This window comes from Triticum aestivum, chromosome 2A (assembly GCF_018294505.1).
Source record: "Triticum aestivum cultivar Chinese Spring chromosome 2A, IWGSC CS RefSeq v2.1, whole genome shotgun sequence".
Classification (NCBI taxonomy): domain Eukaryota; kingdom Viridiplantae; phylum Streptophyta; class Magnoliopsida; order Poales; family Poaceae; genus Triticum; species Triticum aestivum.
This window is the reverse complement of record NC_057797.1, coordinates 729,853,937-729,926,025: the sequence shown is the minus strand read 5'-3', so window position 1 is coordinate 729,926,025 and position 72,089 is coordinate 729,853,937. Positions and strand designations below refer to the sequence as shown.

General features: G+C 43.5%; 2 protein-coding genes across 3 annotated transcripts; both read right to left on the bottom strand.

Annotated features, from left to right (window-relative positions):
* Positions 1-49,834: 49,834 nt before the first annotated feature.
* LOC543221 (abscisic acid-inducible protein kinase-like) lies at positions 49,835-54,221 on the bottom strand. 2 transcript variants are annotated; one of them, NM_001405738.1, is made up of 10 exons: positions 54,054-54,221; positions 53,797-53,967; positions 52,711-52,785; positions 51,397-51,498; positions 51,255-51,308; positions 51,069-51,161; positions 50,892-50,984; positions 50,689-50,793; positions 50,482-50,580; positions 49,835-50,411 (listed from the first exon to the last, which is right to left on the bottom strand). In NM_001405738.1, exons 2-10 carry the CDS (start codon positions 53,914-53,916, stop codon positions 50,124-50,126), a joined length of 1,029 nt encoding a protein of 342 aa, NP_001392667.1. In that variant the 5' UTR covers positions 53,917-53,967; positions 54,054-54,221; the 3' UTR covers positions 49,835-50,123. The 2 variants fall into 2 exon arrangements, with proteins under 2 accessions (NP_001392667.1, XP_044459253.1); XM_044603318.1 differs by having other exon boundaries at positions 50,119-50,411; positions 50,482-50,603; positions 54,054-54,148.
* Positions 54,222-57,667: 3,446 nt separating this feature from the next.
* LOC123190643 (serine hydroxymethyltransferase 4) lies at positions 57,668-61,312 on the bottom strand. The gene is made up of 4 exons (XM_044603316.1): positions 60,373-61,312; positions 58,978-59,368; positions 58,796-58,897; positions 57,668-58,217 (listed from the first exon to the last, which is right to left on the bottom strand). The coding sequence occupies exons 1-4, from the start codon at positions 61,048-61,050 to the stop codon at positions 57,973-57,975; spliced, it is 1,416 nt and encodes a 471-aa protein (XP_044459251.1). The 5' UTR covers positions 61,051-61,312; the 3' UTR covers positions 57,668-57,972.
* Positions 61,313-72,089: the final 10,777 nt, after the last annotated feature.

Sequence of the window (72,089 nt, the reverse complement as noted above, 5' to 3'; positions counted from 1 at the left end):
AATTGCACCACTCATTTTTTAGGCCTCGAGGAGGAAGAACTGGAAGGTGCGGGAAGCTCTCAAGGGGAATACTTGGATGCTCAAGATCAGACAAGACACCGTCATCACCGGCCACCACATCCGCGAATTATTTACCCTCTGGATGCTCATTAATTCATGATTTCCAACTCGACGATCACTCCGAGGACGACATTATATGGAAACACTCTATAGATGGTTTATACTCGGCGTCAACCGCGTACAAGGCGCAGTTCCTTGGTTTGACTCTATCCCCCATGAACTTCATGGTGTGGAAGGTGTGGGCACCCCCGAAAGTCAAATTCTTCGCTTGGCTGGCCTTGCAAGATCGGATTTGGATCGCCGACCGGCTTGAGCGGCGTGGTTGGCCTAACTGTGGCCTTTTCCCCCTCTGCAAGCGAGAACAGTAGACGGGCATCCATCTCTTCATCAGGTGCCGCTTCACTACTAGGCTTTGGCGTTTGATCATTTATAAATATGGCCTTGTACACATGGACACTAATGACTGGCACCTTGCGGGATCCCTTTTGGAGTGGTGGGATAGGCGAACCAATTTGAGCAACCCGGATCGACGTGCCATGGCCTCTCTTACCATACTTGTGTCGTGGACAATATGGAATGAGAGGAACACTAGCACTAGTAAAAAACAGGGCTTTCGTTTGGACCAGATAAGCCCATTAGTCCCGGTTCATTCACGAACCGGGACTAATGTGAGCATTGGTCCCGGTTTGTGCGGTAAAGGCATTAGTCCCGGTTCAAATGAGCCCTTTACTCCCGGTAGACACGAACCGGGACTAAAGGGTGTGATGCCTTTTAGTCCCGGTTCATATCTCAAACCGGGACTAAAGATTAGACCTTTAGTCCCGGTTTGGGACATGAACTGGTACTAAAGGGTGCAATGCCCTTTGGTACCGGTTCGTGTCTCAAACCGTTACTAAATGTCCCATTTTCAAACTCTACCATCACACCCCCCCCCTGGATCGCCTTTTCAGTTTTGTAAAAACCAAAAGAAAATGATAAAAACTTCGAAAATTAAAATCCTTCGAGATGTAGTTATGTTACTTCATCTACTAGTTAGGAAAATTTAAAAACATAAATTTGGACATGTTCTGCAAAAAGTGTAGGGAAAATGTAAAACGGCTGTAACTTTTGCATACGATGCCGGAAAAAAAACGTATAATATATCAAAATGTTCAGAACGAAAATCCGCATCTTATTTGACTGCCTACGGCCTGTTTGCAAATTTTTAGAATCCTCAAATTCCAAAAGGAAAAAAAAGATATGCTCAAATTTCAGTTTTTTTTTAATTTTGGTTAAATCTGGTCAAACTATGGTCAAACTACTTATTCAAAAAGTATTAGTGTTACTAAATAATTATTCAAGAATATTAGTGTTACTAAATAATTATTTCAATTTTTTTGAATTTTGGTCAAATCTAGTCAAACTATGGTCAAATAGGGGTCAAACTATGGTCAAACTACTTATTCAAAAAATATTAGTGTTACTAAATAATTATTCAAGAATATTAGTGTTAGTAAATAAGTATTTCAATTTTTTTGAATTTTGGTCAAATCTGGTCAAACTATGGTCAAACTGTGGTCAAACTACTTATTCAAGAAATATTAGTGTTACTAAATAATTGTTGTTTTTTAGAATAATAGTTTCAAACTCAAACAGTGAAACGCGTGACTTCATGCTCAAGCTAAACTCCTGAGGGTTAATACGATTGACATCTTACTATTGTCAGGAAAACAACAAGTGCAGACTTGGAAACGAGGGGAAATGAAACCCGGAAGTTAAGCGTGCTCAGACTGGAGTAGTGAGAGGATGGGTGACCGCCCGAGAAGTTAGATGATTTGGAATGATGAGGGGTGATTAGAGGTTAGAGGTGGACCAACCAGGACTAAAGGTGGACCTCCAGGCAGCGGCCACGTGGAGGGCCTTTAGTCCCGGTTGGTGTAAGAACCGGGACTAAAGGGGGAGGCTTTAGTAACGACCCTTTAGTCCCGGTTCAGGAACCGGGACTAAAGACCCTTATAAACCGGGACTAAAGGCCCTTATTCTACTAGTGTGGGGTGTTCCGTCACAAGAATGCACCGCCACCGATCCTCCTAAAGCTTATTGTGGACGAGGCCAACCTTTGGGTTACTGCAGGGACGATGAAATTAGAGAAAATTGTATTATGCGAGTAATTGTCATGCCGTTCTCTCGACCTTTTGTAATACTCTGTAACTCTATTCTTCTCTTATTTAATCGATGAGGCAAAATCTTTTACCTCCATTTCGAAAAAAATGTCACAGTTGCTCATGCATGCATTTCTTGGTCCCCTGTCCCAGTGTCCCTCCCAGAGAGGACCAGCCTAGAGAGAAGGGAGTCCGAGAGGATCGGACCAGGCTAGCCAGAGAGGGCAACTCCGCGGTGGCAGTCCAGACCATCTGGCCGTGCACCCACGAAGGCTCCAGCCGTGCTGGCTGCCCACGTGCCGATAGTCCGGTCCGGCACGCCATTGGCATCTGCTGTTTGTGCGCTCGCACACCCAACCTTAAAGGCGCGAGCTAGCTAGCATCCACTTTCAGTCCCAGATGGCCAGATCCAGTGAACCAGGCGGGCACGTTGAGTAGCTGCAGGCTACGTAGGCGCCATGCAGCAAGAAAATCGGACCACCGACGTACGTACGTACGTGGAGCGTAGGTCGATCGACCTCCATCTCCATTTGACGCATGCGCTTCCTGTGCCGTGCCACTGGTCCTGGCTTACTTTCCCTAAACCTCCACGTTTTCCACTCTTTTCTACCAATTCACGGCTGACCGCAGTTTCAGCTTGGTTTGCATGCATTTCCTGTCTTGAGTCTATCCGGTGATCCAAAGTTTTATTAGGTGTCCCCTTGACAAATCCATTTTTTTGCGAGTCAAATTTGTATTACTCAACCATCAAGAAGATTACAATCAGCCGCTGCTAGTTCTACCGCAACAGAGGGACCAGATCCTAGCCAAGTCATTGTTCTTCCCTCTATGCGTGCAAAATTTGCCAAGCTATCACTAACCTTATTAACATGGCGGCTAACATGAGTAATACAACATTTCACGAAATGACATGAGATATCTAATCTCCTTAACTAAGGAAGCATAAATCGACCTATCTTGTTCTCGTCCTTTGATCATCTTGACTGCCACAAGTGAGTCCATCTCAATGATGACCGGAAGGTCGCTTCTCTGGATCGCTAGGGGTAAGCCTTCCATGCACGTGCCCAGCTCTGCCTCGAGAGCTTCACGGCACGAGAAGAAGGTCCTGCAAGCAGAAAATATAATGGCTCCATGAGAGTCACGCAGGACCATGCCAGCTCCTATGTTCTTGGACCCATCCGAGTTAAGTTTCACCCAGCCATCAGGAGGGGGCGCCCAAGAGGGCGAGGGTTCCACCCTCCTGGCTGGCGTATTATGTAACATGCGATCAAAGCTGATAACGGTTTTCCCTTTCAACGGATCAGCATTCGAGTTGGTCTTGACAGCGATCAAAGATTCAAGATAACTGACGAGGAACTTTCTTGATACTTCTAGTGGGGGAGGCTTCTTTTGATGGACAATCTCATTTCGTATGAACCAACAACGCCAAAGTGTCATGAGCAGCATGTTCCTCTCAATATCCTGCAGGAGTTGCAGCACATGAAATAGCCATTCTTTCCCGGTGCACACTACCATATCCACGTTTGGTAGGTTCCAAACCTCCGCCATGAATTTGCAAAGACAACAAGCTATAGGACAGCGACAGAATGGATGAAAGTTGTCCTCCGGTTCCAGAGTCAGTAACAACTCGCCAAGCAAGGTTGCGAACAGTAGGAGGTACTTCTGCAGACCATATTAGATTCCACATGGATCTTCGACCATTTGAATGTACATGGAATATTTTATAGAAGTCCTTTATTTTGCACACAGTACAGACGCAAAGTGCTCATATACACGTGCATACACTCACCTCTATGAACACACACGCATACCCTACCCCTATGATCACCTCCGAAAGACTGAACCGATATATCATCTTGAAATTTACAAAGTCACCGTAGGCACCTCGTCGTCGACAGGAAAGTCTCCTCCCACTGAATACGCATCGTCGGAAATCCTGAAATAAATCCATAAATAAATGTGAGCACCAGGACTTGAACCCTGATGGGCTGGGGATACCGCAGTCCTTCTAACCAACCAACCATAGGTTGGTTCGCATAGAAGTCCTGTTGATACAATGAAAAATATATCTGAATGGATATAGAAAAAATCTATTTATTGTTTTGCTGGTGCAGTTTTATACATATCTCTAGATTGTCCTATGGGTTGTACTCTAGATTCTGCAGATAGATCTTTTCTTCATAGCGTCTTTAGTATGGTAAGTATAAAAACGGGTCTTCCTTCCCAAATGACATATAATATTAGTCCTCGCCCTGATGGACTACCTATTGAGTTTGATTAGAAATTTTGGCTTCTAGTTTATCATGATCTTCACTTATCTTTTCCATGAATTCTGCCATGGTAGATTGGATATTGCAAGATTTTACTTGTGAAATTCTCACTCTTATTCCTAAAAGTTTAGATGCTAGTAAAATTCAACATTATAGGTCGATTTTTCATCTTAATGCGGTATTTGAAATGTTACTAACATTACCAATAATTGAGTTGATGTTCCAACTAATAAATAGTGACTTTGTTGCATGTGATGGGAAACGTAGCATGCAATTTCAAAAAAATTCCTACGATCACACAAGATCTATCTAGGAGATGCATAGCAACGAGACGGGGAGAGTGTGTCCATGTACCCTTGTAGACCGAAAGCGGAAGCGTTAGGTTAACGCGGTTGATGTAGTCGAACGTCTTCACGATCCAACCGATCCAAGTACCGAACGTACGGCACCTCCGTGTTCAGCACATGTTCAGCTCGATGACGTCCCTCGAGCTCTTGATCCAGTAGAGGGTCGAGGGAGAGTTCCGACAGCACGACGGCGTGGTGACGATGATGGTGATGTGATCCGCGCAGGGCTTCGCCTAAGCACTACGACGCTATGACCGGAGGAGTAAACTGTGGAGGGGGGCACCGCACACGGCTAAGAAACAACTGTTGTGCCTTTGGGGTACCCCCCTGCCCACGTATATAAAGGAGGGGGAGGAGGAGGCCAACCCAATTGGGGGCGCACCAAGAGGGGGGGTTCCTAGGACTCCGTTCCTGGTAGGATTCGCCCCCCCCCCCCCACCCTTTCCTTCCAACGGAGAGGGGGAAAGAGGAAAGAAGGGAGAAGTAGAAGGAAAGAGGGGGGGCGCGCCCCCTCCCCTTGTCCAATTCGGATTGGGCAAGGGGGGCCGCGCGCCTCCTCCCGTGGCCTGCCTCCTCTCCTCCACTATGGCCCATTAGGCCCATTAACTTTCCCGGGTGGGGGGGGTGGGTTCTGGTAGCCTCCCGGTTCTCCGAAAAATCTCTGAACCTTATCGGAACCATTTCGGTGTCCGTATATAACCTTCCAATATATCAATCTTTACCTCTCGACCATTTTAAGACTCCTCGTCATGTATGTGATCTCATCTAGGACTCCGAACAAACTTCGGTCACCAAAACACATAACTCATATATAATACAAATCATCATCGAACGTTAAGCGTGCAGACACTACGGGTTCGAGAACTATGTAGACATGACCGAGACATATCTCCGATCAATAACCAATAGCGGAACCTGGATGCTCATATTGGCTCCTACATATTCTACGAAGATCTTTATTGGTCAAACCGCATAACAACATACGTTATTCCCTTTGTCATTGGTATGTTACTTGCCCGAGATTTGATCGTCGGTATCCTTTATACCTAGTTCAACCTCGTTACCGGCAAGTCTCTTTACTCGTTCCGTAATGCATCATCCCGCAACTAACTCATTAGTCACATTGCTTGCAAGGCTTATAGTGATGTGCATTACCGAGAGGTCCGAGAGATACCTCTACGATACATTTAGTGACAAATCCTAATCTTGATCTATGCCAACTCAACAAATACTTTCGGAGACACCTGTAGAGCATCTTTATAATCACCCAGTTACGTTGTGAAGTTTGATAGCACACAAGGTGTTCCTCCGGTATTTGGGAGTTGCATAATCTCATAGTTAGAGAAATATGTATAAGTCATGAAGAAAGCAATAGCAATAAAACTAAACGATAATCATGCTAAGCTAACGGATGGGTCTTCTCCATCACATCATTCTCTAATGATGTGATCATGTTCATCAAATGACAACACATGTCTATGGTCAGGAAACTTAACCATCTTTGATTAACGAACTAGTCAAGTAGAGGCATACTAGGGACACTCTGTTTGTCTATGTATTCACACATGTACTAAGCTTTCGGTTAATACAATTCTAGCATGAATAATAAATATTTATCATGATATAAGGAAATATAAATAACAACTTTATTGTTGCCTCTAGGGCATATTTCCTTCAGCATGAAATGCATAGGAAGAAAAAAGATCGAGTCTTCTTTAAAGTCTATATCTATATCTATAGCTACTATTAAAGGGAGGTGATATTCTTGGTTTCGTCCCGCTTCGTTTGGTCCCACTTCAATTAATTTCACGTACGCTATTTGGTTTCATTACTTGCGAACCGTTTTGGCCCAGCAGAGAAAGTCTACCTGGCGGCGCACTGAGGCCCAGGTCCGGAGAGGTGGCAAGAAATTGCTAATAGGAGGGTTCGATCTCATAACCCGCGAACCGGCCACGCACAGTTTGTCATACTAATCCAGCTAGAGATATGATAGGATTTTTTTTCTTCCGTTGCAACGCACGGGAATTTTTACTAGTAATTCTTAAGGCTTATGGTAAGGATGATTGTTTTTTTCCTACAAATGTAGTGTTAAAGTGGATTTTCATCCTGCATGTGTGCCTTAGACTAGAAGACTATATAAAAAGATAAATGTCCTACTATTGAGTTCACATGTTGTAAATTTTTTTGACTATTAAATAATTGTGCAAGCTTAAGAATGAACATGAGATTTGGAAAAAAATAATATTAGAAATAAATATATTATAAACTTCACGGTGTGCTTCTACAAGGAAAAACCTAAACAATCTCACTTTCGGGAGACTATAGTAAGTGGTTCTTAAATTTTGTCGGGAAACAATAAATTATAACATAATAAGATTTTGGGAAGATTTTGGATTTGTGGTGATATGTCATTGCGTGACAAGTATGAAAGAATATGTAATTTTAGGTTTTACATGAACAACACTGTAGTGACGTGAAAAATACACAGGTGTCTAACTTTTGACCAAATATAGAGTTCTTTTGCATTGTCTCCATATTTAGACAGCAATATTATAGGGGGTTAAAAGAACACATAGTATTATATTGACGGCTTGGAGCCCTTTCGAAAATATGACGAGCTTGAATATCGCAATCATTTGTTATTTTAAGTGCATGTTAGCGAGATACTTCTGGGGCTGGTAAAATGTTTTACTGATATTATAGATGTGCCTAGTAGTTTCTTGAAGATTAGCTCTTGGATTTTGAGTGTGTTGTGTAATGAAAGAGGGATGGCGTGGGTGGGTGTTGCTTCTATTATTTGGTTTCCGTAGCAACCAAAGAACACAATATGTTTTGATCATGTATACCAGCATGATTCAAATATTGTAATGTACCATACCACTAGAAGGATTGAATATTGGATACCTACACATAAAAAAATGGTGGACGGCATCTTGCGTTGCAACTGTCAAGGGTGGCAACTGATTTTTATTCAGGCGTGCGGGATGGGTGCCATTGACAAAAAGGTAGGGCTAGCATGAGCTTGCTCTTGAATAATTTGTTTGAGCTCTCACTTAATTGTCAATTTTTTCTAGTTTTATACAATAGTTGTGGCTGAAACTTTACAAACGTGTGTTGCTTGTTGTTTATGGTTTGTTCTGATTATAGTAGGTGTTTAATTCTTTATGATACTCTTATTTTCAAGTAGTGTGTGGGTTGTTTTGTAGTGGGTTTGGCTGGAATTTGTGGATCTTGTTGGTTCCGTTTAAAGTGAGACCGAGAGTGTGAGCTCCTCCACTCAAAAATGAAAAATCCATACGCTTTCACCAATGTTTTTTCTATGTTTGGCTCTAAGCTAGGTTTTAATATCGCTTCAATTTGAAAAAATAAATAAATAACATATGTCCAAGCGGACATCTTCAACATTCTCCAGACAAAAAAGCACATCTCCAATGGGCCTTCCCAAACCGCCCCCATTTGTTTGGATTGTCCGGAGGCTGCCAACCCCAGCCCATATGTGGGGTCAATTTGGCTCGTTCGGATACAACCCGGACTATCTGCCACATCGTACCTGACAGTTCCGCCCCACTTAAGTCCTACCAAATTGGCCCACTTCCCCTCACCCCCGGCCTGCTCTCTTCCTCCTTTCCTATGCTACATTCATGTTCGTGTTGCAGCCTCACTGTCCTACCCCCACACAAAGCTACAACATCGAACACTATCGCCGTCCACCAACCGGAGCACCACCATCAGATGTCATCGTTGTCCCGGACCCCATACCAGCCGGGTGTCCTAGTCCACCCGTCATACACCTCGCTACCATATGTTTGATGAAATATTTGAACTCCTTTTTACCCTTTTTGCACATTTATAGGAGCATGCGATGGATTATGTTGGGGAACGCAGTAATTTCAAAAAAAATCCTACACACGCGCAAGATCTATCATGGTGATGCATAGCAACGAGAGGGGAAGAGGTTATCCATGTATCCTCGTAGACCGTAAGCGGAAGTGTTATGACAACGCAGTTGATGTTGTCGTACGTCTTCACGATCCGACTGATCCTAGTACCGAAAGTACGGCACCTCCGCGATCTGCACACGTTCGGCTCGGTGACGTCCCACAAACTCTAGATTTAGCTGAGTGTCGAGGGAGAGCTTCGTCAGCACGACGGCATGATGACGGTGATGATGAAGTTACCAGCGCAGGGCTTCGCCTAAGCACTACGACGATATGACCGAGGTGGATTACGGTGGAGGGGGGCACCGCACATGGCTAAGACAGTTGTCTGTTGTGTCTTCTAGGGTGCCCCCTTCCCCCGTATATAAAGGAGCAAGGGGGAGGCCGGCCGGCCCTGGGGCGCGCCAAGGAGGGGAGGAATCCTCCTCCTAGTAGGAGTAGGATTCCTCCTTTCCTAGTCCTACTAGGAGGGGGAAGGAAAGAGTGGGAGAGCGGAAGGAAAGGGGGGCACCCCCCTCCTAGTCCAATTCGGACTCAAGGGGGAGAGGGCGCGCGGCCTGCCCTGGCAGTCCCTCTCTCTCTCTCTCTCCACTAAGGCCCATCTAGGTCCACTAGTTCCTCGGGGGGTTCCGGTAACCCTCCGGCACTCCGGTTTTCTCCGAAATCACCCGAAACACTTCCGGTGTCCGAATATAGCCGTCCAATATATCAATCTTTATGTCTCAACAATTTATAGACTCCTCGTCATGTCCATGATCATATCCGGGACTCCGAACAACCTTCGGTACATCAAAACACATAAACTCATAATACCGATCGTCACCGAACATTAAGCGTGCGGACCCTACGGGTTCGAGAACTATGTAGACGTGACCGAAACTCATCTCCAGTCAATAACCAATAGCGGAACCTGGATGCTCATATTGGTTCCTACATATTCTACGAAGATCTTTATCGGTCAAACCGCATAACAACATACATTGTTCCCTTTGTCATCGGTATGTTACTTGCCCGATATTTGATCGTCGGTATCTCAATACCTAGCTCAATCTCGTTACTGGCAAGTCTCTTTACTAGTTCCGCAATGCATCATCCCGCAACTAGCTCATTAGTTGCATTGCTTGCAAGGCTTATAGTGATGTGCATTACCGAGAGGGCCCAGAGATACCTCTTCGACAATCGGAATGACAAATCTTATTCTTGATCTATGCCAACTCAACAAATACTTTCGGAGACACCTGTAGAGCATCTTTATAGTCACCCAGTTACGTTGTGACGTTTGATATCACACAAGGTGTTCCTCCGGTATTCGGGAGTTGCATAATCTCATAGTTAGAGAAATATGTATAAGTCATGAAGAAAGCAATAGCAATAAAAACTAAATGATCATTATGCTAAGCTAACGGATGGGTCTTCTCCATCACATCAATCTCTAATGATGTGATCTCTTTCATCAAATGACAACACATGTCTATGGTCAGGAAACTTAACCATCTTTGATTAACGAGCTAGTCAAGTAGAGGCATACTAGGGACACTCTGTTTGTCTATGTATTCACACATGTACTAAGCTTCCGGTTAATACAATTCTAGCATGAATAATAAATATTTATCATGATATAAGGAAATATAAATAACAACTTTATTATTGCCTCTAGGGCATATTTCCTTCAGCATGAAATGCATAAGAAGAAAAAAGATCGAGTCTTCTTTAAAGTCTATATCTATATCTATTCTATACCTACTATTAAAGGGAGGTGATATTCTTGGTTTCGTCTCGCTTCGTTTGGTCCTGCTTCAATTAATTTCACGTACGCTATTTGGTTTCATTACTTGCCAACCGTTTTGGCCCAGCAGAGAAAGTCTACCTGGCGGCGCACTGAGGCCCAGGTCTGGAGAGGTGGCAAACAAATTGCTAATGGGAGGGTTCGATCTCATAACCTACGAACCGGCCACGCACAGTTTGTCATACTGATCCAGCTAGAGATATGATAGGATTTTTTTCTCCCCTTGCAACGCACGGGAATTTTTACTAGTAATTCTTCAGGCTTATGGTAAGATTGATTGTTTTTTCCTACAAATGTAGTGTTAAAGTGGATTTTCTTTCTGCATGTGTGCCTTAGATTAGAAGACTATATAAAAAGATAAATGTCCTACTATTGAGTTCACATGTTGTAAATTTTTCTGACTATTAAATAATTGTGCAAGCTTAAGAATGAACATGAGATTTGGAAAAAAAATATTAGAAATAAATATATTATAAACTTCACGGTGTGCTAGTGCAAGGAAAAACCTAAACAATCTCACTTTCGTGACACTATAGTAAGTGGTTCTTAAAATTTGTCGGGAAACAATAAATTATAACATTATAAGATTTTTGGAAGATTTTGGATTTGTGGTGATATGTCATTGCGTGACAAGTATGAAAGAATATGTAATTTTAGGTTTTACATGAACACTGTAGTGACGTGAAAAATACACAGGTGTCTAACTTTTGACCAAATATAGAGTTCTTTTGCACTGTCTACATATTTAGACAACAATATTATAGGGGGTTAAAAACACATAGTATTATATTGACGGCTTGGAGCCCTTTCGAAAATATGACGAGCTTGAATATCGCAATCATTTGTTATTTTAAGTGCATGTTAGCGAGATACTTCTGGGGCTGGTAAAATGTTTTACTGATATTATAGATGTGCCTAGTAGTTTCTTGAAGATTAGCTCTTGGATTTTGAGTGTGTTGTGTAATGAAAGAGGGATGGCGTGGGTGGGTGTTGCTCCTATTATTTGGCTTCCGTAGCAACCAAAGAACACAATATGTTTTGATCATGTATACCAGCATGATTCAAATATTGTAATGTACCACACCACTAGAAGGATTGAATATTGGATACCTACACATAAAACAAATGGTGGACAGCATCTTGCATTGCAACTTTTAAGGGTGGCAACTGATTTTTATCCAGGCGTGCGGATGGGTGCCATTGACGAAAAGGTAGGGCTAGCATGAGCTTGCTCTTGAATTATTTGTTTGAGCTCTCACTTAATTGTCAATTTTTTTTCTAGTTTTATACAATAGTTGTGGCTGCTACTTTACAAACATGTTTTGCTTGTTGTTTATGGTTTGTTTTGATTATACACTACTAGGGAAAAGACTATACACAAAATTTTACCAGTAGCGCTGTACAAAATCAAGCGCTGCTGCTACTTAGTAGCAGCGCGCGTAAATAAACCACGCTACTGCTATGACTTTAGCAGTAGCGCGTACTAGCGAAAAGCGCCGCTGGTACGTTTGAACTGGGCGCACATGGCTAGCCCAACCTAGCAGTAGCGCGTATAATGGCCCAGCGCTACTGCTAATCTCCTTAGCTGCAGCGCGCTTACGTGTAAAGAGTTGCTGCTAACGGAAATAAAATAAAGTGAAAAACAAATAGAAAAGTAAATGAAAATGAAAGAAACAGAAAAAGGAGATAGGGAAAAAATAAAATGTAAAGAAAAATAGAAGAAAAAAAGGAAAAAAGGAGAAAGGAATAGCAGTAGCGGGTTTCAGTAAACGTGCTATAGCTAACTTAGCTATAGCGCGTTTCCGGAAACGCGCTGCCGTTACGTTTCACTTATTCCCCCCACCCCGCCCACCGGCCACCAATTCTTCCCCAAATCGTCCCTCGCCCTCGCCGCCGTCTCTCACCGCCGTCGCCCGAGGCCGCCCTTAGCCTCACCGCCGCCGCCCCTCGGCCGCCGCGCGCTCTCCCCACGCCGCGCCGACCCCAGATTCAACACCGGCCTCGCCCCCGACCTCAACGCCGCCCGGGACGCCGCCCTCGACCCCGACCTCAACGCCGCCCCGGAGCCGCCCCCGCCCCCCGACCTCAACGCCGCCCGGAGCCCCGACCACGACCTCGACGCCGCCTGCCCCTCCCTCGTCGCAGGCACCCGAGGTGAGCACGCCTGCTCCTCCCTCTCCCTTACCTCTGCCTAGGGTTTCTACCTCCATCAAATTAGTTAGGGTAATTAGGGCACTAGTTCTTAGGTACTAATTAGTTAGTAAGAACTAGGTACTAATTAGGTACTAGAATATTTTTATTTATAGTAAGTTTATTTTTAGTAAGAACTAGTTGAATTAATAGAACTAGTTAGTAAGAACTTGTTGCTATTTTTTTAGTTAAAGCAATTTTCCCGCATCGACGTGGACGATGCCTATCCCGCATCCTCGTCGTCGAGTCGGCGGAGGACGACACCTGCTTGACCAGATGGGCCATGTCCGGGACTGGGCTGCGCCGGGGTGGTACTGGGAGGCGCTACCTACCGGGGGGCGCAGGTTGGTGAGGAGCCAGCCTGTCGTTGACCCGAACCTTCTTTGGTGGCGGTCGCGTGGGCCAGTGATGGTCCAGAGGCTCGAGGACTCCGCGGAGGTGGTGCATCACCGTGTCGGTGAGGAGGACGCGCACGTCCGTCGCTACTTGTTTGCGTTGGAGCACAGGTTCTCCAATACCTGGCAGGTTCTCCAGGGATCTCACTGGAGCTATGATCCCGTGATGGTTCCTTCTCTATGGGTGTCCACCGCCCGCGCCGATACGCGTCGTGTGCTAGGGTTTTAGTTGTACTAGTGATGTTATATGTATGACACTATTCGGGATGTATTAGTGATAATATTCGACGATGTACGGACGCATGAGATGATTTACTTTTGCTTATTGAATGCATGCTAATCTGAGTCTTATAAGATATTTTGAAATGTATATCTTGTGTTGCTCAATATCCAAGTGGCCGGTCATGTTTGCAGGTTACACCTCCGAGTGGCCTATGTTTTGCCGGAGTATTGATTCATTTCCGTTCCGGCAAATTTCAGGCGCTCGATATATTCTATTTTAGCAAAGGTCATGCCGGATTTTTCCATGAATTTTGGCATGACTTTTGCCAGAATATGTAGGAAATATCGAGTGCCCCGGATTTGTGTGTTGAGTATCCTGGTAGTTGTCTTCTATCGATTTTCAATTAATGTTTTAACTATGAACATAGGAAATGTCTGACGACAAAAAGGATTTCGGTATTTGCAAATACCGCGAAGACGAGCGCGGCCTGTGCGATGGAATCTTCCTAGATGATGATAGGCGCTTCAGCATCAAGCTGGACGAGAACTTCGAAGTGGATACAGTAAGTCACAACGACAAGTCTTTTTTCATAATTAAGCATGACATCTACTTCATTTGCTTGAACTTATTTTTTTTTTACTATTCTACTAGCGTATCCCCTGCCATGCAAGAGTTTTTGTATTGGATAAGATAGGTTTCAGTCATACTACGGAGGTAAAGAAAGTTTATTTGAAGACCGAGCATGGTTATATTTTCCACACAAAATTATACAATTCAGACGACTACACCTATTTTGGATGCAAAACATGGCGAGCACTATGCAAGACTTATGCATTTCAGCCTGATATGGTTATCATCTTTGATATTCGTCCGGAAGATGATATTGAAGGTAATACCGACATGTGGGTCGATGTGCAGACGCCTCCAGTTACACCAAAATGTAAGTTTCTCAACCATATTTATGTCTTTGATATTGTTTATTCAAAAATAGTTGACAACTAATTTGTATTGTCAGCTTATTTCGGTGCAAGCAAACATGTCCAGCGCTTGGTAGACAGGACCTACTACTGTCCCGGGGCTGAACTAAACTGCGAGGAGCTAAGTCATTATGTTTCATGGCTTGAGGATCTTGATACCGTCAAGACAAATTTTCTTCCTGGACTTAGAAATCTTAGTACTGAAAACGTGCGACCAATAGTGTTCGTCATGAACTACGGTCACATCTATTTAGGAAGGATGGTAAGATTTTTACTATTTGTCCTCAGTGCATCTTTTCCATACATTATTTGTGAAGCTAAACTTCATTGCTAAGTATGTGACCATACGATGTTCTTCAACAGGGACTTCCGATGAATGTTGTGCCTTATGGGATCGAGATTAAAGGTACCATGAGTATTATTAGCTTACGGCCAAGATATCCTACATGTTACTTTAGTGCATTCAAGATCAAGGATGAATGCTTAATAGTGCAAGACTGGACCAGATATGTGATGGGGGAGCGCAGACAAGTACTAGGGGGCAGCAAACAGATGTGCTACCCAAAATTAGGAGACAGGTTCATCTGCATGCTCCAACTTGATCAGGGAGGAGAACTACACATGTTTTATGTTATTTTGCCTAAGAGAGAGCAGCAGGAGTGATTAGCTAGAAATGAGTTTGAGGATGATGATGTGCTACACTATTACTATGATGATAAAATAGCTAGTGTTGGTGGTAATGACTGATGATTATTATTAGCTAGTGTTAGTGGTGATTAAATAAATATTGTTGGTGCTAATGATTATGATGATGATTAAATAGCTTGTGCTGGCGGATTAGATTCAAGTGGAGGCAACATGTGGTGCACATCGAAAGTACTACTAGTCCAAACTAGATCAAGTTTGGATTAGTAGTATACTTTTGACATGCACCACATATTGCCTCCACTTGAACCTAATCCACCTTCATTTGACACACTGTTATGGACATAATGATGTAAACCTCATAACTGGTATTGTACCAATATTTATACGATGGCGCATAAATACACTAAAATTAAAAAAAATACTAGTAGCGATGGAAAGAAAACACGCTGCCAGTAGTTACATTAGCAGCAGCGTGGGAGTGAACAAGCGCTGCAGCTATTTGTCCTAGCAGTAGTGCGTGCGGCACGCGTTACTGCTAAGCAATAGCTGTAGTGCCTTATTAGTAGCACGCCTACCCGCGCTACTAGTGAGCACAAAACTAGCGCTACTGCTAGGGTTTTCCCTAGTAGTGATAGTAGGTGTTTAATTCTTTATGATACTCTTATTTTCAAGTAGTGTGTGGGTTTTTTTGTAGTGGGTTTGGCTGGAATTTGTGGATCTTGTTGGTTCCGTTTAAAATAAGACCGAGAGTGTGAGCTCCTCAACTCAAAAATGAAAAATCCATAAGTGTTCACCAATGTTTTTTCTATGTTTGGCTCTAAGATAGGTTTTAATATCGCTTCAATTTGAAAACATAAATAAATAACATATGTCCAAGCGGACAACTTGGACATTCTCCAGACAAAAAAGCACATCTCCAATGGGCCTTCCCAAACCGCCCCCATTTGTTTGGATTGTCCGGAGGCCGCCAAACCCAACCCATATGCGGGGTCAATTTGGCTCGTTGGGATACAACCCGGACTATCTGCCACATCGTACCTGACAGTTCTGCCCCACTTTAGTCCTACCAAATTGGCCCACTTCTCCTCAACCCCGGCCTGCTCTCTTCCTCCTTTCCTATGCTCCGTTCATGTTCGTGTCGCAGCCTCACTGTCCTACCCCCACACAAAGCTACAACATCAAACACTATCACCGTCCACCAACTGGAGCACCACCATCGGATGTCATCGTCGTCCCGGACCCCATACCGGACGGGTGTCCTAGTCCACCCGTCATACGTGATACGTCTCCGTCGTATCTATAATTTTTCATTGTTCCATGCCAATATTCTACAACTTTCATATACTTTTGGCAACTTTTTATACTATTTTTGGGACTAACATATTGATCCAGTGCCAGTTCCTGTTTGTTGCATATATTTTGTTTCGCAGAAAATCCATATCAAACGGAGTCCAAACGGGATAAAAATGGACGGAGAATTTTTTGGAATATATGTGATTTTTGGGAAGTGAAATCAACGCGAGACGATGCTCGAGGGGCCCACGAGGCAGGGGGCGCGCCCCTGACCCTCGTGGCCACCCCGTAAGGCGGTTGGTGCCCTTCTTTCGCCGCAAGAAAGCTAATATCCGTATAGAGATCGTGTTAAAATTTTAGCCCAATCGGAGTTACGGATCTCCGGGAATATAAGAAACGGTGAAAGCGTAGAATCTGAGAACGCAGAAACAGAGAGACAGATCCAATCTCGGAGGGGCTCTCGCCCCTCCCATGCCATGGAGGCCATGGACCAGAGGGGAACCCCTTCTCCCATCTAGGGAGGAGGTCAAGGAAGAAGAAGGAGGGAGGCTCTCTCCCCCTCGCTTCCGGTGGCACCGGAGTGCCACCGGGGGCCATCATCATCACCGCAATATTCACCAACAACTTCACCGCCATCATCACCAACTCTTCCCCCCTCTATGCAGCGGTGTAACCTCTCTCTTACCCGCTGTAATCTCTACTTAAACATGGTGCTCAACGCTATATATTATTTCCCAATGATGTATGGCTATCCTATGATGTTTGAGTAGATCCGTTTTGTCCTATGGGCTATTTGATGATCAAGATTGGTTTGAGCTGCATGTTTTATTATTGGTGCTCTCCTATGGTGCTCTTCATGTCATGCAAGCGTGAGGGATCCCCGTTGTAGGGTGTTGCAATACGTTCATGATTCGCTTATAGTGGGTTGCGTGAGTGACTGAAACACAAACCCGAGTAAGGGGGTTGTTGCGTATGGGATAAAGAGGACTTGATGCTTTAATGCTATGGTTGGGTTTTACCTTAATGATCTTTAGTAGTTGCGGATGCTTGCTAGAGTTCCAATCATAAGTGCATATGATCCAAGTAGAGAAAGTATGTTAGCTTATGCCTCTCCCTCAAATAAAATTGCAATAATGATTACCGGTCTAGTTATCGATTGCCTAGGGACAAATAACTTTCTCGTAACAAAAACCTCTTTACTAAAACTAACTTAGTTGTGTCTTTACCTAAACAGCCCCTACTTTTTATTTACTTGCTCTTTATTACCTTGCAAACCTATCCAACAACACCAACAAAGTACTTCTAGTTTCATACTTGTTCTAGCTAAAGCGAACATCAAGCGTGCGTAGAGTTGTATCAGTGGTCGATAGAACTTGAGGAAATATTTGTTCTGCCTTTAGCTCCTCGTTGGGTTCGACACTCTTACTTATCGAAAATTGTTGCGATCCCCTATACTTGTGGGTTATCAAGACCTTTTCTGGCACCGTTGCCGGGGAGCAATAGCGTGGGGTGAATATTCTCGTGTGTGCTTGTTTGCTTTATCACTAAGTAATTTTTATTTGTTGTTCTTAGTTGTTTTCTATCTTTAGTTATGGGTAGGAAATTCAAAATACGAAAAAAAATAGTTGTACCTACTAAACCAATGGTTGAAGAACCACTCAAAATCTATCACACTACTGAAGCTTATTACTTGGATCATCTTCGATCCCTATGTGTTCGTGCTGAAACCCCAACTAGCTTAGTTGAGGGCAAAAATTTAGATGAGCATGCTTGCTATGTACGACACCGAATATCTGAAAAAAGCAAAATTTTACTGGGTCAAATTCATCGTTTGCAATGCTATGCTTGGAATTTATGTGAAATACATGATATTACTTGTTGTTCTGAAAACCCTAAGAAACACCTTCCCTATCAATGTGAGTTTAGTGATAATGGATTCGTATCTTTGTATGCTAAGGGTGTTTATAGTTACTATGATGTTCAACAAATTGAAGAATTTGTTGCTTTTAAGGGTGCTTATGAAATTGCTTCTTTGATTGAAACATATGATGCTACTCTTTACAAATCTGAAAATTTTGACATACTTAAATATTGCTATGATAATTATGCTTCTAATGCCTATGTTGAACCATATATTGAGGACTACCCCGCTGTCCAAGAAGAGATTAATATTTTGCAGGAGTCTATGGAGGAAGAAATTGATGAAACTATGAGCTCATTGGATGAAAAAGATGAGGAGGAGAGCGAAGAACAAAAGGAGGAAGAGTGGATTAGCTACCCGTGACCACCTTCTAATGAGAGTAACTCTTCAACTCATACATTGTTTAATTTCCCTTCGTGCTTACCGAAGGATGATTGCTATGATGATTGTTATGATCCCATTGATTCTCTTGAAATATCCCTTTTTGATGATGCTTGCTATGCTTGTGGCCAAGATGCCAATATGAATTATGCTTATGGAGATGAACTTGCTATAGTTACTTATGTTAAACATGAAATTGTTGCTATTGCACCCACACACGATAGTCCTATTATCATTTTGAATTCTTCTGACTACACTATATCAGAGAAGTTTGCACTTATTAAGGATTATATTGATGGGTTGCCTTTTACCGTTGCACATGATGATTTTGATGAATATAATATGCATGTGCTTGCTGCTCCTACTTGCAATTATTATGAGAGAGTAACTATATCTCCACCTCTCTATGTTTCCAATATGATAAAATTGCAAGAAACTGCTTATGCTATGCATTGGCCTTTACTATGTGTGCATGAATTGTTCTGTTATGACATGCCGATGCATAGGAAGAGAGTTAGACTTTGTTGTTACATGATATATGTTACTTTGTGCTCACTACTAAATTACAAATCATTGTTAATTAAAATTGGCTTTGATATACCTTGGGATCCAGGTGGATTCATTACTTGAGCACTATATGCCTAGCTTAATGGCTTTAAAGAAAGCGCTGCCAGGGAGACAACCCGGAAGTTTTAGAGAGTCATTTACTTCTGTTGAGTGCTTTCATATAGTTTAAAAACAACAAAAATAAAGAGGGGAACCCAAAACTTTTTCAAAAAGGAAAGTGAAAGTGAGAAAGACAAGCATTGTTGAAGTGGGAGAGCTCCTTGAACTTTGTTCATGCTCACGGCAACTTTGTGAATCTTGATTACAGAAACTTTTCAACAAAAATAATTATCCCCTTGTACAATTCCACTGTATTATAAAAATAATGTGCCAAGGTTTGCCTTTAGGATGTTTACATTTGCTTGATGGTTTGTACGGTGCAGGACAGAAACTTTGGCTGTAGTGCACGATTTTACGTTTTTAGCTGGAACGTCCAATGGCTCTGATTATTTTTGCACTGTCTTCCTATAAATGTTTTTTATTTTTCCTAATTTTGGTAGAATTGTTCAAGTATCATAAGTATGGTGAATGTTCAGATTATTACAGACTCTCTGTTTTAGACAGATTCTGTTTTTGATGCATAGTTTGCTTATTTTGATGAAACTATAAATTTATATTAGTGGATTAAGCCATGAAAAAGTTATATTACAGTAGACACAATGCAAAAACAAAATATGAATTGGTTTGCAACAGTACTTAGAGTAGTGATTTGCTTTATTATACTAACGGATCTTACCGAGTTTTCTGTTGAAGTTTTGTGTGGATGAAGTGTTCGATGATCGAGAAGGTCTCGATGTGAGAAGAAGGAAGAGAGGCAAGAGATCAAGCTTGGGATGCCCGAGGCACCCCAAGTAAATATTCAAGGAGACTCAAGCGTCTAAGCTTGGGGATGCCCCGGAAGGCATGCCCTCTTTCTTCAACAAGTATCGGTATGTTTTCGGATTCGTTTCGTTCATGCGATATGTGCAATCTTGGAGCGTCTTTTGCATTTAGTTTTCATTTTTCTTTTATACACCATGCTGGTATGAGATAGTCCTTGGTTGATTTATAGAATGCTCATTGCACTTCACTTATATCTTTTGAGTATGGCTTTATAGAATGCTTCATGTGCTTCACTTATATCATTTGAAGTTTGGATTGCCTGTTTCTCTTTACATAGACAACCGCCATTTGTAGAATGCTCTTTTGCTTCACTTATATTTGTTAGAGCACGGGCATATCTTTTGTAGAAAGAATTAAACTCTCTTGCTTCACTTATATCTATTTAGAGTGATGACAGGAATTGGTCATTCACATGGTTAGTCATAAAATCCTACATAAAACTTGTAGATCACTAAATATGATATGTTTGATTCCTTGCAATAGTTTTGCGATATAAAGATGGTGATATTAGAGTCATGCTAGTGGGTAGTTGTGGATTGTAGAAATACTTGTGCTGAGGTTTGTGATTCCCGTAGCATGCACGTATGGCGAACCGTTATGTGATGAAGTCGGAGCATGATTTGTTTATTGATTGTCTTCCTTATGAGTGGCGGTCGGGGACGAGCGATGGTCTTTTCCTACCAATCTATCCCCCTAGGAGCATGCGCGTAGTACTTTGTTTCGATGACTAATAGACTTTTGCAGTAAGTATGTGAGTTCTTTATGACTAATGTTGAGTCCATGGATTATACGCACTCTCACCCTTCCACCATTGTTAGCCTCTCTAGTACCACGCAACTTTCGCCGGTACCATAAACCCACCATATACCTTCCTCAAAACAGCCACCATGCCTACCTATCATGGCATTTCCATAGCCATTCCAAGATATATTGCCATGCAACTTCCATCATCATCATATACATGACTTGAGCATCATTGTCATATTGCTTTACATGATCGTAAGATAGCTAGCATGATGTTTTCATGGCTTGTCCGTTTTTTGATGTCATTGCTACGCTAGATCATTGCACATCCCGGTACACACTGGAGGCATTCATATAGAGTCATATCTTTGTTCTAGTATCGGGTTGTAAGTAAATAAAAGTGTGACGATCATCATTATTAGAGCATTGCCCCAGTGAGGAAAGGATGATGGAGACTATGATTCCCCCACAAGTCGGGATGAGACTCCGGACTTTAAAAATAAATAAAAGAGGCCAAAGAAACCCAAATAAAAAAGAGGCCAAAGAAGCCCACCAAAAAAACAAAAAAATGAGAGAAAAAGAGAGAAGGGGCAATGTTACTATCCTTTTACCACACTTGTGCTTCAAAGTAGCACCATGTTCTTCATATAGAGAGTCTCTTGAGTTATCACTTTCATATACTAGTGGGAATTTTCATTATAGATCTTGGCTTGTATATTCCGATGATGGGCTTCCTCAAATGCCCGAGGTCTTCATGAGCAAGCAAGTTGGATGCACGCCCACTTAGTTTCATTTTGAGCTTTCATACACTTATAACTCTTAGTGCATCTGTTGCATGGCAATCCCTACTCGCTCACATTGATATCTATTGATGGGCATCTCCATAGCCCGTTGATACGCCTAGTTGATGTGAGACTATCTTCTCCTTTTTGTCTTCTCCACAACCACCATTCTATTCCTTTGAATCACTCGTATTGCGTGAAAGTTGAAAAGGTTTGAGAACGTCAAAAGTATGAAACAATTGTTTGGCTTGTCATCGGGGTTGTGCATGATGTGAATATTTTGTGTGGTGAAGATGGAGCATAGCTAGACTATATGATTTTGTAGGGATAACTTTCTTTGGCCTTGTTATTTTGAAAAGACATGATTGCTTTATTAGTGGGCTTGAAGTATTATTGTTTTTATGTCAAATGATAGACTATTGCTTTGAATCACTCGTATCTTAATATTCATGCCATGATTAGGTATGTGATCAAGATTATGCTAGGTAGCATTCCACATCAAAAATTATCTTTTTTAACATTTACCTACTCGAGGACGAGCAGGAATTAAGCTTGGGGATGCTGATACGTCTCCGTCGTGTCTATAATTTTTGATTGTTCCATGCCAATATTCTACAACTTTCATATACTTTTGGCAACTTTTTATACTATTTTTGGGACTAACATATTGATCCAGTTCCCAGTGTCGGTTCCTGTTTGTTGCATGTTTTTCGTTCCATAGAAAATCCATATCAAACGGAGTCCAAACGGGATAAAAACAGACGGAGATTTTTTTGGAATATATGTGATTTTTGGGAAGTGAAATCAACGCGAGACGATGCTCGAGGGGCCCACGAGGCAGGGGGCGCGCCCCTGACCCTCGTGGCCACCCCGTAAGGCGGTTGGTGCCCTTCTTTCGCCGCAAGAAAGCTAATATCCGGATAGAGATCGTGTTAAAATTTTAGCCTAATCAGAGTTACGGATCTCCGGGAATATAAGAAACGGTGAAAGCGTAGAATCTGAGAACGCAGAAACAGAGAGACAGATCCAATCTCGGAGGGGCTCTCGCCCCTCCCACGCCATGGAGGCCATGGACCAGAGGGGAACCCCTTCTCCCATCTAGGGAGGAGGTCAAGGAAGAAGAAGAAGGAGGGAGGCTCTCTCCCCCTCGCTTCCGGTGGCACCGGAGTGCCACCGGGGGCCATCATCATCACTGCAATATTCACCAACAACTTCACCGCCATCATCACCAACTCTTTCCCCCTCTATGCAGCGGTGTAACCTCTCTCTTACCTGCTGTAATCTCTACTTAAACATGGTGCTCAACGCTATATATTATTTCCCAATGATGTATGGCTATCCTATGATGTTTGAGTAGATCCGTTTTGTCCTATGGGCTATTTGATGATCAAGATTGGTTTGAGCTGCATGTTTTATTATTGGTGCTCTCCTATGGTGCTCTTCGTGTCATGCAAGCGTGAGGGATCCCCGTTGTAGGGTGTTGCAATATGTTCATGATTCGCTTATAGTGGGTTGCGTGAATGACTAAAACACAAACCCGAGTAAGGGGGTTGTTGCGTATGGGATAAAGAGGACTTGATGCTTTAATGCTATGGTTGGGTTTTACCTTAATGGTCTTTAGTAGTTGCGGATGCTTGCTAGAGTTCCAATCATAAGTGCATATGATCCAAGTAGAGAAAGTATGTTAGCTTATGCCTCTCCCTCAAATAAAATTGCAATAATAATTACCGATCTAGTTATCGATTGCCTAGGGACAGATAACTTTCTCGTAACAAAAAGCTCTTTACTAAAACTAACTTAGTTGTGTCTTTACCTAAACAGCCCCTACTTTTTTTTACTTGCTCTTTATTACCTTGCAAACCTATCCAACAACACCTACAAAGTACTTCTAGTTTCATACTTGTTCTAGGTAAAGCGAACATCAAGCGTGCGTAGAGTTGTATCGGTGGTCGATAGAACTTGAGGGAATATTTGTTCTGCCTTTAGCTCCTCGTTGGGTTCGACACTCTTACTTATCAAAAACAGTTGCGATCCCCTATACTTGTGGGTTATCAATACGCCTCGCTACCATATGTTTGATGAAATATTTGGACTCCTTTTTTACCCTTTTTGCAAATTTATAGGAGCACGCGATGGATTATGTTGGGGAACGCAGTAATTTCAAAAAAAATCCTACGCACACGCAAGATCTATCATGGTGAGCATAGCAACGAGAGGGGAAGAGTGTTGTCCATGTATCCTCGTAGACCGTAAGTGGAAGCGTTATGACAACGCGGTTGATGTTGTCGTACGTCTTCACGATCCGACTGATCCTAGTACCGAAAGTACAGCACCTCCGTGATCTGCACATGTTCGGCTCGGTGACGTCCCACGAACTCTCGATTTAGCTGGGTGTCGAGGGAGAGCTTCGTCTGCACGACGGCGTGATGATGGTGATGATGAAGTTACCAACGCAAGGCTTCGCCTAAGCACTACGACGATATGACCGAGGTGGATTATGGTGGAGGGGGGCACCGCACACGGCTAAGACAGTTGTCTGTTGTGTCTTCAAGGGTGCCCCCTTCCCCCGTATATAAAGGAGCAAGGGGGAGGCCGGTCGGCCCTAGGGCGTGCCAAGGAGGGGAGGAATCCTCCTCCTAGTAGGAGTAGGATTCCTCCTTTCCTAGTCCTACTAGGAGGGGAAAGGAAAGAGTGGGAGAGGGGAAGCAAAGGGGGGCACCCCCCTCCTAGTCCAATTCGGACTCAAGGGGGAGGGGGCGCGGCGCCTTGTTGGGTTCTACGGTAGGGTGTGTCGACTGCAAATTAAAATTTTCCTACGTGCAGAACAACCAAGAACATGCTACGGGAGATGGATCACAGTTCGTTACCACTAGACACGCGGTGCCGTGTAGCGGAAGAAGAGTTGGGGCAGCGCGTCCGCGTGGATCATCTCCTCCTTGTCCGATCTCCCTCGTACAGCCAGTAGTCGGTTCCCACGTACAGGTTCGCCAGAGCGGCGCAAGTGCACCGCCTCTAACGGTATCCGCGCGTGCAGGAGGAACGTCGTGCGGCGGACTTCTAGGTCTGATCACACAACTGGTGGCGAGTGCAGGTGTCTATTCGCAACACATGCAAACCCTAGTGACAGCGTCGTAGCCATCAACCCCGTGAGTGTGCGGCACCTCCACTTTATATAGGCGTCCGTCGCGGGCTCAACACTTGGGCCTCGTTAGGACCCTAAAGCCCATAAGTCTACTCGGCCACAATCCGAATACAGCTCGGATCACATCCGACCAGTGTCCTCAGATCCGACCTCGTAGGTTCCTTCCCTTAAGCGCGCGACCCCTTAGGTTCAAACCGGCTCAGTTCTGATCACCTCCGGACTACATGGCTGGTAGCGGCCTCTAGCAAGGTGTGCCGACCACCAAACAGACTATGAAGCTGGTTAGGCGAAAGTGTACATCATACTTCCATTCCTTTTGTTGGAAATATGCCCTAGAGGCAATAATAAAAGTATTATTATATTTCCTTATTCATGATAATTGTCTTTTATTCATGCTATAACTGTATTATCCGGAAATCGTAATACACGTGTGAATACATAGACCACAATATGTCCCTAGTGAGCCTCTAGTTGACTAGCTCGTTGTGATCAACAGATAGTCATGGTTTCCTGGCTATGGACATTGGATGTCGTTGATAACGGGATCACATCATTAGGAGAATGATGTGATGGACAAGACCCAATCCTAAGCCTAGCACAAAGATCGTGTAGTTCGTTTGCTAGAGCTTTGCCAATGTCAAGTATCTCTTCCTTTGACCATGAGAGCGTGTAACTCCTGGATACCGTAGGAGTGCTTTGGGTGTATCAAACGTCACAACGTAACTGGGTGACTATAAAGGTGCACTACAGGTATCTCCGAAAGTATCTATTGTTTTATGTGGATCGAGACTGGGATTTGTCACTCCGTGTAAACGGAGAGGTATCTCTGGGCCCACTCGGTAGGACATCATCATATGCGCAATGTGACCAAGGAGTTGATCACGGGATGATGTGTTACGGAACGAGTAAAGTGACTTGCCGGTAACGAGATTGAACAAGGTATTGGATACCGACGATCGAATCTCGGGCAAGTAACATACCGCTAGACAAAGGGAATTGTATACGGGATCGACTGAGTCCTTGACATCGTGGTTCATCCGATGAGATCATCGTGGAACATGTGGGAGCCAACATGGGTATCCAGATCCCGCTGTTGGTTATTGACCGGAGAACGTCTCGGTCATGTCTACATGTCTCCCGAACCCGTAGGGTCTACACACTTAAGGTTCGATGACGCTAGGGTTATAAAGGAAGTTTGTATGTGGTTACCGAATGTTGTTCGGAGTCCCGGATGAGATCCCGGATGTCACGAGGAGTTCCGGAATGGTCCGGAGGTAAAGATTTATATATGGGAAGTCCTATTTTGGCCACCGGAAAATGTTCAGGTTTTTTCGGTATTGTACCGGGAAGGTTCTAGAAGGTTCCGGAGTGGGGCCCACCTGCATGGGGGGACCCACATGAACGTGGGTAGTGGGGGAAAGGCCCCACACCCCTGGTCAAGGCGCAACAAGATTCCCCCTTAGAAGTAATAAGATCATATCCCGAAGGGATAAGATCAAGATCCCTAAAAAGGGGGGATAACAATCGGTGGGGAAGGAAATTATGGGATTTCTTTCCTCCCACCTTGGCCAACGCCCCAATGGACTTGGAGGGCAAGAAACCAGCCCCTCCACCCCTATATATAGTGGGGAGGCGCATGGGAGCTACAGACGAAGTTCTGGTGCAGCCCTCCCCCTCTCACAAGTACTCCTCCTCTCCCGCGGTGCTTGGCGAAGCCCTGCAGGATTGCCACGCTCCTCCACCACCACCACGCCATTGTGCTGCTGCTGGATGGAGTCTTCCTCAACCTCTCCCTCTCTCCTTGCTGGATCAAGGCTTGGGAGACGTCACCGGACTGTATGTGTGTTGAACGCGGAGGTGCCGTGCGTTCGGCACTTGATCATCGGTGATTTGAATCACGACGAGTACGACTCCGTCAACCCCGTTCACTTGAACGCTTCCGCTTAGCGATCTACAAGGGTATGTAGATGCACTCTCTTTCTACTCGTTGCTGGTCTCTCCATAGATAGATCTTGGTGACACGTAGGAAAATTTTGAATTTCTGCTACGTTCCCCAACAGTGGCATCATGAGCTAGGTCTATTGCGTAGATTCTTTGCACGAGTAGAACACAAAGTAGTTGTGGGCGTTGATGTTGTTCAATATGCTTACCGTTACTAGTCCAATCTTGTTTCGACGGTATTGTGGGATGAAGCGGCCCGGACCGACCTTACACGTACTCTTACGTGAGACAGGTTCCACCGATTGACATGCACTTGGTGCATAAGGTGGCTAGCGGGTGCCAGTCTCTCCCACTTTAGTCGGAACGGATTCGATGAAAAGGGTCCTTATGAAGGGTAAATAGCAATTGGCATATCACGTTGTGGTCTTGCGTAGGTAAGAAACGTTCTTGCTAGAAACCCATAGCAGCCACGTAAAACATGCAACAACAATTAGAGGACGTCTAACTTGTTTTTGCAGGGTATGCTATGTGATGTCATATGGCCAAGAAGAATGTGATGAATGATATGTGATGTATGAGATTGATCATGTTCTTGTAATAGGATTCACGACTTGCATGTCGATGAGTATGAAAACCGGCAGGAGCCATAGGAGTTGTCTTTATTTATTGTATGACCTGCGTGTCATTGAAGAACGCCATGTAAACTACTTTACTTTATTGCTAAACGCGTTAGTCATAGAAGTAGAAGTAGTCGTTGGCGTGACAACTTCATGAAGACACGATGATGGAGATCATGATGATGGAGATCATGATGATGGAGATCATGGTGTCGTGCCGGTGACGATGATGATCATGGAGCCCCAAAGATGAAGATCAAAAGGAGCAAAATGATATTGGCCATATCATGTCACTATTTGATTGCATGTGATGTTTATCATGTTTATGCATCTTGTTTGCTTAGGACGACGGTAGTAAATAAGATGATCCCTTACAAAATTTCAAGAAGTGTTCTCCCCTAACTGTGCACCGTTGCTACAGTTCGTCGCTTCTAAGCACCACGTGATGATCGGGTGTGATGGATTCTTACGTTCACATACAACGGGTGTAAGACAGTTTTACACAGCGAAAACACTTAGGGTTAACTTGACGAGCCTAGCATGTGCAGACATGGCCTCGGAACACGGATACCGAAAGGTCGAGCATGAGTCGTATGGTAGATACGATCAACATGAAGATGTTCACCGATGATGACTAGTCCGTCTCACGTGATGATCGGACACGGCCTAGTTGACTCGGATCATGTGATCACTTAGATGACCAGAGGGATGTCTATCTAAGTGGGAGTTCATAAGATGAACTTAATTATCCTCAACATAGTCAAAAGACCTTTTGCAAATTATGTCGTAAGCTCGCGCTTTAGTTCCACTGTTTAGATATGTTCCTAGAGAAAATATAGTTGAAAGTTGATAGTAGCGATTATGCGATCAGTAGAAAGCTTATGTCCTTAATGCACCGCTCAGTGTGCTGAACCCCAACGTCGTTTGTCGATGTTGCGAACATCGGACATACACGTTTTGATAACTACGTGATAGTTCAATTAAATGGTTTAAGTAGAGGCACCAAAGATGTTTTCGAAACGTCGCGGAACATATGAGATGTTTCGAGGGCTGAAATTGGGATTTCAGGCTCGTGCCCACGTCAAGAGGTATAAGACCTCCGACGATTTTCTTAGCCTGCAAACTAAGGGAGAAAAGCTCAATCGTTGAGCTTGTGCTGAGATTGTCTGAGCACAACAATCACTTGAATCGAGTGGGAGTTGATCCTCTAGATGAGATAGTGATGTTTCCCCAAAGTCATTGCCACCAAGCTGCTAGAGCTTCGTGATTAACTATAACATATCAGGGATAGATATGATGATCCTTGAAATATTCATGATGTTTGACACCGCGAAAGTAGAAATCAAGAAGGAGCATCAATTGTTGATGGTTGGTGAAACCACTAGTTTCAAGAAGGGCAAGGGAACAAAGGGATACTTCCTGAAACGGCAATTCAGCTACTGCTCTAGTGAAGAAACCCAAGGTTGAACCCAAACCCGAGACTAAGTGCTTCTGTAATAAGGGGAACAACCACTGGAGCAGCATTACCCTAGATACTTGGTAGATGAGAAGGCTGGCAAGGTCGATAGAAGTATATTGGATATACATTATGTTAATGTGTACTTTACTAGTACTCCTAGTAGCACCAGGGTATTGGATACCGGTTCGGTTGCTAAGTGTTAGTAACTCGAAATAAAAGCTACGGAATAAACGGAGACTAGCTAAAGGTGAGCTGACGATATATGTTGGAAGTGTTTCCAAGGTTGATATGATCAAGCATCGCACGCTCCCTCTACCACCGAGATTGGTGTTTGCGTTGAGCATAGACATGATTGGATTATGTCTATCGCAATACGGTTATTCATTTAAGGAGAATAATGGTTACTCTATTTTTGAATAATACCTTCAATGGTCTTGCACCTAAAGGAATGGTTTATTGAATCTCGGTCGTAGTGATACACATTTTCATGCCAAAAGATATAATATAGTAATGATAGTACCACTTACTTGTGGCACTGCCATGTAAGTCATAATGGTATAAAACGCATGAAGAAGCTCCATGTTGATGGATCTTTGGACTCACTCATTTTTGAAAAGTTTCAGACATGCGAACCATGTCTATTGGTGTATATGCATGAAGAAACTCCATGCAAATGGATCATTCGGACTCACTTGATTTTGAATCACTTGAGATATGCAAATCATACCACATGGGCAAGATGACTGAAAAGCCTCATTTTTAGTAAGATGGAACAAGATAGCAACTTGTTGGAAGTAACACATTTTGATGTGTGCAGTCGAATGAGTGCTGAGGCATGCAGTGAATATCATTATGTTCTTACTTCACAGATGATTCGAGTAAATGTTGAGTATATTTACTTGATGAAACACAAGTCTGAATTATTGAATGGTTCAAGTAATTTCAGAGTGAAGTAGCAGATCATTGTGACAAGAGGATAAAATGTCTATGATATGATCATAGAGATGAATATCTGAGTTATGAGTTTTGGCACACAATTAAGACATTGTGGAAATTGTTTCGCAATTAATACCGCCTGGAACACCATAATGTGATGGTGTGTCCGAACATCATAGTTGCACCCTATTGGATATGGTGCGTACCATGATGTCTCTTATCGAATTACCACTATCGTTCATGGGTTAGGCATTAGAGACAACCACATTCACTTTAAATAGGGCACCACGTAATTCCTATGAGATGACACCGTATGAATTATGGTTTAGAGAAACCTAAGTTGTCGTTTCTTAAAAGTTTGGGGCTGCGACGCTTATATGAAAAAGTTTCAGGTTGATAAGCTCGAACCCAAAGCGGATAAAATGCATCTTCATAGGAAACCCAAAACAGTTGGGTATACCTCCTAATTCAGATCCGAAAGCAATATGGATTGTTTCTAGAATCGGGTCCTTTCTCGAGGAAAAGTTTCTCTCGAAAGAATTGAGTGGGAGGATGGTGGAGACTTGATGAGGTTATTGAACCGTCTCTTCAACTAGTGTGTGACAGGGCACAGGGAGTTGTTCCTGTGGCACCTACACCAATTGAAGTGGAAGCTTATGATATTGATCATGAAACTTCGGATCAAGTCACTCCCAAACCTCGTAGGATGACAAGGATGCGTACTACTTCAGAGTGGTATGTAATCCTGTCTTGAAGGTCATGTTGCTGGACAACAATGAACCTACGAGCTATGGAGAAGCGATGGTGGGCCCGGATTCCGATAAATGGCTTGAGGCCATAAAATCCGAGAGAGGATCCATGTATGAAAACAAAGTGTAGACTTTGGCAGAACGGCTCGATGGTCGTAAGGCTAATGAGTACAGATGGATTTCAAAAGGAAGACGGACAATGATGGTAAATGTCACCATTAAGAAAGCTCGACTTGTCGTTAAGATGTTTTCCGACAAGTTCAAGGAGTTGACTACGATGAGATTTTCTCACTCGTAGCGATGCTAAGAGTCTGTTGGAATTATATTAGCGATTACTGCATTATTTATGAAATCTTGTAGATAGGATGTCAAAACATTGTTTCCTCGACGATTTTAATGAGGAAAGGTTGTATGTGATACAACCGGAAGGTTTTGTCAATCCCGAAAGATGCTAATAAGTATGCAAAGCTCCAGCAATCCTTCTAAGGACTGGAGTGAGCATCTCGGAGTTGGAATGTATGCTTTGATGATGATCAAAAATTTTGGGTTTGTACAAAGTTTATGAGAAACTTGTATTTCCAAAGAAGTGAGTGGGAGCACTATAGAATTTCTGATGAGTATATGTTGTTGACATATTGTTGATCAGAAATGACGTAGAATTTCTGGAAAGCATATAGGGTTATTTTGAAAGTGTTTTTCAATGGAAAGCCTGGATTAAGCTACTTGAACATTGAGCATCAAGATCTATAAGGATAGATCAAAATGCTTAATAATACTTTCAAATGAGCACATACCTTGACATGATCTTGAAGGTGTTCAAGATGGACCAGTCAAAGAAGGAGTTCTTGCCTGAGTTGTAAGGTACGAAGTTAAGACTTAAAGCTCGACCACGGCAGAATAGAGAGAAAGGACGAAGGTCGCCCCCTATGCTTTTATCATAGGCTCTCTACAGTATGCTATGCTGTGTACCGCACCTGTAGTGTGCCTTGCCATGAGTCAGTCAAGGGGTACAAGAGTGATCCAAGAATGGATCACAGGACAGCGGTCAAAGTTATCCTTAGTAACTAGTGGACTAAGGAATTTTCTCGATTATGGAGGTGATAAAGAGTTCGACGTAAAGAGTTATGTCGATGCAAGCTTAACACCTATCCGGATAGCTCTGAGTAGAAATACCGGATACGTATAATGGAGCAACTTTTAGTATAGCTCCAAGTAGAACAGTTATTTGGAATAGCTCCAAATAAAGCGTGGTAGCTACATCTAGGAGATGACATAGAGATTTGTAAAGCACACACGGATCTAAAAGGTTTAGACCCGTTGACTATAACCTCTCTCACAAGCATAACATGATCCCAGAACTCATTGAGTGTTAATCACATGGTAAATGTGAACTAGATTATTGACTCTAGTAAACTCTTTGGGTGTAAGTCACATGGGGATGTGACCTTGAGTGTTAATCACATATCGATGTGAACTAGATTATTGACTCTAGTGCAAGTGGGAGACTATTGGAAATATGCCCTAGAGGCAATAATAAAAGTATTATTATATTTCCTTGTTCATCATAATTGTCTTTTATTCATGCTATAACTGTATTATCCGGAAATCGTAATACATGTGTGAATACATAGACCACAATATGTCCCTAGTGAGCCTCTAGTTGACTAGCTCGTTGTGATCAACAGATAGTCATGGTTTCCTGGCTATGGACATTGGATGTCGTTGATAACGGGATCACATCATTAGGAGAATGATGTGATGGACAAGACCCAATCCTAATCCTAGCACAAAGATCGTGTAGTTCGTTTGCTAGAGCTTTGCCAATGTCAAGTATCTCTTCCTTTGACCATGAGAGCGTGTAACTCCTGGATACCGTAGGAGTGCTTTGGGTGTATCAAACGTCACAACGTAACTGGGTGACTATAAAGGTGCACTACAGGTATCTCCGAAAGTATCTATTGTTTTATGCGGATCGAGACTGGGATTTGTCACTCCGTGTAAACGGAGAGGTATCTCTGGGCCCACTCGGTAGGACATCATCATATGCGCAATGTGACCAAGGAGTTGATCACGGGATGATGTGTTACGGAACGAGTAAAGTGACTTGCCGGTAACGAGATTGAACAAGGTATTGGATACCGACGATCGAATCTCGGGCAAGTAACATACCGCTAGACAAAGGGAATTGTATACGGGATCGACTGAGTCCTTGACATCGTGGTTCATCCGATGAGATCATCGTGGAACATGTGGGAGCCAACATGGGTATCCAGATCCCGTTGTTGGTTATTGACCGGAGAACGTCTCGGTCATGTCTACATGTCTCCCGAACCCGTAGGGTCTACACACTTAAGGTTCGATGACGCTAGGGTTATAAAGGAAGTTTGTATGTGGTTACCGAATGTTGTTCGGAGTCCCGAATGAGATCCCGGATGTCACGAGGAGTTCCGGAATGGTCCGGAGGTAAAGATTTATATATGGGAAGTCCTATTTTGGCCACCGGAAAATGTTCAGGTTTTTTCGGTATTGTACCGGGAAGGTTCTAGAAGGTTCCGGAGTGGGGCCCACCTGCATGGGGGGACCCACATGAACGTGGGTAGTGGGGGCAAGGCCCCACACCCCTGGTCAAGGCGCAACAAGATTCCCCCTTAGAAGTAATAAGATCATATCCCGAAGGGATAAGATCAAGATCCCTAAAAAGGGGGGATAACAATCGGTGGGGAAGGAAATGATGGGATTTCTTTCCTCCCACCTTGGCCAACGCCCCAATGGACTTGGAGGGCAAGAAACCAGCCCCTCCACCCCTATATATAGTGGGGAGGCGCATGGGAGCTACAGACGAAGTTCTGGCGCAGCCCTTCCCCTCTCACAAGTACTCCTCCTCTCCCGCGGTGCTTGGCGAAGCCCTGCAGGATTGCCACGCTCCTCCACCACCACCACGCCGTTGTGCTGCTGCTGGATGGAGTCTTCCTCAACCTCTCCCTCTCTCCTTGCTGGATCAAGGCTTGGGAGACGTCACCGGACTGTATGTGTGTTGAACGCGGAGGTGCCGTGCGTTCGGCACTTGATCATCGGTGATTTGAATCACGACGAGTACGACTCCATCAACCCCGTTCACTTGAACGCTTCCGCTTAGCGATCTACAAGGGTATGTAGATGCACTCTCTTTCTACTCGTTGCTGGTCTCTCCATAGATAGATCTTGGTGACACGTAGGAAAATTTTGAATTTCTGCTACGTTCCCCAACACCTTTTGCCACACGATATATGTTGTCGGGCTCAAGGCGAGTCTGTCATCCTTGTGCTAGCCCGACCTCTTTCTCGTTCCAGTGATGCCGACCACAAACCGGATTATCTCATAATCCTTGTCGCATGGCCATGCTTATCCTGGTCAGATCACACGAGGGGCCCAGAGTATATCTCTCCTGGTCGGAGGGGCAAATCCCATCTTGCTCGACCACGTCTCGCAGCATGGTTCTGGACAAACCCGAAACCTACCTTTATAACTACACATTTACGGAGTAGCGTTTGGTCGGCCCAAAGCAAGTCTGTCACCATCCCGAGTACATGCGTCAGCTCAGGTCTTAGGACATAGAACATATGTTGTACTCGAGACTCACAGATGACATATCGCTGCGTCTCATAGTTGGGTCTGTCCGACTCAGACCTTATCTCGACTCGGATCCGACTACGTCGAATCCGACCAGATCCTTCCAAGTCCATATTATCCTGTTAGCATCCAATGCTCCATGGCTAGTGAGACCAAGCCATCGACCGTGTCATATACTAGTCTAGTTGGTTGCGCGTCCACACAGCCCTTTCGACTAGGGACCTTTTAGGACAGTCATCATACAATGCATAGTCCCACAAACAAGTCACGTACTTGCTGATACACATCATTGATAATGTCCAAGGACTATCTTTATTCATAAACACATAGGAAATATCATCATACATGATTGCCTCTAGGGCATATCTCCAACAGTCTCCCACTTGCACTAGAGTCAATCAAATAGACATCGAATGCCCATAGCTATAACTTGCCACTCATGCTTGGGTTGTGGAAGCGGCTTAGTCAATGGATCCGCAATATTTGCATCGGTGTGAATTTTGCATAACTCTACATCACCACTCTTTACGATCTTTCGTATCAGGTGATATTTCCGATCTATGTGTCTGACCTTGTGGTGATTCCTCGGCTCCTTGGCTTGTGCGATGGCACCAGAATTATCACAATAAAGGTCCAACGGTTTTACCGAGGCTGGGAAAATACCAAGATCATCCAGAAAGTTCCGGATCCAAACACCTTCCTTTGCAGCTTCACAAGCCGCAATGTATTCGGCTTCTGTAGTAGAATCGGCCATCGTATATTGCTTGGAACTCATCCAGCTCACTGCTCCTCCGTTCATGACGTACACGAATCCGAACTGTGATCGACAATCATCTCTGTCGATTTGGAAACTAGCATCAGCGTAAACCCTTACGACGAGCTCTTCCTCACCTCCATAAACTAGGAACATCTCTTTAGGCATTTTCAGGTACTTCAAAATAGTCTTTACCGCTGCCCAGTGACTCTCACCTGGGTTGGCCTGGTATCTACTTGTTAGGCTTATTGCAAAAGCAACATCAAGCCATATACATATCGTGGCATACATGATGGATCCAATTGCCGAGGCATACGGAATCCTACTCATCCTGCTTCGCTCATCAGATGTCGAAGGACTTTGAGTCTCGCTTAGCCTTATACCATGTGAGAGTGACAAGAACCCTTTATTTGCCTCACTCATGTTGAACCGCTTCAACACTTTATCTATGTACGTGCTCTGGCTCAAGCCGAGCGGCCTCCTTGATCTATCTCTATAGATCTTAATGCCTAAAATGTACATTGCCTCTCCAAGGTCCTTCATCGAAAACTTGCCATTCAATGACTCCTTGACTGAGTTCAACATCGAAATATCATTTCCGATCAGTAGTATGTCATCCACATACAAAATCAAAAATACTATCGAGCGCCCACTTAACTTCTTGTATAAACAAGAGTCCTCTTTGCTTTTGATGAAGCCGAAACCAGTGACGACCTCATCAAAACGAATGTTCCAGCTCCGAGATGCTTGCCTCAACCCATAAATGGATCTCTTGAGCTTGCATACCTTACTAGTGCTAGTCGGATCGACAAAACCCTCGGGCTGTATCATATACACGTCCTCGGTTAAATTTCTGTGAAGGAAAGCCGTCTTGACATCCATCTGCCATATCTCGTAATCGAAATATGCAGCTATAGCTAGTACGATCCTCACCGACTTCAGCATCGCTACCGGTGAGTAAGTCTCGTCGTACTCAATTCCTTGAACTTGTCCATAACCCTTAGCGACAAGCCGAGCTTTGTGGATCTGAACATTTCCATCCACATCGATTTTCTTCTTAAAGACCCATTTGCAACCAATGACTGTTGCGCTAGGCGGCGGATCAACCAAGTCCCAGACTTGATTCTCATCCATGGACTTTAACTCGGATCTCATGGCCTCCAGCCATGCCTCAGAATCTGGCCTCACCATCGCTTTCGCATACGTGGATGGCTCGTCACTTTCTAGCAACAATACATCACGCACTCTGCGTAATCTTTCCGACCTTTGTGGTTCTGGTGCCGCTTCCACTGCGGGTTCCCTGACTGACTCCGGTATGATCTCATCACCAGCCGAGTCGTCCCCGAGTGGTCCTCGAATTTCTTTGAGTCGGACCGTCCTCCTACTGGCCTCCCGACTGAGAAACTCTTTCTCAAGGAAAATCCCGTTCCGAGCAACAAACACTTTGTTCTCTTCCAGGTTGTAGAAGCTATATCCCAAGGTTTCCCTCGGATATCCCACGAATATGCATTTATCCGACTTGGGTGTAAGCTTGTCTGACATAAGTTTCTTGACAAATGCTTCACAACCCCAAATCTTTAGAAAAGACAAACTGGGACTCTTCCCGGTCCACATCTCATGTGGTGTCTTGTCTATGGATTTTGATGGTACCCTGTTAAGTGCGAAAGCTGCAGTTTCTAGAGCGTATCCCCAGAATGACAAGGGTAAATCCGATTTGCTCATCATAGATCGAACCATGCCCAACAAGGTACGATTCCTCCGTTCCGATACACCATTTCTCTGTGGCGTACCTGGAGGTGTGAGCTGAGGTACTATACCTCTGCTTTTCAGATGATCATCAAACTCCTGGCTCATGTACTCACCTCCACGATCAGATCGTAGAAGTTTTATAGTCTTGCCGAGCTGATTCTCAACCTCGTTTTGAAACTCTTTGAACTTTTAAAAAGTTTCCGACTTGTGCCTCATCAAATAGATATATCCATATCTACTCAAGTCGTCGATAAAAGTCACTAAGTACTGATAGCCACCTCTGGCAGTTGTGCTCATTGGTCCACACACATCACTGTGTATCAGTTCCAACAGCTCAGATGCCCTCTCACAACTCTTTGCGAAAGGAGACTTAGTCATCTTGCCGAGCAAGCATGATTCACATGTCTCGAACGACCCAAAGTCGGTCGAAGTTAGGAGTCCATCATCATGGAGCTTCTTCATGCGTTTCAGACTAATGTGTCCAAGCCGGCAATGCCAGAAGTATGTCGGATTTATCTCATTAGGCTTATGCCTCTTGACATTCACGTTATAGACCGGTTCCTATTCTAGATTCAATATAAATAACCCATCAACAATGGGTGCATAGCCGTGGAACATACCATTCAAATAAATTGAACAACCATTGTCCTTTAAATTGAATTCATAACCCTGACTCATCAAGCATGAGGCAGAAATAATGTTTCGACTAAGTGCAGGAATGTAATAACAATTATTCAATTCCAAAATAAATCCAGAAGGAAGTTGGAGCTGCATCGCGCCGACCTCCAACGCAGCAACTCTTGCTTTGTTGCCGACCCTGATGTCAATCTCCCCTTGCGCCACGCGCCTAGTCCTTACCAGCCCCTGCATCGAGATGCAAATGTGAACAACCAATCTGGTATCAAATACCCAAGAGTTGCTAGGTATGCCAGTAAGGTAAATGTCTATAACATATGCAACAAGTGGACCTTTGCCTGAAGCAGCATTCCCGGCCTTCTTGCCATGCTCTGCAAGCCATTTGCTACAGTTCCTCTTCCAGTGACCAGTTTCCTTGCAATGATAGCAAATGGTCTTTGAGTCTGGTCCAGACTTCAGCGCAGCGGCGGAGGTTACCGTCTTCGTGCCCTTTACCTTAGCCTTTTTCTTGGACCAACTCTTCTTGAACTTAGCCGATTTCTGCACCATCAACACTTGATGCGTGCCTTTCTTAATATCCTGCTCTGCCACTTTGAGCATCCCATGAATTTTAGTGAGCTTCTTATCCATGCCATGCATATGATAGTTCGAGATGAACGTCCCATAGTTGGGCGGAAGAGAACCCAGAACTGCATCAGTAGCTAGCTCATCCAAGAGCGGGAAGCCCAACCGATCCAAAGCTTGCACATATCCGATCATCTTGATCACATGTGGGCTATGTGGATCACCTTCCTTCAGCTTACAATCCATCAAGGATTGCCAGACGTTGAACCTTTCGGTCCTAGCCTGCACCTGAAACATGCTCTTGAGACTCTCGATCATATCAAAAGCCCTAACATCTTCGAAATGTTGTTGCAAACCGGGCTCCATACAACCCAGCATGAGGCAGCTGATCTCGTTTGATTCATCAACGAGTTTCTGGTAGGCATTCTTGGTTGTGGTACTAGCATTATCGGCAGATTCCTCTGGAAGCGGATCCTCTAAAACATGTTCCTTTTTATCATGCTGGAGAACAATTCTCAAATTTCTCTACCAGGTAGTAAAGTTTGATCCATTCAGTTTATCCTTTTCCAGAATTGATTTCAATGCAAAGTTGGGTTGAGCAGGTGGTGCCATTGATCTACAACAGAAAAATATGCAATCACTAAGCAATGTGTTTATGTAGAGTAATTCTAGCCTTAAACAGAAATACTCCCACTGAAGTCAGCATCCCTCTGCAAACTCTCAGTGATTCAGGATCCGACTAGCACATGTGACTAGTGAGCTTTAGCATCACTGCTAGACAACATGCCTATCTGGTAAGAAACTCCTTACTAATCGTATCTCTATACGACTCCTATCGGTCGGGTAGGTATCTCATACCCCTGCTCCCAAACTCTTTTGCCACAAGGCCCAAAACCGTTTTGATAGCCTTGTCAAGTTAACCTAATGCAGTGCATGTCCGTGTCCGACACGAACCCTTTAGTTCAAGGACACCTAGCAGCACCCCAATTTTATGAGCCCACTACTAGATGTACTTGATGTGCGAAGGTGCAACATTAGGAATGGCAATTTACTTGATATTCATGAGGGGTCTTTCTACCATTCTAACATGCATAGAAACAAAGAAGCATAACAATCACAAGTAAAACATATATTGTGAAATAGTATGGCTCCTTCATGGATGTTCTTCTAGGTCGGCTCTAACTCCGATGACCATCTAGAAACTCCATCTTGTTTGTCACGCCGGTCCGCCAAGCCGCCAAACTGATCTCTATTATCCAAGTACTACAACTAGTAATGAATTTTACATAGAGTCATAAGTCGACACGCGGGTCGTTATACAATAAAATGACAGCACTTTGGCTCCTGTCGGCTGACAAACATGACATGCAGGCCATGTACAATTTACACACATGCATCACATACACATGAGCCATACTATTCACATCAAACCCTGCAAAATAAAGTTATGCATAGAATCGCATTCTACGGGTTTGAGTGATCCTGTATGAAATACAAGGTGCTACGCACACGGCGGTCCCGATTCGGAAATCACAGATCACATCTGAACTCCGATCACGCCGAATTTTCTGATCTGACCGATCTTATCGATCATCGCGAGCCCGAGTTGGATTTATGTTTCACTGTTAACCCCGATGGCGGATACCGACCGGTAGGGGTAGGTTGTGTCACGACCTCATCGATTCTGATCATTAGAAAACATAGCCACATCGATCCCCATGTGCAGTTGGTCTCATCAACCATGCACACAGCCGATCTCATCAATGACAACAGATCTCATCTATCGCCTCCACATATCTAATATGCATACGATCTGAATCCAAATCCTATAGCAGAGGCTCTGATACCACTGTGGGTTCTACGGTAGGGTGCGTCGACTGCAAATTAAAATTTTCCTACGCGCAGAACAACCAAGAACATACTACGGGAGATGGATCACAGTTCATTACCACTAGACGCGCAGTGCCGTGCAGCGGAAGAAGAGTTGGGGCAGCGCGTCCATGTGGATCGTCTCCTCCTCGTCCGATCTCCCTCGTATCGCCGATAGTCGGTTCCCACGTACAGGTTCGCCGGAGTGGCGCAAGTGCACCGCCTCTAACGGTATCCGCGCGTGCAGGAGGAACGTCGTGCGACGGACTGCTAGGTCCGATCACACAACTGGCGGCGAGTGGAGGTGTCTATTCGCAACACATGCAAACCCTAGTGACAGCGCCGTAGCCATCAACCCCGTGAGTGTGCGGCACCTCCACTTTATATAGGCGTCCGTCGTAGGCTCAACACTTGGGCCTCGCACGGACCCTAAAGCCCATAAGTCTACTCGGCCACAATCCGAATACAGCTCGGATCACATCAGACCAGTGTCCTCGGATCCAACCTCGTAGGTTCCTTCCCTTAAGCACGCGACCCCTTAGGTTCAAACTGGCTTGGTCGCAGTTCGGATCACCTCCGGACTACATGGCTAGTAGCGGCCTCTAGCAAGGCGTGCCGACCACCAAACTGACTATGAAGCTGGTTAGGCGAACCTGTACATCATACTTCCATTCCTTTTGCCACACGATATATGTTGTTGGGCTCAAGGCGAGTCTGTCATCCTTGTGCTAGCCCGGCCTCTTTCTCGTTCCAGTGATGCCGACCACAAACCGGATTATCTCATAATCCTTGTCGCATGGCCATGCTTATCCTGGTCGGATCACACGAGGGGCCCAGAGTATATCTCTCATGATCAGAGGGGCAAATCCCATCTTGCTCGACCACGTCTAGCAGCATGGTTCTGGACTAACCCGAAACCTACCTTTATAACTACCCAGTTACGAAGTAGCGTTTGGTCGGCTCAAAGCAAGTCTGTCACCATCCTGAGTACATGTGTCAGCTCAGGTCTTAGGACATAGAACATATGTTGTACTCGAGACTCACAGATGACATATCGCTGTGTCTCATAGTTGGGTCTGTCCGACTTGGACCTTATTTTGACTCGGATCTGACTACGTCGGATCCGACCAGATCCTTCCAAGTCCATATTATCCGGTTAGCATCCAATGCTCCATGGCTAGTGAGACCAAGCCATCGACCGTGTCATATGCTAGTCTAGTCGGCTGCGCGTCCACACAACGCTTTCGACTAGGGACCTTTTAGGACAGTCATCATACAATGCATAGTCCCACAAACAAGTCACGTACTTGCTGATACACATCATTGATAATGTCCAAGGACTATCTTTATTCATAAACACATAGGAAATATCATCATACATGATTGCCTCTAGGGCATATCTCCAATAGGCCTGCCCTGGCAGCCCTCTCTCTCTCTCCACTAAGGCCCATCTAGGCCCACTAGTTCCCCGGGGGGTTCCGGTAACCCTCCGACACTCCGGTTTTCTCCGAAATCACCCGGAACACTTTCGGTGTTCGAATATAGCCATCCAATATATCAATCTTTATGTCTCGACCATTTCGAGACTCCTCATCATGTCCGTGATCATATCCGGGACTCCAAACAACCTTCAGTACATCAAAACACATAAACTCATAATACCGATCGTCACCAAACGTTAAGCGTGCGAACCCTACGGGTTCAAGAACTATGTAGACGTGACCGAGACTCATCTCCAGTCAATAACCAATAGCGGAAACTGGATGCTCATATTGGTTCCTACATATTCTACGAAGATCTTTATCGGTCAAACCACATAACAACATACGTTGTTCCCTTTGTCATCGGTATGTTACTTGCCCGAGATTCGTTCGTCAATATCTCAATACCTAGTTCAATCTCGTTACCGGCAAGTCTCTTTACTCGTTCCGTAATGCAACATCCTGTAACTAACTCATTAGTCACATTGCTTGCAAGGCTTATAGTGATGTGCACTACCGAGAGGGCCCAGAGATACCTCTCCGATACACAGTGACAAATCCTAATCTCGATCTATGCCAACTCAACAAACACCATCGGAGACACTTGTAGAGCATCTTTATAGTCACCCAGTTACGTTGTGACATTTGATAGCACACTAAGTGTTCCTCCGGTATTCGGGAGTTGCATAATCTCATAGTCATAGGAACATGTATAAGTTATGGAGAAAGCAATAGCACTAAACTAAACGATCATCGTGCTAAGCTAACGGATGGGTCAAGTCAATCGCATCATTCTCTAATGATGTGATCCCGTTTATCAAATGACAACTCTTTGTCCATGGCTAGGAAACATAACCATCTTTGATCAACAAGCTAGTTAAGTAGAGGCATACTAGTGACACTCTGTTTGTCTATGTATTCACACATGTACTAAGTTTCCGGTTAATACAATTCTAGAATGAATAATAAACATTTATCATGATATAAGGAAATATAAATAACAACTTTATTATTGCCTCTAGGGCATATTTCCTTCAGATTCGTCGGAGGGTGAGCTTTTTTTATTTGGATGATGATTATTTTTTAACAAGGAGTTCTTCAATTCGTCGTCATGGAATGTGATGACGAAAATGTTGATCGGTTGATTATGGTAATGAGCATCCTCGAAGGAATGGAGAAGGAAAATGAGCATGATCTCAAATAGAAGGTGCTTGGACCAGAGTACTTGAGAGAACCAAATATCAAGGAGACACAAAAGCGTTTTGCAATTGGAGAAGCAATAGGCTTTCCCCATATCCTCGGTTCAGTCGATTACACGCATTTTACGATGGGAGTACCAACTAGCAGGTTTGGAAGGGTAATACCAAGGTCACACCAAAGATCAACCATCATACTTGAAGTAGTGTCATCTAAAGAAGTATGGATTTGACACTATCTTTGGCATGTGCGAGGATCTCACAATGACATCAACGTGCTTCGGCGAGTTCCATTTTCAAAAAACTTTGTGATGGGGATGCCTCGGCGTGCAATTACATCGCCAGTAGGCATGACTACGACAAGGGGCACCACCATGCCGATGGTATCTACCGTCAGTGGGCAGTGATTGTGAAGACTATCTCCTAGCCCCAAAATAACGAAAAAAACTCTCATTAGCCAAATGCAAGAAGGTGCTACAAAAGACATGGAGAGTGCATTTGGAGTTCTTCAAACTCGTTGAGGTATTATTTTGGAGCTGCAAATATGTCGAACCCCAAGATATAGTGAGAGGTGATGACATATTGTGTGATCTTTCACAACATGGTTGTCGAGGGTGAGGGTGATGGTGTTCGCAATACTCGTGATTTTAGTAAGCTCCGAGTACATGTCTGCCTCCGAGAACAAGAGGCACAACACACTGTCAATTTCCTAGAGATGCATCGACAACTTCGAGATCAACATGCGCATGTACAACTACTCAATGATCTTGTGGAGCATGTCTGGGTTCATGTTAGAAACCGGAATATTTGTGATGTTGTTTGAATTTGATGTTTAAACTATGTATTTCGAATAATATCTATGGCTTCAGTGATGTGCTTTTATATTTTAACTTTTATTTCTTTGTTCAATCCATATCATTCTAGTTTTAGCAAATTCAGTTGACAAAAATTGAAAATCACAAACTAAAAATGGGATGGACAAATGGGGAGGGGGATAGAGGGTGCCATTACCCGGGCGAACAAGTGGGGATCGGTCGTCGGTTGTCCACGAATATGTTCAAGCATATCCACACACAAATGGGGGGCGGGGGTTGAGGTCTGTAGCTGGAGATGCTCTTGGATGGGTACCATGATGGTTGTCCAATTTTGTACACTAAAGATCAAATGACCTATTTTGTGTCTTGTTAAGTCGGAATACACCTTAGTGGGAGGCATTATTCGTATTGACAACGAGGCATCGATGGTAACATCAATCTTGAAACTCTGTGATTGATATCAAAAATGCATTGTGTAAGTGTGTGCGTGTGATGGTAGTGTTCATATGTTAATGCCTCTATGTTGTAGTCGGTATTTCTCAAAAAAAATGTCTTTGGAATAATTATAAGATTATGCCGAGACAACATAAGGATCTTGAAACTGTATCAACCATTTGACATGTGTAATGTTCTTTATGTTCCAAGAGTTTGCAAAATTATAATCTCATTTCTCAAAAAAAAAATATGGTTTGTGGTACCTTAACTTTCTTCTTGAAATGAAAACAAAAGATTTGTCGCATCTATTAATTAAGAAAAAGAGAGTTGTATAGTTAATCTACGGAAAATCAGGTGAAACCCAATACAAACTGAGCATAAAAGATCAATTCACAAAGCATAATACCACGCTACCGCACAAGTAGCACGTCAAACGGTCTGAACACACACCAACTGCAACCCCAACACTTGTACAACCAAAAGGAACCCCATCAAAAACACTTGAACAGAAGGCAATGGGCAAAACCAAAACCACGTTGTTAACAACCGAAACCGTGAGGATGGGCTGAAAGGACGAAGATCACCCAGTTAGCAGCCGGTCCATCAACTTCAAAACTACATATTTTGGACCTTCAATTTTGTAAACCGCCCTGTTGATCCCACTCAAAGCAGTATGGCTCATGAGGTGGCGGTGAAACAGGTTCCGCACATATGGCAACCCAATCATTTAAAACAATTATCAAAAGTATAAACGTATCCAGAGTAAGTATTGGTTTGATTGCATTTTTTTGTTGGTAGCTTACCAAGACGGCCAATTGGTTAACTTAAAAAAGAATGTGAAAAGAATTTCCAAAATTATAAGAGTAGACGAGTAAGTATTTGTTTTAATTAACATAAAAAAGAATGTATTTCCAACAAAATAAACTTTCCATGGCAGCTAATTGTTTATTGTTTAGATCGTTCCATGGCAACAAAATAAACTTTCCATGACCTATATAAACTTTCCATGAAAACGATGCTATCATTGGCACCTCAGCTGCCTGCCATGTTCTCCAGTTTTGTCATGCCAGCGACTCGCAGCCCACGTACGGTTGTTGCGACTGTACAGAAGACACTGTATATTCTGGTCTGCCGAGCGTGATTATGGGACGAAAGGGATAGATTCGCGATATCACATTGACGAACTGCATGGCGCGGCGCATGATTGAGCCGAGCATCGATCCCCGCGACCTCTAGCTCCGACTGTCTTATCAGGAGCCCGGAAAGTCTTGCCCCGGTTTGGCGCGCGCGCACAGAGACGTGCGTGCGTGCCCGGTGCCATGGATGGCACGGCGCCGCGGGCATGGGCATGGGCGCGTACTGCTGCCCAGTGCCCGCGCTCGTGATCGGTCGCCTTCGTAACGACATCGGCATGCGTGCGAGGGAGCGCGCGACGGCGACGAGTTCTCTGCCGGTGTGTGTGCGTGACGGCCACGCGCGCTGTGCCTGTGCGATGGCGAGGGCGCTGCGGTCGGACAGCAGGCGAGATCACGGTTGGCTGCGCGCTCGTGTCGTACCGTCGCCGCGTGCCTCACCTGACTGAGTGGCCGTGGCCCCCAAAACCGTGTGCGGATCCGCCGGGTTCACTGAGCTTTGCACCCCCTCGGTCCAGTGCTCTGAATCGGTCACATTTCTCTGTCTTCTTTCTCATTGCTCTGTTTTTCTCGTGTCTTTCTGGATGGGAGTGGAGTGGTTGCGTGCTTGTCTCTCATGCTGAGGAGAACTCCGTGGTGGTACAATCAAAGAGATGAGCACCGATTGCTACTAAGGGCATCTCCAATGAGGACCCTCAGAACGACTGCATAATTTGAACCGAGTTGTACGGAGACACAGTTTGGACATAATTTGTCATTCAACACGGACCCTTAATTATCCGTGAACACCTCTGCTTGTCTGAATTCTTAGGCCGAGCCAATCAGTTTCAACCTAGGTCACGAATGCTATATGTACCTCTTGTAAGCCGCCGCAGCTCGCAGGGAAAAAATCACTGTTGTAACTCTCTAACATTTGTATCCTCTTCCGATTTAGTGAATTAAGGGTCAAAGTTACCATGGGGGATTGTATATGAGTTACCGGGTCTACAATTCGTATATTATCATGATACTTGCACCTAAAAACCTGGGTGTGTTTCGGTAGCTTTTTCCGTAGGTTAAAAATTACCATGATGTTTTTGTGTAACTTATCACGCCTATAGCACGTGTGTCCCTCATGACATTAAACATTATGTGACTTTCCCGTGGCACGCCATGTGTTGTGTTCATCCAAGAGGCCCACGCGCGAGGTGAGTGTATGTTTTTAACAACTTATTTCCTTTGGTAAAAAAGTTACCATCATGTTTATATTGCAAGTTATCGGTTATGCGGTGCTTATATTATCATGTTATTTACACAAAAATTATTGGGGATGTTTTGAACAACTTTTTCCCGGAACAAAAAGTTATCATGGTGATTCTAGGTAACCTATCAAGCCTGTAGTGCTTAAAATATCATACTATTTACACAAAATTTATCAGGGGGATGTTTCAGCAACAAATCCCCCCCTCCCCCACGGGTCAAAAACTTATCATGATGTTTAGTTATCGCAGTGCATATGTTTTCATGCTATATACACATAAAAATGCCAGGGGAGGGAGGTAAACTACCGTGCTATTTACACAGAAGATACCGGAGTATCTTTTCAAAAAAAAAATATTCCCTACGGTCAAAGTTACCATGGTGTTTCTACCATAGTTACCAGATGTGCGCTGCGTATACTACCATCTATTTATACATAAATCATCGGATATCTTTTCACATTTGTCTTCCCCAATGGTTAAAATTACCACGATGTTTTTATCTAAATTATCATGTCAATGGCGTGAATGTTATCGTGCTATTTACAGAAATTGCCGGGGGGCGGGTTCAACAAATTTATTCCAATGATCGAAGTTACCACGATGCTTGAAACAAAAAGTTTTTCAGTGCTAACATATTAAAGGCAAAAACATGTCAAAACGGTATTTTCCTTAGCTTGTTCAACAATGAGTGCCATAGGTGAGGTGGTAAGCTCCCTTTGTTGATTACTTGCAAAACAGAGATCAAATCCTAGTCCAAGCATTATTTTTGTCAAAAATCGGGAAGGCGCGTGGGGCCATAATTGACGATTACAAAAATTAGGAAGGAAATCAGGGGAGGTCGGTGGGGAAGGACGTGCGGGAAAGGAAGGAGATCGGGAGTCATGCGGAAAGGAACGAAATCGGGAGGTCGTGCGGGAAAGGAAGGAGATCAAGAGGGAACTGACGACGCTGAATGCGTGTGGCAGTTTCGCAATCTGCCACCCGGTTGCCATATACATATTTCGTTTACCTTTTACACTTCACATTTGAGGGGGCTTTTCCTCGTTAAATTTTTTTGTCATCTGTGTTGATTTGATCTTCCTCTCTTTTATTGCATGTCGTGTTTATAACAAACTAGACGCAAAGTAGAGAAGGTTTGTCATCTGTGTTGATTTGATCTTCCTCTCTTACACCCCCAGCCCACTCAAATCCTCCTCTTGTGTCACGTTTCTTCCACTTCGTCCATGCTCCCCCTTTGCTCTACATTCGCACCCTTCTCGTTCGCCATTGTTTTTGTACCTCTCCGGCTGTCGCCCGGGCATTGCTAGACGTCCGCAGCTGCAACCCATGCGGTCACGGCAGAGGTGATGCACATCATCGTCGACCTCTTGAGAGCGTCATCGTGGAGCCCAAGCTCATCCCAGCAGAGGCATCATTGTGGAGCGTAGGCTCGTCCCAACCGCGCCTCGTCGTCATCGACAGGTTCAACCCAGCAGAGGCATCATCGTGGAGCTCGGGTTTATCCTAACGGCGCCTCATCGTCATCGACAAGCTAGTTCCGATCCTGCCTTGAAGTGCCTTCAGCTCTGACATGAGGAGATCTCGCTTGCCTCCTGCACCACTCATGGCCTTGTTGTTCATGGGCTGGATCGGTGCTCCATGCTCCGGAGCGGGATGGCAGGGGGGCAGAGGCCCGTCCCCGAGGACGTCTTGGTACGAGTAGTAATTTAGGTTGTTTTTTGATAGGATATGACTGCTCTTGTACTCTTGTTTATCTTTGGCCTGCTTCGTAAGAGCAATTTTAATGGGACGACCCATTTCGTTCGCCGTTGTTCGTTTGAGTCTACATGAACAGAAAAGTCGGCCTAACGCGCCGATCCAATGGATGCGTGTCCGTTTTTCATCCGTGGGCGACTTATTCCCGGCTCATTTTTGAGCCGGATTTGCGTCGGCGCGGACACGCGACGGACGCGCGCGTGCTCGCGTTCTCCTCCCCCGAGCCCGCTGGTTGGTGGCATATTGGTCTCCCACATCCAACAGCAACCCTCGCCCGCCTTCTTCGTCGCCGACGCCGTCGTCCATTTTTGCCGGCGACTCTACCAGCTGCCGGCGCCTCCACGTCCGCCCAGCAACGCCGCCCCCTCCCACGTCGCCCGCCACCACCGTCTTGTCGCCGGGGAGCCAACTGCTTCCCCACCACCACCACCACCACCACCACCACCATCACCACCACCACACAGCCGCCCCCGGCCAAGAAGCCGCCTTGCTGCCCCGGCTAGATCCTCACCGGCACGCTCGTCGGACGTTGGCCCATTCGTCGGACGCTGGCAGGGCAGCTAGCTGGTCCGTGTGCGTCGCGACTCCCTTTGACGGCCGTCTCCTTCGTCGACGCCTGCAAGCTGTTCAACAGTTTGCCAAGGTACAAAATGGACTCCGCCGACGAGTTCTTTTTTCACAATTTTCTTTGCGACTCCGACGATTCATCGTCCGATGACGAGGAGGAGATATTGGCTGCCGTGTTGGTCCATCACCACCTCAATAGCCAGCGGCTGTTGTTCCGTGGCTCCATTCCGGGCCACCTCTCGGCGTTGAATCGCAACCGAGAGAGCGGACATTTCCTTCTTTGAAAGGACTACTTTGATACAACAAACTCGTTCAAACATCAAAAATTCTGCCGCCGTTTCTGTATGAGTAGGCCTCTTTTCAACCATATTAGAGAGGGGGTGGTCGACTATGATGACTATTTCGAGTGCAAAGAGGATGTCGTTGGCAAGATTGGTTTCTCCTCTTATCAGAAATGCACTACCGCCATCTGAATGCTTGCATACGGAGTGCCCGAGGATCTCATTGACGAGTACGTCCGTATGAGCGAGTCTACATGCCTAGAGTCCATGTATAAGTCCTGCAAAGCTATTATTGCTATGTTTGAGTCTGAGTACTTGAGAGAGCCGACAGCTGAAGATACAGCCTATTTGTTGGCGATAAATGCCACCAGGGGCTTCCTAGGGATGCTTGGTAGCATAGACTGCATGCACCGGGAGGTGGAAGAACTGCCCTTCTGCTTGGCAAGGACGGTATAAGGGCCATGTCAGGGCCTGCACCGTCATCCTAGAGGCCGTGGCATCTCAAGATCTCTGGATCTGGCACTTTCTTTGGCATGGCTGGATCACACAGTGACATCAACGTGCTTCAGCGCTCGCCGGTGTTTGCTAGGCTTGCCGAAGGCAACAGCCCACCGGTGTACTTTACTGTCAACGGTCACAACTACGACAAATGATACTACCTAGGTGACGGTATCTATCCTCGGTGGACCACTATTGTCAAGACAATACCCAACCCTATCGGAGAGAAGAGGAAAAGATTTGCCCAAGAGCAAGAGAGTGCTAGGAAGCATGTCGAGCGTGCCTTTGGTGTTTTGCAATCTCGATGGGGCATCGTTCGGTATCCTGCTAATTCCTGGAGCACGCAGAAACTGTGAGAGGTGGTGACTGTTTGTGTGATCATGCACAATATGATCGTAGAAGACGAGCGTCCGGAATGTCTGTGTGATCAAGGGTTTCAGTTTCAGGATAAGAAATGTTGTGCGTGAGCATAGAGGAGCGGCAATATTTGAACAGTTTATCCAATTTCACCATGACATGTGTGATTGAAAAACTCACGTGCAACTACAAAATGATTTGATTGAGCATATATAGACTTATATTGACAACCAATAAATGTATCTTCTTTTATTCGTTTGCAAAACTATGCGAAATATTTTTATTTTTATTCGGTTTGTAAAACTATGCTATTTTATTCAATTCAAACTATTTCCATCAATGCAAAAATTGAACGGCCAGCCGGCCACACCGGCACATATGTGTTGGACACGCTGACCCATATCTAAAATAGGGCAGACGCCGGACGTACGGCCGGCCCAAACGGACGAAATCGCCGTCCGTTTGGGTTGCCCTATTGGAGTTGTTCTAGAGGAGTTCTTTTACGGTATCCCTCCTCATCTTGTACCAGTTCAGCTGTGTTGCTTTATATATAAACTAGGAAGCAAGAGTTTTTCGGGTAAAACTACTGATTTCGATATAAGCATGTAAACTTATCTTACACTGTTTACACATCAAGCCAATCTGTAGGCTACAGAGAATTTGTGACCCAGAACAAAATCTAGTGGAAGCATGACAAAACAGGGATCCATCCACAGGCAAACCATCAAGAGAACTTTTGAACCACTCATGAGCAATCACAACGGGCACACGAAATCCCCGCTGCTCTCAACGTCAATGTCGTCGATATCGAAATCGATGTCGTCCAAATCCATGCTCCCCAGGCAGGCAACCTGCCCGGCAACCCCTAGGGCGTTATCGCCAGGTTTCTGCGCCTCCTGGATGATCGCCATGGCTTCTTCCAGGCTCTGTGACGGCGTGTTCATGTCTGCCAGCTGCATGCTCCTTTGGTACTCATCGGTCATCTCAACGGGCAATCTCTTGAGGAACCATGGATGGTTCTTGATCTCCGGGATGGTTATTCGCTGCACGCAGATACAAATGTGAGCACTATATGACTAGGAACTGAACTATTCCAGGACAAGAATATATAACCTGCTGAGGATTTCCAACGAAAATGCGGGACAGCAGATGTATGCAGTCCATCGAGACTCGAACGTAGTCCGGAACAGAGTACTGTACGCTGAGTATCCTCTGTGGAAGACACCAACAATTAACTTTTCTAGTAACACGGTGAGAGGCATCAGATAGAGATGATGCAAAAGTTTCATGAGAGATAAGGTGGGAAGGGTGTGCACTCACAGTGATCGTTTTGCGGAAGTTCCTTGGCTCATCAGGGTCCTCGAAAGGATATGCCCCGACAAGCATCACATAGAGCGTTACTCCGCATGACCAAACATCGGCGACCTAAGATTACAAGAGTTGGTATATAACTGAATGCTTCAGATGTGGTACTTAAACCGTTAAAATCGTGTCGTAGCGGACCAAACTTCGAACATTCGTACCTTTCCATCATATTCTCTTCTAGAGAGGACCTCTGGGGCGATGTATGCCGGTGTGCCGACAGTTGACTTCGGTTGAGAGTGCAAGACAGAAGACTGAAATGAAAAGAGTCGAAACAGGGTCCTTGTTTAGGCGATGAAAACGCAACATTCAGAGGTCATTATCTTGCGCGGGAATACCTTGGAGTAACCGAAGTCACAAATCTTGAGCCGAGGTGCGACACTACCATCCAAGAGAGTGTTTTCTAGTTTCAAATCTCTATGACATACTTGCTGCAGGCAAAAAAAAAAAAAGATGACATATCGTGTGATGAGCGTTTGACATAAGCTGCTATCTGCGAGCTGGTTTGGCAGAGTACTACGTACCATAGAGTGACAATAGCTCACTCCAGAAATCAATTGTTGGAAGAAGAATCTTCCCTGTTAAGAGTAATGAGTAAGTAACAGTTAATGTAATTATATGTAACCATTGAAGGAAGTTCCAAAGGTCGTTGCAAATATTATCTACCTCATCCTCGCTAAATCTCCCTGCGTTGCAAATCCTTTGAAATAGCTCGCCGCCAGAGGCATATTCCATAACTATTGCCAAATGTGTGGGAGTTAGCACGACCTGAAAAACTAAGCACGTTTAAGCATGAATCGAAGATTAAAGCTTTGATAAGCAGGCCGAGAATTCAAGATGATCAGGGAGAAAACAGCTAGCGGCATTCACAAGCTCAGTTGATTCCAAACTCTCCACCCAATGTAAGATTATATATTCTTGAATGGAAATAGGTAAGAATCTAAAGTAGTCCAGATCAAGAATGTGCATATGAGATGTTATTTCTTCCCGTGCAAGAATTTCATCTCTATGAAAAATCAAGTTTTTTTTTGTTTCATTAAAAATGAAGTTCTTTCCATCCAAGAGGAAATGTTCATACCCTCTAAAAACACATGTATGTCATTTTTCTACTGGTTAATTACCCGCTAAATCATCAATGGTCTAGTTACATGAGCTAAGCAATCAGGTATCTGAAAAAAATCCAAAGTATGGGGATGCAAATCTAAATAATAAGTTTACTTGCCTGACTAGTGCAGAACAGTGCAAAGAGGAAGAAAATTAAGCTGATAAGCATTTAACAATTCAAAGCAAGTAGTCTAATAGTAGTGAAGTGGTTAGCCAGCATGTTTGATGTAAAATAACATACACCAAAGTAGTAAAAAGTCCTAGCCTCAAAACATGGAACTAAATTTCAGTTACACATTCTACTTCCCACTAGAGATAACCTTAACTTCCATATTAGTATGTTTCCATATGTGAGTCAAGTCTCCGAAATCAATCACTGCGATCAACAACTTGCAATCGTAAAAGTAAAAGGAGATCCATAATCTTGCAAAGCCACAATTTTCTGTACCGAAGTATCAGTACAATATGTGACTAGTTACCCTGCGTTAAATTTCATGAGGTAAAGAGCTAAAGCATTACACTCATAACTCGGCCTCCTTTGGTTCATAGGATTGGAAAATCATAGGAATAGGAAAGTCATAGGAAATGAGATGACATGCATCTCAAATCCTATGCATAGGAATAGAAAAGGAGATGCCCTTTGATTCACACCATAGGATTTTTTCCATTTAGTCTAGGCTAATGTTTATTTCCCTATGAAATGTGGAGGATAGGAAGAATTCCTCCATAGGAATAGGATCTCATTCCTACAAACCAAAGAGCTCTGAAGGAATTTTTCCTATAGAAATCATATCCTATGAAAATCCTACAAAATTCCTCCAAACAACTTTGAGCCTATATGAGGGACAATCACTGTCCTAGAAGCCAAGAAATTACCTCCTTGAATCGAATAATATTTGGATGCTTGAGTGACCGGTGGTTCATAATCTCCCTTTGAACATGTTCATCAATCTGCAGCAAAAATAAATGTTTAGAGTTAACTCATGAATCATAAATACTCCCTCCATTTTTGTATACAAGGCCACAAACCCATATTACAGGTACCAAGGCAAAAGTTAATATCTTCTAAGTCAATGTTGCAAGGCAGCTTATCTCCTTGATAGTGGCCTTGTATATAAAAATGGATTTGACACCCGTTTGTTACTTAAGCACGACACAGCATTCTGAACATTAGGATCGATCCACCACACCACACGCTCCGAGCCGTTGGATGTCGTCCTGAACTGTGGAATCACTTGGGTGAATCATCTATTAGTTCTTTAATAACTGTGGTAAGATTTTGTTATCGCATTTCAATAAAAGATGCTTTCAACAGGTAGACCCAAAAGGAGAAATGCATAAATGCTTGAAACCAAAGCCACACCAAAGCGAAGGCTATGAATAGTTAATCATATACCTACTACATTGGACATTATGTGGCAGCAGAGGCAGATTCGGTGTGTGTCACTGATTCTTTTCAATTATTTTTATTGGAGGGAAGCATTGGAAGCAACGGCAGGGTGGCAGGCCCTGGATACTTCCTTGGCCTACCATGAGAGACATTGTCTATTTTGTTAGAATATGGTTCCTTTGGGATTAAGAGAGAGTCTGGGTAAACTCCATGCAATGTCTTTAACAAAAGGGGGCGTCGTTTCATTGTCAAATTCAACTAATGAAGGTCGAACCTAGAGTCCTCATCCCTGGAACTCGAGCGCCTGAACTCAAAGAGCAGCACATGGCCAACATCCGCAGTCCTGGTAAGCCTACCCACACAATTAGAACCATGCCCGCGCAACACATGCTGCCAAGCAGTAAAAACAGAGGACGGAGCAGAGTGAATCCATGGACGCTGACCGGCCAAAACATTTCTAACCAATCACGGGGCCATCGAGCCTAGGACAGCGCACACAGGAGAATAGTTTTGGATCAAGCGCCGATCAACCGTGTGGGTATGAGGGACGACGAGGCTGCTCGCGCGCGTACCTTGTGGCCTCGCTCGATGAACTTGACGGCGAAGTGCTCCTTGGTCCGGACGTCCCGCACCAGCTTGGCCACCCCGAAGTTGCCGGACCCGATGTCCCTCACCACCTCGTACCGATCCATGTCCTCCCCTCTTTCTTCCTATGTCCCTCAAGGCCCCAAGCAGACAAGCACCTCTTTCTTCCTATGTCCCTCAAGGCCCCAAGCAGACAAGCACCTCTTTCTTCCTATGTCCCTCAAGGCCCCAAGCAGACAAGCACCTTGATGGTATGGTGCGGGAGGAGGAAGGAAGACGGGAGGGTGTGAATGGAGCTGGGGCTGGGTTCTGCAACCCACGAGGTCGGGGAGGGGATTGGTATGGGGTAAACTCGGGGCCCGAGCCTTGAGGTGGGGATGGAGGGGAGGAGTCCGGAGAGACACGTCACCTTGCAGCGCCGCGGCTGCCGTCCGCAAGCCACAAAGGGAAAACCCAACTCCAACACTTCTCATTGAGATTGAGATGCGGTCTTGAGTCTTGACTGAAGAAATGGACAGTCCCACTCTTCTCAAGGGAAGGAAAAAGTACACTGATGACAGCGAGCCATCACCGTTTGATTCTCATCCAACGACTGCCTACCAGTTTCTTTTCATCTCTTCGTTTTCTTTTACTATTATTCTGCGAATGTTCTTTCTTCTGTTTCATGTTTACTTCTATTATTTTTAATGTTTGGAGATTTCAAACGTTGTTTGAATTTTTTTTCAAAAATGCTCCTGTTTTCCAATTTTTGGTCATAAATATAAAAATGTCCGTGTTCCAAGAAATGATCATATATCCAAAAGCTGTTCAAAATTTCAAAAAATCCATTTTCTAGAAATTATTCACTGATTCAAAAATCGGTAATTTTTAAAAGATGTCGCGGTCTCAAAACTTGTTCGGAATTTCAAAGAATGTTCTCATGTTTAAAAAAATGTTGATCGTATTAAAAGTTGTTCGCAATTTCAAAAATTCAAACGATAAGTGCCACAGGTGTGGCACGAAGCAATCCCGCTCTGGCGTTTTTTGCGGCTAAAGTTGCCATCCGAAAAGAAAAAACAAACCAAAAAAAACTAAACCTGCCATCCGAAAAGAAAGTTGCAATGCTTGACAAATAAAATTGACATCCTCGTGTCATTAAACTTGCCATCAAAAACATTTGGAGTTGCCATGAGCTTGTGTCAGTGTGACACTTATCAGGGTCTTTTCGAAAAATGATCAGGAATTAAAAAAAACATCTATCTAAAAACTGTTCACAGTTTCACAAAATGTTTCCCATTTAAATAAATTGTTCACAAATTAAAAAAATGTTCGGATTTTTATAAAAAAAAATTCATGTTTGATAGAAATTCTTCGTAATCTTAAATAAAATCGAATCCTGCAAAATGCTTCAAAATTTGAAGGAAATGTTTTCATTTCTGTTGCTGTCGTTAGTTCTTTATAACATTAGCGGTGCGCTTCTGTCACTAGGAGTGGTGAGTTCCAGGTGCATGAATCACAAGATGCAGGTCGCGAGGTCGACTCCAAGTGAACGCTTACGTTTTTATGGCGATTTTTTTGCATCCGCTCACTGTTGTTCCACCCAGTGGGCCGGCCCAGTTTTGTTTGCCCTGTGCATCACGCTCCTTCTTTCTGGTTTTTTTTTTAGACAATCCACGCGAAGCTTTATTTAGTCCGACCCAATGTTCAGAGGAACAAACGAGATATTACCAGGGTGTTCTAACCAAACATGGCGGCCCATCCCTAAACTTAAAACATGCTTCGCTAGATTGTGAGCCTCGAAATTCGAGTTTCTAAACTCATGAACAAAACTACAACTACTGAAAGAAGAGATTTAGTCTATTATTTCATGTAAGATCGCCCCGTAGCTAGCTGGGTTCTTCTGTTTGATATCATTTATCACAGTCTTGCAGTCTGATGCAACATGTATTCTCTGTATGTTGAGATCCTCAGCAAGTGCCAATGCTTCCCGGACAGCAAGAGCTTCAAGAGTCGGCGGATCAAACACCCCCTTCACCACTATCGCTGATGCGCCTTGAAAGCTTCCCTCATGATCACTGCTACTCCTTTTTTCTGGTGAGCTGCACGGCAACGGAGGCCCACATACGCTGGCCAGCCCAGTAGTACAGGATGCTCTGCAGCATTGAAACGGGGCCTCCAATTGGGCGCATGGGGCCCATAAGCAGGGTTGGGCATCCTGGTCTTTTTATTCCATTTTTTCTGTTTTTTCTTCTTTAAAACAATTCGGAATATCAAAAAAGTTCAAACTTTAAGGAAAAATAATAATTTTGGGGAACATTTTCCAGAAATCATCACATGTGGTGGTTAAAAGATGTTCATGATTTCGTAAAAAATGTTTACATCTTTAAAAAAATCGTAAATTCAACAATTGTTCATAAACTTCGAAACAAATGTTCACTAATTCAAAATTCTATGAACATTTTTTGAACTTGATGAACAAAAAATGTATTCCAAAACATTGTTTTTTGAAAAATGGAAGAACAAATTTTGCTATCAATGACCATTTTTTGAAAAAGCAATGAACAAATTTTGAAAAAGAGATGAACAAATTTCGAATTTTATCAACCATTTTTATTTCGATGAACATTTTTTGAATTTGATTAATAATTTTTTAATTTGACGAGCAAAAATTGAATTTGTTGAATATATGTTTTACATTGTTGAACATTTTTGGAATCTGATGAAAAGAAAATGTTCATGAATTTAAAAAATGTTCATGATTTTAAACAATGTTAAAAATTTAAAAAAAGCTCAGGAGTTTAAAATATTTTTGCAATTTGAGAAAACAAAGAATATAAATCAAAAAGGGAAATCAGAAAACAAAACAAAAAACAAAAAACACAAAAATGAACATAAAAAAGAAGAAATAAAAAGGAAGAAAAACGAAATAAAAAATAAAGAAAAAACCGGCTCAGAGAAAGTTCTAGAAGCTTCCCAAAAAGGATTGAATGTAAGCCAAAAAAATGGGCCTGCCCATACAAAAAACCAGTGCATTAAAATGACATTGCTTTGTGAAATGGGTTGCAACATTAAAAGGATCTTCTCCGGAGGTGCTAGAGAGAGGCTCTCGTGCTACCAAAATTTGTCTATTGTTGTCAAAAGTTGCAGAAAATCTTAACTTTTTGGGCACCATTGGCATGAGATGTAGAGTTGTAGACCGATGTAAGAAAAGAGACTCCTTGCAGCGAATAGTAGCTATGAGAGAAAGAGAAGAATAACCGCTGACTGTGGAGTAGGGCGTTTTGGTGCCCAGGCTCATCTACACCCGGTTAGAAAAAAAATCATAAAAAATTTAAAACAAATTTTCAAATAAAATTTGTATGGTAGACAATTTGATGCGTGAGGCCCGCCCCAAATTTCAAGTCATTTGGACATATGAGAAGCTCTCAGCAAAAAAGACAAATCGGACCAAAACAGTACATGAACAGTAAACATTTTTATAGACCCCCAATTTATCTTTTTTGCTGAAAGCTGCTCATATGTCCAAATGACTTGAAATTTGGAGCGGGCCTCACGCATCAAAATATCTATCACACAAATTTTATTTGGAATTTTTTGAATTTTTCTAGTATTTGTTTTGATTTTTTTCGTCGGCGCAGGTGCAGATGAGCTCGGGTGCAGAAATGGATTTTCGCTGACTGTCTTCTTTCTTTCTTTATATGCATGTTCCATGTTTTTTAATTGAATTCCTAGAGTATGCCCAGATTACATACAATCTCCAAGTGATTCTTTTAAAACTTGTTATTATGATCTTTCTGTGGTCTTATCCTGGTACAGGTCAGTGTAACGTTGAGTTGATTGATCAGACTATGTAGCACCACAGTTTTCTTTCTCAACAAAGAAAATAACACATATATTTTTCCCATATGCAGAGCATACACAAAAATAATATGGAAGATTATTGGCAAATACTCGACATTCCATGATCCCAGGCGAACAATTCCTAGAAAGAAATATGATGGAATGTGGACGGCAAACAGAGCATAAAGGTGGGACGCGTTTACAGAACTATCCAGGGCTCCAGGGCGAGCAGACAAATCTCATAGAAGCACAGCACTGTGGCATTGCGCGGCGGCCAAGAAGGCTTAGAAGCGCATGGCGTATGGACGATTAGCGGAGACAACCACGACATATGTATCATCATCCTACTCCTTGTACTTCATGCTCTCGAGCGAGAACCCAGGCATGTCGAAGGAGAGGGCAAACTTCTCGACCTCAACCTTGAGGTTCTCGATGTCCTTGTTGTTCACCAGGCCCTTGGAGAAGTCCTTGAGCAGCTTGCCGTGCTCCTTCTGGATGTTCAGGCAGATGGTCACAGCCTGGTGGAGGAACTCGGCGATCTGCTCGAAGTCCTTCTCGACCAGACCCCTGGAAGTCATCGCGGGAGCACCTGAAAACAATAGCCAGAATCCGCTCAGACGACATTTCAGCAGGCTATGTGCCAGGGAAAAACTAGGAAACATGTTGGGATGATACAGTCTTCCTGTAAAGCCTATCAGCTATGTCAACAGGCATAACAGGGCTTGCGGAACAGGTATCTGGTATCCCATCACAGACAAATCTCTCAGATTATTGAAGATCTCACTCTGAATTACTTCTATCAAGGGATAGAAAAGGTCATCCCCAATTCCCAAATAAAGTGTCATAGTAATTTAGTTTGTATCATGTACTTGTTTTAGTTCAGAGAAAATTTATCACGTCAACAGCGGTGAATAACAAGTCACAATGACCATGATTGCTCACATTGAAATGTATGCAACATGAATGAAGTAAACAGTACAGCCCCCGTTCATTAAATATGAATTGTGAATGTGGAAATATTTCTATTAACCAATCTAATGAATAAGAAGTTTGACTGCACGCATTCTAGAAATTCATCTATTTCGGATGGAGGTAGTAATAATTTCTTCACGCTTGCAGTATCAGCAGATGTAATTAAAACAAATAAGCAGACGGAGTGATTCTTACCAATGCGGACACCACCCGGGGACAATGCACTGCTGTCACCGAAGACAGCATTCTTGTTCAATGTAATGCTGCAAAGGTCACACATCTTTTCGACCTTGTTTCCTGCAGAAATAAGCTAATATTAGAACAAGTGATAATAGGACTGCTAGAAAATCAACTCACACAAATAAACTGGGGCATACCAGTCAAGCCAAGAGGGCGGAGATCCCATAGAACAAGATGGTTGTCAGTTCCATCGGTCACCATCTTGTAACCCTTGCTCATGAGATATTTTCCAACGGCAACAGCGTTGGCCTTGACCTGCTTTGCATAGGCCTTGAATCCAGGAGTCAAAGTTTGCTTCAGGGCAACTGCAAGGGCAGCAATCTGGTGGTTGTGGGGACCACCCTGGAGCGATGGGAACACCGCAAAGTTGATCTTGTCCTCATAGTCATACACAGCACCCTCAGGCTGGCCCTTTTTCGCAGGCTTAGGGCCTTTCCTGTAGAAGATCATACCAGCCCTCGGTCCCCGGAGAGACTTGTGTGTTGTAGTGGTAACCACATCGCAGAACTCAAAAGGATTTGCAGCTTCCTAGATAAAAGAAAGGAAACAGTAAGCATCTCAGAAACTGTAGGATTACATCGACATTCATACACTCTTTAATCTTCAACCTATTGCAGTATGCCTGAAACACCTAAAGAAAGATGATCAGGATTTTATAAAAATTAATAGGACATTCTTTTCAATTACATGGTACACTATATGCATTTTTCATGACTACGCTTATAGAAGTATTGTTCTTCACTTACAGAAAAGCAGAGTTCAGAAGAACATGAGAAAAGTACAGTCAAACAAGTGGTTCCCCTGACTATGTACAGTACAGAAGGAATATGCACATCAGTCACCCTAGCAGACAGCTGAGCGCTCAATATATGAAAAACGTGTACTCAATTGAGGCAAGTAGCACATTATATTTATATATACCATGCCATATGTCAAGCCAGGACTCAGGGCCGTTTGTCATATGTTTGACGAAAGATAGTATAAGAGCAGTCATTCCATAGGTTAATCAGTGCAAAAACACAATTGATTATATCCAAACAATGTACTCAAGTATTTACGCTGAAACAAAGATTAACAATTATTATTATTACTACTACTATTTATACAACAAACTTGCACTTAAGTATGAACTCCAGATTGTTGCATGTTCTATCAGGGGAAAAAATAACAGTTGTTAATCCTTCGATCTTGCATTTGTCTGAAATTACAACTCAACGTTTTAAGAAACTAAACATTTACGGAAAGATACCAAAGCGCAACTCACTTACTTAGATGGGATCTAATAGTAACATTCCAGGTAAACAGAGTATTTTCCAGTTCAGAACAACCCAGCACCAACCAGTTATGAAATATGCACAGATCTAATAGATGCACACAGCTAAAAGACAATCATATACAACTAGAAAGCTCAACAACCAGGTACCTACTACTAAGATCCCAACAACCAAATCGCATCGCATAAAAGAGGAATCTTGAAGCCAAGATCCAATTTCTGAATGTAACAAGCCGAGGTGAGTTTGTGGTGATTATACCTGCGCGGCGACCAGTCCGCTGATGTGCGCCATGTCGCAGAGGAGCATGGCCCCGACCTTGTCGGCGACGGCCCTGAGCCTGGCGTAGTCCCAGTCCCTGGGGTAGGCGCTGCCTCCGCAGATGATGAGCTTGGGGCGGAAGTCCATGGCCTTCTCCTCGAGCTTGTCGTAGTCGATGTAGCCGTTGGCGGCGCTGACCTTGTAGGGCAGGCTCTCGAAGTAGATGGAGGTGGCGGAGATCTTCTTCCCCCCGGCGGTGTAGTAGCCGTGGGTGAGGTGGCCGCCCGAGGGGAGGTCGAGCCCCATGATCCGGTCGTGCGGGTTGAGGAGCGCGGTGTAGGCGGCGAAGTTGGCGGGCGAGCCGGAGTAGGGCTGCACGTTGACGCCCCAGGAGGCGGCGTCGAGGCGGAAGGCGGCGAGGGCGCGGTCGCGGCAGAGGTTCTCGATCTCGTCGATGACGTCGTTGCCGCCGTAGTAGCGCGCCCCCGGCATGCCCTCGGAGTACTTGTTGGTGAGGGCCGAGCCGAGCGCCTCGATGACGGCGAAGGAGGTGAAGTTCTCCGAGGCGATGAGCTCGATCCCGCTCCGCTGGCGCCGCTTCTCCCGCTCGATGAGGTCGAAGACGTCCGGGTCCGCGTCCGCCAGCGGGGTCAGCCCCCACGACGCGACGGAGTCCATTGCTGCGGCGGCGGCGGAGGAGGAGGAGGAAGGGGGGAGTGGTGGTCGTCGGCGGAGGGGGGGAGTGGAGAGGGGGAGGTGGGCGGCGAGTGGTGGCGATTGGAGGCGTGGGGATATATAGAGAGGAGTGCGGCGCGTGTGCACGTCGGAGGTGGGTGGTGGTGGTGGGTGCGGGTGCGGCCGAGGTGTTCGACCGGGTGCGCGGTAGGGGGTTGGTGTGGGTGCGAGTGAGGTGCTTGGGCCACGGTCGCGGTGGGCGGTTGGGCCACCGCACCGCGCCGTCACATGACAGACGTGTTAACCGCCAGTGCGGATTTTGTGCTTTGCTCCCTTGATTTTAGAGAAGTTCAAAACGGATTTGAAAAGTACTAGTAAACTTGCACGTGCAACGCACGTAATCAATATATTATTTTTATAGCCTAAATAAGTACCTCAGCGGCAACATTTTCAAGCATTGATGGGCGTCTATTTTTTATAGACACACCTGATATCATGGAGAAAAAATGTTGGCTTGTATTTTGCTGAAACACAAATCACAAAATCTTCATTACAGTGTTGAGGAAGGGTTCTAACGCCACAAAAATCGAACCAACAAAAAGTAACATGAAAACATCGGTCTTACAAGGATACAAACCCAAACTACACCAGATTGCAATGACATCTGGGGGCGAGTAGTAAGGGGGACACGCTCTTAGGCTGAATTCAAAACCCAGCCACACACGTTTGCTATAATTAGCCGCAATGGATGACACAAACATGAGCTTCCATTAACCATACGGGCTATTCAAATTAGCAACTCCAAAGCCTTCAGAAATCCTCAGAATGCATCAGCTCCGCTAAAAAAGCTCATGCAACATAAACGACATTTGACTATTTCTTTATCAAACAATGTGAGCTAACCAACAGAAAGTTATGTCTTCAAGATAACAATGTTCACAACATGATGCTCCTTCCCTCCGAGAGCCGCCGCCAAGAAAGCAAAAGTAGTTTATATCCAACGCTTGTTAATGTCCATTAAACGCATATTCAACATCAAGGTGAGGTATGCTAGACCTTCTGTCTTCAACAAGTCAAAAGCTTCTTCCTTGTACATAATCACACCCAACATCAGTTTTCAATAATTACACCCTCCCTGTGAAAATATGACAAAGAAAATGTCCTAATTTCTACATACTCTTAGAGATGAGATGACTCGCCTTTGATGCCAGCAGAGCCCTAGTGTTCGAGACAGAAGCACGTTAAATCTTTCAGAATACTTAATCTCTCACCAAATGTGATATCCCAGTCCCTTTGTTCTTTTATCTCAGCAAATATCCAAGTCCCCTTGTTCTTTTATGTCAGTAAATATCCAAGTCCCTTTGTTCTTTTATCTCAGTAAATATCCAAGGCTGTCAAGTATCAAATGTCATGCATTAGCACCAAAGAAATTTAATACAATTTCACATAAGGGCATATACGTATATACATTTCTTGCCAACCATGTGTTCCATTATGTTTAACAAATCACTGCATAGGTTGTTTCAATGGTGATCAGACGCTGTTAGACTGATCAATCAAACATCGCATCTATTACAGAGACGTAGAGAGGTTATTAATTAAGCAAGTAAAAGCATTACAAAAAAATGTTAGGACCTATGAGCATAAGTAATACTGACTTTGCATGTATCCTCATGAATTACAGCGATTTCATGCTACAGTTTACCTTGTCTATCAGCTATCAGTTCAATGTAAAGTATGCATTATACAGACCTTTCACTAACTACATAAACAATATGAATGCACAGTCATCAACCATTACGCATCTACGAACATGAACCAAATATATTGATTCTAAAGATAGGAGTAATTGTCATCTAAATTTTGAGATCAAAGAAGAGGGATCAGTGAGACATTCGTAGAAGAGCAGCAAATGTGAATATAACAGTTTATATGCTCTGGTTGAGCCACTGCAGAAGACAGACAAAATAGCTATTAAAATTATGGAATGGTTGTAAGTATTTAAAAGGTATCGTGCCAGATACAGAAAAGGTATATGCAGAGCGTTAAAAACTTTCAGAAATAGCAATGTTTTGCAGCGATGAATAGCACTTCTTATGGCAGATGACCATTGAAAGTTGGGCCAAAAGTTAGACCTTTTCAAAAGTAAAAATTGGAGCATAATTCATTTTATCTAGAACTAAGGCAGAACTTGAAGATCCTAATTTAGTTAATGATTGGAAGTGCTCTCAAATATCCCAAGCTCCCGCAGAATTGAGCTAGTTGCAACACCTCATTTACGTGAAAGAAAGATAATAGATTTTTGGGAGAAGTTGTACCTTGTTCCCCTGACCACTGTTGGGAATCTTCCTTTCCATAGGCTGCGCAAAACAATGGGAGCAGATAAATGCTTGATAATAGCTGATAATTTTCTGTAACGCCTAGATTTCGTATTTCCTGATTAAGCTGGCAATTCTTCTTGCTTTCTGGTATAAATTTAGAGAGAAGTGAGGATATTGTAATTATTTGAAAATGTTTTGCTTACACAATTACAAGTTAAAATGTGGATCACAAGCAAACTTCGCTAAAATTGTAAATCATGTAAACTGATGTATATACTAACCTTTATAAAGGAGAATATATCACCATTTCCCATGACATGCGGATCGTCAGGGGCCTTCTATGCACACTGGTTAGTATAGTCAAAACCGGCAAATTTGCTATAGCATTGTTGTTGTGATCGACCATGTATTGTTATGGCTGAAGCACCCGAGTCATAAATGTCTGAAACTAACGAATCAGCACAGTTTCTTCCTTCAAAGAAAGTTGTTCTTACCTAGAATCAAGAAGCAAAGACAAGGTGAGCACAACAATTCAGCTATTCTATTTGATATATGTGCTGTTGAATTACCTTAACAGTTAAAGATCTTTCAGCAGTGGCAGATGATGCTTGAACAATTCTCTTAATTCTCATAGTTTTGTTAAGCAATGAGGATCCAGCACCCTTGCTGACAAGTACATCCATCAATGGCCCAAAGTTTCCCGCCAGCTCTTGAATTTGAGTGGTCTCATTGCCGTACATCCATCAACAGCCGAAAGTTCCTCGCCTCCTCTTGAATCTGAATCATGTGCATGTTAAAACAAATTGACTTCAGAGGGGAATGGTGCGAACAGAAATCTGAACGTGAGGTTCAGTTCACTACCATGCATTTAATATGGCTATTTCAGTTATATTATGACGATGGAGCACCATGACTGGCAGGGCATATTTAGGAAGACACGGAACAGAGGAAGATTGAAGGGGGAGGCCTGGAGAGGAGCAGAGGCTCACACTAACCTGCCTAAAGAAGAATATATGAATACGATGCTTCAGATCTGCGGCGAGGCGAGGTTAACGGCTGGCGGGAGAGGAGGTTTGGCGCGAGACCAGGTCGATGGCATACTTGCACGCGCGAGGTGAAGGAGTTTCTGGTCCCAAGATCGACGGCGTGATGAGGAGGCTCAGATCCGTGGCGGCGTGAGTTGAGTGAACCATACGGGCGACGACCGCCTCCCTAGTCCATCCCCAGTCATGGGATAGGGCGAGGGAACACCTGCTGGCCGAATCTTGTGCGGGATGCCTCCTCCTCACAGGGGCGGCTGGCGGCGGCTGCGGGAGGCGGCTTTGGGTGTGGCGGGGCGGCTTCTGTGGCTAACGGCGGCGCGAGGCTGCGGGAGGAACGGCGGGGCGGCGAACGGCACGGGAGGAGGAGGAAGAGGGACGAGAAAGGTCGAGGAGGGGACGAGAGACGTGCAGGGAGGAGGGGCGAGAGAGGTCGTGCGGGGAGGAGGGGAGAGGTCGTGTGGTCGTGTGCGGGCAGCGTTTTTTTTCTGAATGATGGATTTGGTTTAATGCGTGGTTTGTTGCGTTAAACATTGAAGGATTAAGGGCCATTAGATCTTGTTGATGGACGGGTCTGATTGTTTGGTTCTCCCCCTCTCTTCCTTTTATAGGGGTAGTAGATACAAAATCCAAAATAAATATTGTGTGTGGATATTATAGTAAGCCATGCGCCAGTAATTTCTGTAAAAAGAATTCTTTTATTTACTGTACCGTGAAAAAATTGTGGGAAATAATGTTCGAGTAGGGTTGTGTGTGCGCGTAATGCCGAGGTGGAGCTTCACTCCGCTGCTCACGAGCGGCGTCATAGAGTTGACAGAGCTCCTCTTCTGACCATCTTCCATGGTGGATGGCGCATCTCGAAGGGTGATACACCAAGGGCTCGTAAAATAAGCCTTGCACTGGATCTGGCCGACAATACTCATTTCTCTCCTCTTTCTTTGTTGTTGTGGGGTGGGAGCTTTGGCGTAGCCAGGGACGGGCCAAGCCCCAGGCTAAACACCTGCTATAATACTGAATAGTGTCACTCATTCTACAGTCGGTGAAGAACCACAACGCCACAACCCGGGAGGCGGCCCGGGTAGCCTGTGTCCTCACTACACCATTGGGCGGGAGTAAGGGAAGGGGAATCACTCATACTTTCTTGAATATGGTGTTTTTGTGGGGCGATGAAGCTAGTTTGGAGGTGCATTATGCTTATTATTCTGCCATATCGACCTTCGTCGACGGAGCTAAACTTCAGGATATTGGATATCTTTAATGCCCTTTGTGCAACCTCCATCGGGAGGTCCTCTTCTCCTTGCCTTAGTTAGCTAGGCAGTGGTCGGAGATGGTGGCTTGAGCGCCTTGATACGTCTCCAACGTATCTATAATTTTTGATTGCTCCATGCTATATTATCTACTGTTTTGAACATTATTGGGCTTTATTATCCACTTTTATATTATTTTTGGGACTAACCTATTAACCGGAGGCCCAGCCTAGAATTGCTGTTTTTTGCCTGTTTTAGGGTTTCGAAGAAAAGGAATATCAAGCGGAGTCCAAACGGAATGAAACCTTCAGAAACGTGATTTTCTCATCAGATAAGATCCAGGAGACTTGGACCCTCCGTCAAGAAAGCCACGAGGTGGTCACGAAGGTAGGGCCCCCCCCCTAGGGCGCGCCCCCTGCCTCGTGGGCCCTCGAAGCTCCACCCACGTACTTCTTCCTCCTATATATATCCATGTACCCCCAAACAATCGGGGACGGAGCCAAAAACCTAATTCCACCACCGCAACTTTCTGTATCCACGAGATCCCATCTTGGGGCCTGTTTCGGAGCTCCGCCGGAGGGGGCATCGATCACGGAGGACTTCTACATCATCATCCAAGCCCCTCCGATGAAGTGTGAGTAGTTTACTTCAGACCTACGGGGCCATAGCTAGTAGCTAGATGGCTTCTTCTCTCTTTTTGGATCTCAATACAATGTTCTCCCCCTCTCTTGTGGGGAGCTATTCGATGTAATCTTCTTTTTGCGGTGTGTTTGTTGAGACCGATGAATTGTGGGTTTATGATCAAGTCTATCTATGAGTAATATTTGAATCTTCTTTGAATTCTTTTATGTATAATTGGTTATCTTTGCAAGTCTCTTCGAATTATCAGTTTGGTTTGGCCTACTAGATTGGTTGTTCTTGCCATGGGAGAAGTGCTTAGCTTTGGGTTCAATCTTGCGGTGTCCTTTCCCAGTGACAGAAGGGGCGGCAGGGCACGTATTGTATTGTTGCCATCGAGGATAACAAGATGGTTTTTTTTATCATATTGCATGAAACTATCCCTCTACATCATGTCATCTTGCTTAAGGCGTTACTCTGTTTTTAACTTAATACTCTAGATGCATGCTGGATAGCGGTCGATGAGTGGAGTAATAGTAGTAGATGCAGAATCGTTTCGGTCTACTTGTCTTAGACGTGATGCCTATATACATGATCATACCTAGATATTCTCATAACTATGCTCAATTCTGTCAATTTCTCAACAGTAGTTTGTTCACCCACCGTAGAATACTTATGCTATTGAGAGAAGCCACTAGTGAAACCTATGGCCCCCGGGTCTCTTTCTCATCATATCAATCTCCATCACTTTATTATTTCTTTGCTTTTACTTTATTTACTTTGCATCTCTATACCAAAAATATTATTTATCATCTCTATCAGATCTCACTTTTGTAAGTGATTGTGAAGGGATTGACAACCCCTAAGCGCTTTGGTTGTGTTGAGCTATTGTTTTTGTGTAGGTACGAGGGACTCGAGCGTGGCCTCCTACTGGATTGATACCTTGGTTCTCAAAAAACTGAGGGAAATACTTACGCTACTTTGCTGCATCATCCCTTCCTCTTCGGGGGAATCCAACGCAGTGCTCAAGAGGTAGCAAGAAGGATTTCTGACGCCGTTGCCGGGGAGTTTGCGCAAAAGTCAACATACCAAGTACCCATCACAATTCCTATCTCCCGCATTACATTATTTGCCATTTGCCTCTCGTTTCCTCTCCCCCCCAATTCATCCTTGCCGTTTTATTCGCCCTCTCTCTATCCTCCCTCTCTTTCTCCATTTGCCTATTTGCTTTCTGTTTGCTCGTGTGTTGGATTGCTTGTTTGTCATGATGGCTCAAGATAATACTAAATTGTGTGACTTCACCAATACCAATAATAATGATTTCCTTAGCACTCCAATTGCTCCTCTTATCGATGCTGAATCTTGTGAAGTCAATACTACTTTGTTGAACCTTGTCATGAAAGATCCGTTCTCCGGCCTTCCTAGTGAAGATGCCGCTACCCATCTTAATAGCTTCGTTGATTTGTGTGACATGCAAAATAAGAAAGATGTCGATAATGATATTGTTAAATTGAATCTATTTCCTTTTTCGCTTAGAGATCATGCTAAAGCTTGGTTTTCGTCTTTGCCTAAAAATAGTATTGATTCATGGAACAAGTGCAAAGATGCTTTTATCTCTAAGTATTTTCCTCCCGCTAAGATCATCTGTCTTAGAAACGATATTATGAATTTTAAACAACTTGATCATGAACATGTTGCACAAGCTTGGGAGAGAATGAAATTAATGATATGTAATTGCCCTACTCATGGTTTAAATTTGTGGATGATTGTTCAGAATTTTTATGCCGGATTGAATTTTGCATCTAGAAATCTTTTAGATTCGGCCGCGGGAGGCACTTTTATGGAAATCACTTTAGGAGAAGTTACTAAACTCCTGGATGATATTATGGTTAATTATTCTCAATGGCATACTGAAAGATCTACTAAAAAGGTGCATGCGATAGAAGAAATTAATGTTTTGAGTGGAAAGATGGATGAACTTATGAAATTATTTGCTAATAAGAGTGTTTCTTCTGATCCTAATGATGTGACCTTGTTTACTTTGATTGAGAATAATAATGAATCTATGGATGTGAATTTTGTTGGTAGGAACAATTTTGGTAAGATGCCCTCCTAGTAATCCCTCTAATAATTATGGTAATTCCTACAACAATTCTTATGGAAATTATAATAAGATGCCCTCTGATTTTGAATCTAATATTAAAGAATTTATTTCTTTGCAAAAGAATTTTAATGCTGTGATTGAAGAAAAATTGCTTAAGATTGATGATTTGGCTAGGAACATTGATAGAATTGCTCTTGATGTTGATTCTTTGAAACTTAGATCTATTCCACCTAAGCATGATATCAATGAGTCTCTCAAAGCCATGAAAATTTCCATTGACGAGTGCAAAGAAAGAACCGCTAGGATGCGTGCTAAGAAAGATGCCTTTATAAAAGTGTGTTCTTCTAGTTCATATGAAAATAATGATGAAGATCTAAAAGTTATTGATGTGTCTCCTATTAAATCTTTGTTTTGCAATATGAATCTTGATAATGATGGGACTGAATATGATCCACCTTTACCTAGAAGGCGTTCTAAAAATTCGGAATTTGTTGATCTTGATGCTAAATTTGATAAAAGTGGGATTGAAGAAATTAAAACCCTAGATATTGCTAAACTCACTATTATGGATTTCAAGGAATTTAACTATGGAAATTGCTCTTTGATTGATTGTATTTCCTTGTTGCAATCCGTGCTAAAATCTCCTCACGCTTATAGTCAAAAATAAAGTGTTTACTAAACATATCGTTGATGCCTTGATGCAATCTTATGAAGAAAAACTTGAATTGGAAGTTTCTATACCTAGAAAACTTTATGATGAGTGGGAACCAACTATTAAAATTAAAATTAAAAATTATGAGTTTTATGCCTTGTGTGATTTGGGTGCTAGTGTCTACTATTCCCAAAACTTTGTGTGATTTACTAGATTTCCGAGATTTTGATGATTGCTCTCTAAACTTGCATCTTGCGGATTCCACTATTAAGAAACATATGGGAAGAATTAATGATGTTCTTATTGTTACAAATAGAAATTATGTGCCCGTAGATTTTATCGTTCTTGATATAGATTGCAATCCTTCTTGCCCTATTATTCTTGGTAGACCTTTCCTTAGAACGATTGGTGCAAATATTGATATGAAGGAAGGAAATATTAGATTCCAATTTCTATTAAAAAAAGGGCATGGAACACTTTCCTAGAAAGAAAATAAAATTACCATATGAATCTATCATGAGAGCCACTTATGGATTGCCTACCAAAGATGGCAATACCTAGATCTATTCTTGCTTGTTATGCCTAGCTAGGGGCGTTAAACGATAGCGCTTGTTGGGAGGCAACCCAATTTTATTTTTATTCCTTGCTTTTTCTCCTGTTTAGTAATAAATAAATTATTTAGGCTCTGTTTTGGTTGTGTTTTTTGTTTTTAATTAGTGTGTGTGCCAAGTAGAACCGTTGGGAAGACTTGGGGAAAGTCTTGTTGAACTTGCTGTAAAAAACAGAAACTTTAGCGCTCATGAGAACTGTTGTCATTTTTATTTGGAAAGTGCTATTTAGTTAATTATTTTCGCAGATGATTAATAAATAAATTCCTCACGTCCAGAAATTTATTTTTTAATTTTTGGGGTTCCAGATCTTGCCCTAGCTACAGATTACTATAGACTGTTCTGTTTTTGATAGATTCTGTTTTTCGTGTGTTGTTTGCTTATTTTAATCAATCTATGGCTAATAAAATAGTTTATAATTCATAGAGAAGTTGGAATACAGTAGGTATAACACCAATATAAATAAATAATGAGTTCATTACAGTACCTTGAAGTGGTCTTTTGTTTTCATTCGCTAACGGAGCTCATGAGATTTTCTACTTTAAGTTTTGTGTTGTGAAGTTTTCAAGTTTTGGGTAAAGATTTGATGGATTATGGAACAAGAAGTGGCAAGAGCCTAAGCTTGGGGATGCCCATGGCACCCCCAAGATAATCTAAGGACACCTAAAAGCCAAAGCTTGGGGATGCCTCGGAAGGCATCCCCTCTTTCGTCTACTTCTATCGGTAACTTTACTTGGAGCTATATTTTTATTCACCACATGATATGTGTTTTGCTTGAAGCATCTTTTATGATTTGAGTCTTTGCTTATTAGTTTACCACAATCATCCTTGCTGTACACACCTTTTGAGAGAGCCATACATAATTAGGAATTTGATAGAATACTCTATATGCTTCACTTATATCTTTTGAGCTTTATAATTTTGCTCTAGTGCTTCACTTATATATTTTAGAGCACGGTGGTGGATTTGTTTTATAGAAACTATTGATCTCTCATGCTTCACTTATATTATTTTGAGAGTCTTAATAGCATGGTAATTTGCTTAATAATAATATACTTGGTATTCAAGATTTGTAAAACTTTCATTTGAGTGCGTTGAATACTAAGAAGAAATTGATGCTTGATAATTGTTTTGAGATATGAGGATGGTGATATTAGAGTCATGCTAGTTGAGTAGTTGTGAATTTGAGAAATGCTTGTGTTAAAGTTTGTGATTCCCGTAGCATGCACGTATGGTGAACCGTTATGTGATGAAGTCGGAGCATGATTTATTTATTGATTGTCTTCCTTATGAGTGGCGGTCGGGGACGAGCGATGGTCTTTTCCTACCAATCTATCCCCCTAGGAGCATGCGCGTAATACTTTGCTTTGATAACTTCTAGATTTTTGCAATAAGTATATGAGTTCTTTATGACTAATGTTGAGTCCATGGATTATACGCACTTTCTTTCCTTCCACCATTGCTAGCCTCTCTAATACCGCACACTTTTCGCCGGTATCATACACCCACCAAATACCTTCCTCAAAACAGCCACCATACCTACCTATCATGGCATTTCCATAGTCATTTCGAGATATATTGCCATGCAACTTTCCACTGTTCCGTTCATTATGACACGCTCCATCATTGTCATATTGCTAGCATGATCATGTAGTTGACATAGTATTTGTGGCAAAGCCACCGTTCATAATTCTTTCATACATGTCACTCTTGATTCATTGCATATCCCGGTACACCGCCGGAGGCATTCATATAGAGTCATATTTTGTTCTAAGTATCGAGTTGTAATTGTTGAGTTGTAAGAAAAAAAATGTGATAATCATCATTTTTAGAGCATTGTCCCAAGTGAGGAAAGGATGATGGAGACTATGATTCCCCCACAAGTCGGGATGAGACTCCGGACGAAAAAAAGGAGGCCATAAAAAAAGAGAAAGGACCAAATAAAAAAATAAGAGAAAAAGAGAGAAGGGACAATGTTACTATCCTTTTACCACACTTGTGCTTTAAAGTAGCACCATGATCTTTATGATAGAGAGTCTCTCATTATGTCACTTTCATATACTAGTGGAATTTTTTTATTATAGAACTTAGCTTGTATATTCCAATGATGGGCTTTCTCAAAATGCCCTAGGTCTTCGTGAGCAAGCGAGTTGGATGCACACCCACTTAGTTTCTTTTGTTGAGCTTTCATATACTTATAGCTCTAGTACATCCGTTGCATGGCAATCCCTACTCACTCACATTGATATCTATCGATAGGCATCTCCATAGCCCGTTGATACGCCTAGTTGATGTGAGACTATCTTCTCCTTTTTGTCTTCTCCACAACCACCATTCTATTCCACATATAGTGCTATATCCATGGCTCACGGTCATGTATTGCGAGAAGATCGAAAAAGTTTTGAAAATGTCAAAAATATGAAACAATTGCTTGGCTTGTCATCGGGGTTGT

What these genes read in the sequence shown, in the direction of transcription:
- LOC543221 (NM_001405738.1), bottom strand. Translation starts at nt 53,916, where the DNA reads ATGGATCGGTACGAGGTGGTGAGGGACATCGGGTCCGGCAACTTCGGG. An exon ending in TCATCGAGCGAGGCCACAAG is followed by an intron (nt 52,786 to 53,796) that starts GTACGCGCGCGA and finishes TTTTTGCTGCAG; the next exon opens with ATTGATGAACATGTTCAAAG. An exon ending in TGAGCTATTGTCACTCTATG is followed by an intron (nt 51,162 to 51,254) that starts GTACGTAGTACT and finishes TTTTGCCTGCAG; the next exon opens with CAAGTATGTCATAGAGATTT.
- LOC123190643 (XM_044603316.1), bottom strand. Translation starts at nt 61,050, where the DNA reads ATGGACTCCGTCGCGTCGTGGGGGCTGACCCCGCTGGCGGACGCGGAC. An exon ending in GCGGACTGGTCGCCGCGCAG is followed by an intron (nt 59,369 to 60,372) that starts GTATAATCACCA and finishes TCTTTTATCTAG; the next exon opens with GAAGCTGCAAATCCTTTTGA. An exon ending in CCCGGGTGGTGTCCGCATTG is followed by an intron (nt 58,218 to 58,795) that starts GTAAGAATCACT and finishes TATTGTTTTCAG; the next exon opens with GTGCTCCCGCGATGACTTCC.